General features: G+C 43.3%; 2 protein-coding genes and 1 long non-coding RNA gene across 7 annotated transcripts in view; 2 read left to right on the top strand and 1 right to left on the bottom strand.

Annotated features, from left to right (window-relative positions):
• Positions 1 to 9,048, top strand: part of LOC138788000 (tumor necrosis factor receptor superfamily member 10B-like) — a 12,314-nt gene extending 3,266 nt beyond the window's left edge. The window contains exons 2-8 of the mRNA XM_069965450.1: positions 1,535 to 1,666; positions 2,194 to 2,308; positions 2,661 to 2,746; positions 3,625 to 3,714; positions 3,901 to 3,920; positions 6,308 to 6,428; positions 8,631 to 9,048. Coding sequence (XP_069821551.1) covers positions 1,535 to 1,666; positions 2,194 to 2,308; positions 2,661 to 2,746; positions 3,625 to 3,714; positions 3,901 to 3,920; positions 6,308 to 6,428; positions 8,631 to 8,920 — 854 coding nt within the window. The 3' untranslated portion in view covers positions 8,921 to 9,048. The remainder of the gene's footprint in view (positions 1 to 1,534; positions 1,667 to 2,193; positions 2,309 to 2,660; positions 2,747 to 3,624; positions 3,715 to 3,900; positions 3,921 to 6,307; positions 6,429 to 8,630) is intronic.
• A 19,623-nt stretch (positions 9,049 to 28,671) lies between these two features.
• RHOBTB2 (Rho related BTB domain containing 2) lies at positions 28,672 to 67,560 on the bottom strand. 5 transcript variants are annotated; one of them, XM_069965149.1, is made up of 11 exons: positions 67,490 to 67,560; positions 66,480 to 66,544; positions 38,688 to 38,889; positions 38,171 to 38,274; positions 36,721 to 36,906; positions 34,213 to 35,111; positions 33,377 to 33,495; positions 31,021 to 31,171; positions 30,452 to 30,540; positions 29,970 to 30,075; positions 28,672 to 29,264 (listed from the first exon to the last, which is right to left on the bottom strand). In XM_069965149.1, the coding sequence occupies exons 2-11, from the start codon at positions 66,530 to 66,532 to the stop codon at positions 29,059 to 29,061; spliced, it is 2,115 nt and encodes a 704-aa protein (XP_069821250.1). In that variant the 5' UTR covers positions 66,533 to 66,544; positions 67,490 to 67,560; the 3' UTR covers positions 28,672 to 29,058. The 5 variants fall into 5 exon arrangements, with proteins under 5 accessions (XP_069821250.1, XP_069821164.1, XP_069821080.1 ...); XM_069965063.1 differs by lacking the exon at positions 67,490 to 67,560 and adding an exon at positions 66,640 to 66,727; XM_069964979.1 differs by lacking the exons at positions 66,480 to 66,544; positions 67,490 to 67,560 and adding an exon at positions 53,479 to 53,720.
• LOC138767329 (uncharacterized) lies at positions 32,238 to 48,900 on the top strand. The gene is made up of 2 exons (XR_011358794.1): positions 32,238 to 32,311; positions 48,657 to 48,900. It is a non-coding gene; the product is annotated as an uncharacterized lncRNA (long non-coding RNA).
• Positions 67,561 to 72,089: the final 4,529 nt, after the last annotated feature.

The raw sequence follows: 72,089 nt of genomic DNA, 5'->3' as shown, positions 1-72,089 counted from the left end.
ATCTGCTGATCGCTTATATACGTAACTACTGTAGTGCAGTGTATTGTACATTACAGCATTAGGCTGACAGTCAATCTAGGCAGCCGCGCCTATGAGACAGCTGTATAGAGGAATATACATGGCAGGACTAGGGGTCTTCAGAAGACTCCGGCTGCCATTGGAACCCATTGCCACCCCATCATCATGTTGTACTGCCAATAAGGATAAGTAAGATCCCCAGATTTATTACAAGCTGTGGGTTATTTGACTATGGCTTGTAAGGCGCGGTTCACACTTCATTTTTGCAGTCTGTTTTCTTATCCGTTTATTGGAAAAAATAGATGCAAAAATGGATGCAATTGTGAGCATCCGTTTGGACCTGTTTTTCCACTGACTTCCATTATTAAAAAGCTTAATGGGTTAAACTGCCAGGATCTGAGTTTTTTCTAGTCCTGGCAGTTAGAGTAGGTCTCTGGTTCCAGGCTGCTCGACTGCTGAGGTAACATACTACAGGTCAGTAATACAGAGCCATGGTATATCCTGTGCAGCACGGTGCAGGTCTGTGCACACGCCAGTGTCATTTGCAGTTTTTGGAGGAATGATACTTGGTTATCTTGGGACTCTTCCTTGAGTAATGCTTGTAGTACTGGTTTGAGGGCATCAGAAGATGCCATGTGGCCTCACTACATGATGTCACTACTCAACATTGCAACATGACTGTAGCTTATACAATGCCATTATATGTCATTACTGAAAAAGTAGGCCAGAGGAAGGTTATGTAATGCTGGTCAGGATAGGTAATTTTATTTTGTTATTATGGTAGTACATGCAGTACTCCCATCTGGGGCATCGCCATATCGGCTGGCTACCTGCCATTTTATCATCTGGTGAAGACTCTGCAAAGTAGAATTTTGGCTCCTACAAGAACTATAGTACATGACAGTGACTGTCATGTAGAAAAGGGCTGCCCTACCCGGAGAAGTAATGTGGAACAACACATTAAAGGATCATTGTCATATAACTCCTATAATTCTGAGGTGTGAAGACCCCACTAGTTCCTTCAGAAAGTTTTCCTTCAAAATCTGTCCTCCTTACTATGGTAACAGAAGTTATATCACAGCCATCACACTGCTCTGTTAGGGCGTTGTTCTCTTTATTACGAACATACCTGTCATATCACTCAGCCAGGATGTGGCCTGGTGCCATATTACACATATTAAGTGACGGAAATACAGTACATTGTTGACATTTTTTCCTACTGACACATATATGAGTAGGCTGAAATATATATGTGTACATATATATCTATGTATATCTTACATATATACTCAAATTGCAGAAGTAAAGGCACAGTTTAAGGGGGGGGGGTCTCTGCTATCAATAAAACTGAAATGACCTATAATTATAGGTGCACTTGTATGATGTCTATGCATATTAAATAATATATGAGATATCAGCATCCCATCATACCTACTTTGACATATAGTTCTCCCTTGTCGGTGTACCAGAAATTACACTGTGGTGGGGTAACATCAATCCTATCTTTCTCTTGCAGGTACGTTCGTGCAAAAGCCATGCATAGTCCAGGATACTGCGGGTACTTGTGCGCCATGTCTTCCCGGACATACATACAGCGAACACCTATCAGGAATGGATAAATGCCTCAAGTGTACAGTATGTCGCTCAGGTGGGTTACCTTCCTCCATTTTTTCAGAAGACCCCCATGTCCTTATATATAGCATAATGTAAGCAGTATCTAACCTGCTAACTCCAGGCCCATTATCCCAGTCCGATATGGACATTTAAAAAAAAAAACCTAAACATTTATTGTTATACCCATAATATAATCACATTTTTGGGAGAATAGGGAAAGAACTTATTACCCAGCTATTTTAACTAAGCCCTAAGCCGGATGTCCCATGGGAAGTGAGTGCCGACCTATCAGCTTCCCCCTCGTTCCCCATTCGCTGCCTATTCTATTAAACTCACAGACGGCACTATTACACTAAACGATTATCGGCCTGAACAGTTGGTACCCAGCCAAGTAAGGCCAACAATCATTTAGTGTAATAGGGCCTTAGCTTGTAGGCAGTATAACACTGAAGGAAGTCTATAGTTGACAACAATGGAGCCCGTGCTCTTTAGGGTGCGGATTCCAGACCAGATATTTTACATATGTGACTTGAACATAAAGTTGTAATTTGTCTATTACAGATGAGGAAGAGGTATCCCAGTGCACGATCACTAAGAACACAGTGTGCAAATGTAAGGAAGGAACCTACTGTCCTCCTGGTGCTCCTTGTGAGGTCTGCCAAAAATGTACGAAAAGGTGAGGACTCCTCATGCGGCGGATCTACGTACACTAAGCATCTAACGTTCAGCTGTTCATCTAGTTCATTTAGCTGTGTCATGGATGCCAACATGTAGATCCCAACTCATGTAATCATGGGTCATAGAGAAGGTCTCATTCACATATACAGGATTGTTGAGTGATCTCTCTAACATTGGCGGGTTTTGATCACTTTTATTTAATATGCAAAAAAAATAAAAAATAAAATAAATATATATATATATATATATATATATATAAAAATATTAGTAAATAGTTTTTAAGAATGGTTGTATCCATAAGACGCCCATGATATGATGCATAATGATAAATGCTTCTCCGTGTCATTTAGGTGTCCCCCAGATCAGGTAATACAGAAGCCCTGTAATTCAACGTCAGATGTACAGTGTGGCCCACCAGAGACTGCCAGCAATACAAGTAAGCTATTCCTTTATTACTGGGTTCTAATTAGGATAATATGAGCTTCTTCTTGACCATTATTAAAAAATTGTCTGACACGCTACATACATAGCCATACATACATACACAGCCACACATAGCAATACATACATACATACATACCTAGTCATACATACATTGCCAAACATACATACATACACAGCCACACATAGCCATACATACATGCATAGCTATACATACATACATACATACATAGCCAAACATAGATACATAGCCAAACATACATACATACATACATACATACATACATACACACACACACACACACACACACACACACACATAGCCATACATACATACATAGCCAGGACATCTCTTTGCCTAAGAGGTGTGAGAGCTATTTGGCATATCCTTTCTTCCCAAACTACATACATAAAAAGTCTCAGCAATAAAAGAGAAGAGAAGTACCCAGATGTAGTATTTAGTTGGGATCTACTGTACAGAGTATATAAATGAGGCGGCTCCTTCTCTCCCTCCCACAGCAGGAAGTCACAGCGGATACACATGCAATTTTAGCAGCTGAAATACATCCAGAATATCTGCTGCATATAACCTATCCCATGTATCCTTCTCTCCTTTACTGCTAGTCAATGGGGATAGCTATGTATCCAGACAAAGAATGAGGCAGCTCCCTCTCTCCCTCTCATAGCAGGAAGTCCCACCATTTATAAAGCATATAAGCTGCACATAGTTGAACCCTTATATCACATTTAGTATTTGTCACCATGTCCCTTGATACGCTTTGGCCATCAGGAGGTCATACTTTTGATTGACAGATGTCTTTATTCCCTAAACACAAACCCCTCCTTATACCTATTTGTCTTATTCTCTTTCAGCCGCCATCATTGTGTCTGTTGCCGTCGTTGGCACCATCTTGCTTGTTGCCTTTTGTACTTGGTTCTGCTACTGCAGGAAGAAATGTGACAGTAAGTGACTGACGAAACATTTATAATATTATATAGCTTGGAGCTGCCTGGATTCCCAACTACAACTCTCAGTATTTCCTAGCAGTCACAAGCTGTTGTAGCTGATAGTAGTACATAAAGTAATACTAGGAATATGTGTCCCGTTATTGTAGATAAAAACTAATTTTTATTTTTCCCTTTTTTTAGGATCAAGATGGATACCAAAAGTAAGTGCTAAAGCCTTGTCATTGTTCTACCGATGTGATGTCTCAAATTTTCAGATTTTGTAAAAATTATCCCTATATTTATTCCAGTCATACATTTATATGTGAAGTGTGAGAAGTAAATGGTAAAATATTGTTGATACTATGCATGATGGCAGTGGGTATTGCACTGGTGTGGCAACCCAGCGCTCATTTTCCTTGTCCTTATTGATGTATAAAATATTCTATCAATGATGGGCAACCATTGACTTAGAAATTTCGTTCACGCAGTAATAGTTAAAGCGGACCGGTCACCCTGAATCAAGTATATAACTCATATTTCAATCCTTCAATCAAGTGCTCAGATATAAGCTTTGGAATTTTTTGCAGATGATGAGATAAAGCTCATGGGGTGTTCTATCAAATGCAAAAGCCCAGCAATATTCAGCTCTTGCAACCCAGAGGAAAGCCCCTTAGACTTTAACTACTAATTTGCAGAAAACTTCTAAAGGTTGTATCTCCGCGCTGGAGCAATGGATTAGAGTAAGAGTTATAGGAAGCTCTATTACACTATGTTTACTCTAGTCAGCAAAAACTGACTTTAAAGTCTGGGCAAAACTAAACATTACCCAGAACAATGGCATTTCCACACTATTGAACTTATCATATTGGAGGTTTTGTTTCAGTGATCGACTACTATGTCCTTTTTTCATGACCTCATCCAGTGCTACTTCCTGGAGATAATTAGGGCAGGACCAATGGGGGATTGCCATTAGAGTCAACCTCTTTTTCACAAAAAAAAAAATTTGTGGTGTTTTAAGGAATATGAGTGATCATCTAGGTGTGACCTCACACAAATACCTGGTGTCACATTGATTGCTCATTTCCTCATGCTCCAGATACTTGGGTATAGGAAACCTTGTGGCTGTGACTGAACAGCCTCGGGGGTTCTTAGGTTCCTATTAGACAAAACAATTTTTCGTTCCACAGATTAACGATAAGCGATAAGTTCTTTTGGGAACGACTTGAAAACATTTACCATAATCCATGGAATGATAGTAGTTATGATCGAAATTACAATCGTTCATACAGTCTACGAAAATTGGTAATTACTAACGTAATTACCTACGTGCACTAAAACATTTGTCAACGGTTAACAATGATTTTATGGTCAGCTCAAAAGATGCGAACAACGCCATAAGAACAAATTTTTTATTAGTCGCTTGATCGTTGCCTGCAGATTATCTTTTCAATTCAAACTATTTAGCATTTTTTTGCACGATGTACTTTCCGTGTAATAAGACTAGAGATGAGCGGACTTTTCGGATTTCTGGTTCGTGAGAACCAGAACGATCGGCGTCAGATTCCCGCTGTCTGCTCGCTCCGTGCAGTGGGTGGATACCTCATAAGGAACGCCTGGAAAACTGGAATACAGCCAATGATGGCTGTATCCCAGTTTTCCAGGCGTTCCTTAGGAGGTATCCACCCGCTGCACGGAGCGAGCAGACAGCGGGAATCCGACGCCGATTGTTCTGATTCTCACGAACCAGAAATCCAAAAAGTCCGCTCATCTCTAAATAAGACCATGTGTGTTCAGGCAGATCACAATAAGGGCCAATACCCTGAGCAAAAACAGAGACATTTTCTTCTAAAATTATTACTGCCTGTTATGATGGTTCCCTATGGTGGAAATTCTCCACCAGTGGTTATTTTACACTTAAGATCCAGTCTTGTGTATATAATTAGAGATGAGTGAACTTTAAGCATGCTTGGGTTTGTCCAAACACGATCATTCAGCATTTGAAGAAGTTGGATGCAGCTCTAGGGAGTCTGGGAAAACATGGATACAGCCTATGGCCTATGGTTGTATCCATGTCTTCCAGGCAGCCAGCTTCTTCACCAGTAATCAAATGCTGAATGTTCGTGTATGGACGAGCCCAAGCATGCTCAAAGTTCACTCATCTTTATATACAATGTATGGCCTCACCTCCTTATTGCCCATCAGGCTGACAGAATCTTCATCATGGCCACTAGGGATGGTCCAAACTTGCCGAGGTTCAGGTTCGTATGAACCTGGACTCTCGGCAATGATTCCCGCTGTCTTCCACCTCCGTGGAGAGGGTGGATAAAGCGGGAGGACTGCCTGGAAAACTGGGATACAGCCTATGGCTGTGGCTGTATCCTGGTTTTCCAGGCGGTCCTCCCTGGTTTAAGGCAGCGGGAATCATTGCCGAGAGTCCGGGTTCATACGAGCCCGAACCTCGGCAGGTTCGGACCATCCCTAGTGGCCACCTTACTGCTTACATGCATGGTGAAACATTGGCATTTTCTGGCATTTCTTGTACTTAGACAAAGCTCCAGCATGTTTGTACTCACTGACTAAAAGATATGTACCTGTATTTTACTGACAGTTACTAACTGTGCCTTTCAAATGTGATGAGGCCTCAGCAGGAGACACCGAAACCCCTTTTCTACCGCAAACACCTGAACTTCGATTCAAGGAAAACATCACAGAAAATGAGAAAAATGAAGGTAAGCTGACAATTCAAATCTACATTTCCACTTTTTCTTGTAGTCTAATCCTGGCTTTATAACTCCTCATTTATGATTTATGAAGACCGGTGTACAGGTACGCCGGTTTTATATTAGGCCCCGTCCCCTTTCCCCTGGCAGGATTCACTAAGAGGTGCACGCCTTTTAGTGAATCCGGCTGGCCAGGCACCCAAACCTGCGCCCGGTGTACCAAAGCAGGTGTAGATTTGGATCATGATTTAAGCCTGCAAGCAGGCGTAAATCATGATAAATAAGGTTCAGGAAGAGGTCACGCCTCCTAAACGCCTTGTCACGCTCCCCCAGCCCGCCCATCAAACAAGCGGGGCGTACGGCAGGCATACGCCAGGGAGAAGGGGCGAATCTGCACCTTCTCCCTGGCATACTCCTCAGGTGGACTGTTCATAAATGTCCCCATAAGTGTCCCTGTCATTATAACTTTCAAAATCTAAAACAACATTAGACGTGATATAAAGCAAATTTGCCATATACATTCATTATTTTTTGTTGTTGTTATCATGCTGTAAACAAAGCTGTACTTACCAGAAATCCAGGTCCAGTCTCCTGAAGGCAGATTTTATGACTTATGCTGGTTGAAAAAAACAGACTAATCACAGGAATTCCGGAAGTACAGAGAGTCACGGCTCAGTGTGTCCATCAGTCACATGACTGCCTTCTCTGTGAGCCGTCAGATGGCCTGGGATACACAGGACTTCCTGTTTTCTGACTGTTTCCTGTTTTTTGAGAAAAAAAAATTGAGAAAACAGGAAGAGCTGTGTTTTCCATGAAAACTAAAAAAAAAAAAAGAATGTAAATTGCAAAGTTGCTTTATATCACATCTACTGCTGATTTCGATTTTAAAAGTTATAACGACAGTGACACTTTAAGAGTCCCTCTCTTAACCCATCACAAATCCATAAACCTATAGAGTTAAATTCCTCTCCCCCAAATATATATAAAAAGATCATCAATAAGTTCTATGAATCCTAAAATGCTCACAAGGAAAACCACAACTTGTCCCAAAAAACAAAGAAAATAACATTACAATTGCTGAAAGCCTACTGCTTAGATGTCCCTTGACAATAAAAACTTACTGGGCTCTCCAGTGATAAGCTATAATCTCTTTACCTGACAGTAAATGTTCAGTTTCCCTGCAGCGCCACCACAGGAGAAATTAAGTATCACACAGTGCTATTCAAATCAGTGGGCTATCTGTGTAGTTTGGTTCCTCCAGAGAGAGATAGACACTCTTTGTTATTGCTCTTGACTCTGTCCAAGACATGAGAATCCTGAAAAGAGAACCCCTCTCTAATTGGGTGGTTTTAGAAACTGGACGATGCCTTGAAGGAGTTATGTTCCTTTTACATGGGACCCTTGTTATATGTAAAAGAACCAACGACCAGCCAACGAATGAGAAATCTCGTGTTGATGGGCTGACCGCATCTTTTGTGCAAGTATTAAGAACATTGGTAGTCACTCGCACATCTTCCCAGGTAATTGGGAATGTGAAGTCCGCTATCATAAAGTTAATAGGCCACACAAGCGATCTAGCGATCATTCATGCAGCCCAGAAACATGATTGACTGGGCCTTGTAAGGGCCCTTAGTGTCCAGATGGCTCCCACTGTTGTCACCCACATCAATCTAAGGCTGGGTTCACACTGCATTTTTACAACCCGTTTTCTTCATCCGTTTTTTTGCAAAAAACGGATGCATTTCTGTGCATCCGTTTTGATCTGTTTTTCCATTGACTTCCATTATAAAAAAAAAACGGATCAAAGTGGATCCAATTTTTTTGACGGACACAAAAGTAGTGATCAGTTTTTTTTTTTATAATGGAAGTCAATGGAAAAACAGATTAAAACGGATGCACACAAATTCATCCGTTTTTTTCCATCTGTTTTTCATCCGTTTTTTTTGCAAAAAAAAATGGATTGCAAAAATGCAGTGTGAACCCAGCCTAATCTAGAAGTCAGTAGTAAGTGTTCTTTTTTGCCTGCAGCATTCCCACAGGTGAAATTAGGTATTACACTGAAAGCAACAGTCTTCATATTACATGTCTCCTGGTGATTATACAAAGCAGTGAGTTGATGATATTGTATTGTCCATTTTCTGCCATTGAAATACTAGACCCTCAGCATATAGCCGTTATGTACTAACATGACGCTTATTTTTTTTCTTACAGTCATTACGAAAACCTTCCACATCTTTATAGAAAAGGTCCCCATGGGGGAATTTGAGAAGTTCATGCGGGTGCTGGGTCTAACTCATAATGAGATTGAGTGTGCGAGACGGGACAACGCAGACACCTACAGCAGATGTTACGCCATGTTGTTTCTGCTGCATCAGGATAAAAAATTTGATGTGAACATCTGGTTGAAGAAACTCTGTGACATTAAACTGAGGAAAGTGTCGCAAGACATAGCCAAGGAATTGACTAACGATGGACTGTTTAAACGGACTTCTCAAGGATGATTATTTATTTTTTTTAACTTATTTTATAAAAAACAATACAAAAAAAGTCATAAAAAAATAAAATAAGATATAACCTCGATAAAAAATTAAAAATCTACCCAAAAAATAAAAAAAAAACCTTTTCATCATCCTGTGGTATGTGACTGATCTCATTGAAATTATTGTATTATTCTGTGTACTGTTTAAGCAGGGGTGGGGAACCTTTGAGGGCCAGTCGGGCATTAATAAAATCATTCGAGGGTCGCATACTGTGCCCGGCAGTTAGTAGCGTGGGTTAGCAGCACCCAGGGCAAGGCAAAGTATTGTTCCCCTAGTGCCCCTGCTATTGTAGTTAACCCTCTGTGTAGTAACCCTGATGTGAATCCTTAGTGATGCCCGGTAGCAAGAGTTAACCCCCAGTGATACCCCTGGTAGCTCTAGTTAACCCCTTATTGATGCCCCTGGTAGCTCTAGTTAACCCCTTATCGATGCCCCTGGTGGCTCTAGTTAACCTCGGGTGTCTGTTTCAAATAAAAAAATAAACATCCCACTCACCTTTCCTCCGCTCCTCCGTTGCCCAGGTCCTCTTCTCTCCCCTCTAGCCTATGCCTGTCTTTTCCTCCAGGCGGCGTGCGATGAATTGACGTAATTGCCCGTGGCCCACAGGAGAAGGAAGATGTGCGTCGCTCTGGTGGGGAAAGTGACGGCACTCACAGCATCCTCCTGTGTCTGGCAGCCGTCACAGACACAGTAAGATGCTATGTATGCCAGCTCTAATGGAGACTCATTATCTCCATGGCAACCGACTACAATCAAACTCTGTGTAGTCTGATCCTCCCTTACGTCCCACTAACATTTTAGTAGGATTGCATAAAGCTGGGGACAGATGAACAGCAACATACCTTAGGGATCAGACAATACAGGATTTGTTTGTGGGGCCCATCTTATTTTCTTATGGGGCTCTATAAATTTGACTGTGCCCCTGCATTACACTATGGATACAGCCATATATACTTATACTGCATTCTAAATGGAACCACATATTGGCAGTAAGGAAGGGATATAAGTTCTATTTCTGGATCCTTTTTTTTTTTTTTGCTGTATTAACTGCAGATTACAGAGGAAGCGTCAGTGTTAGTTTTAGTAAGAAATGAACAATTGGAAGTGTCTTACATGCCATGTATCATTGCTAGTATAACCCAGATTATTTGTACAAAAGTCCCTTCTGTCATGAAGTTGACCAGTCTCTCTATGAAGAACACCGGAAACAACTCCACCCCAGGTTGAGAAAGTAGATTACATAAATTAGAGAGTGTCCACTCCTCCGAGCAGTCACTGCCCTTATTGAGAACATCTTGTGACATGAATCAAATTACATCATCATTTTTTTCAGTCCCACCCCCTCCCAATTTTTTTTAAATATAAATCCTAGAGTCACATGATAAGAGTATCTCATGACTTTTTTTAATATAACACCAGATATATGCATATATTAATCTACATTGAATTGAAAAACTGTAGAAAAAACTGGTGGCAGTCTTTTGGGCGGTCTTTTAACTCAAAAAATGCCATGCAAATAATGTGTCTGATGGAAGCGCTCAGCTATCTATAGACATTCCATAGAGATTAAATAGGGTGGAGGCTGAGCATGGGACTTCCATTTTCAATGGTAGTGTGACTACCAGGAAGTGATAAAATTAGTCAAAGCTGTTTTTCTTTGGCTCCTAGCTTGCTAGTTTTTGTTTTATTGTTTTTTTTTTTGCCTTTTTAAAGGGGTTTTCCCATCTCAACTAATATAGCTAAATATTTTTGCTTGATGAGACCTACAAGTATAACTATATTAGCTGAAATGTGAATAGGGTTATTAGTTATTAAAGGGGTTGTCCGGCGAAAAAAAAATATTCACAGAATAACACACATTACAAAGTTATACAACTTTGTAATGTATGTTATGTCTGTGAATGGCCCCCTTCCCCGTGTCCCACCACCCCCACCCGTGTACCCGGAAGTGTGGTGCGCTATACATTACCTGTCGCGTGCCGACCACGGTCTCCGATCGTCAGCAGTGACGTCTTCTTCGGGAGCTTGGCGGATCTTCCCGAGTGCCGGCCGCCCTCTGCAGCGTCATCCGAAGCTCAGCCGCGATTGGCTGAGCATAACTGTGCTCAGCCAATCGCGGCTGAGCAGCTGATGACGTGGCCGCGTCATCAGCCGCTCAGCCGCGATTGGCTGAGCACAGTTATGCTCAGCCAATCGCGGCTGAGCTTCGGATGACGCTGCAGAGGGCGGCCGGCACTCGGGAAGATCCGCCGGACTCCCGAAGAAGACGTCACTGCTGACGATCGGAGACCGTGGACGACACGACATGCGGTGAGTATAATGCACCACACTTCCGGGTCTAGCGTGGGTGGGGGGAAACACGGGGAAGGGGGCCATTCACAGACATAACATACATTACAAAGTTGTATAACTTTGTAATGTGTGTTATTCTGTGAATAATTTTTTTTCGCCGGACAACCCCTTTAATGTAGAATACAGAAAAGTCCAGCTTGCTCAATAGAGGTGTGGTGCTGAATGACACATGGCTGCTTAGGTTTCCTGAAATGCCTTTGCTCAGAGACTACTGTGTATAAACATCAGCAGCTCGCAGGATGGTAGCCCAGGGGGGCCAGGTGGTGTGTAGCTGTTCTGAGACCGTATCTCCATGGCTATCTCTTAACCTAAGTGTATCACTTTTTTAGCCTGCATGTCGAGCATCTGAGGAAGGGACACAGCATCTCTTTCCCTTGAGAATATAGCCTCGACGGCATGCCACACATCATTGACATGCTAAGACATTTCTAAATGTAAGTCCTATCAGTTTGTTCCTCATTTATTTATACACATTCCCCTATTGATTGTAGTTTTTGTCCTATTTATATGAGTTTCCCTCTTTATGATTACTATCATAATTTGTTTATGCCTTAGCTGCCAAATTCATCATGCAAACAAGGGGGTATACTCCCTCCTGCCTCCCAGGTCTTAACCTTGCTGCCGTGCCTTACATGGCGGGCATGACAACGCCACATTTGTGACCTAAGGCTAATTGTTCATCAATTACATATATCACCATATGGTGAGTAATCAGTTACTTGGCCAGCACAATGATCTGTGGAATATGCACTTATCAGGTTGTCATTTATCTGCAACAGATTCTCTGCACAACCACATATATACAGGCCCGCTTCTGCCATGAGGCGGAATGAGCCTTCCGCCTCAGGCGGCATATTTTGCGGTCCGGCAGAGGGGCGGCATTATGTACCCCCTGCTGTCATTTTTGTTAAGTATCACTTAAGAAAAATGACAGCGGCCGCTCACCTGTCCCGTCGCCCGCGCTCTCCACATCCCGTCAGGTCCCGCGACGTCACCCTGCAGCTGTCACGGACCTCCAGGCTGTGGTGAGTGCCCGGGGTCGGTGGGGGACGTGCTGGGGTGATCGGGTCGCGCGGGGCGGATCACCCCACTCACCACAGCCTGGAGGTCCGTGATAGCTGCAGGGTGACGTCGCGGGACCTGACAGGATGTGGAGACAGCGGGGAGCGCGGGCCGGCTGCGGTGTGGGACAGGTTAGCGGCTGGCTGGGGGGGGGGGACATCAGAGGGGGGGAGTGCCGGCCATCACTCGGGGGGCGGCCGCCTGAGGTTTGCCTCAGGCGGCAGAGACGCCAGAATCGGCCCTGCATATATAGGAAAAAGCTTATCATTAGGAGCTATCCTGGGACCTCTGTTAACACAGACTAAAGGCTGCACCTGGTCATCAGATTATCTGCACTACACTCTAATAGTAAGTAACCACCGGATATTAGCATCTGCATAACATCCAGCTACCCACAGTCATTACATTTGCCTATCATTTCCAGACCTACATCAGGACCGGTCAACATTCTCTATGGAATATCAACTGCTTCCAAGACCATTTCCACACTAAGGTATACTTTTACCATCGACCATAATTTGCTTGTGAGGGGTGCCCCATTATTGAGCACACTATAACTCCCCCCTCCTTTCCTCTTCTCTATTCAACATAGATGGTCCCCCAGACCACCGAAACCATAATACTTCCATGATACCTCCCTGATGAACCTCTGTACACCACCGAGGGGAAACGCGTCGGAGTAACTGGAAGAAGTGGAAACTTGCTACACACTCCTAATATCATAGGAATTGTAGAAAGCACATACGATAGCATATATACGAATGTTATGAGTCATTATTGCCATGTACTGACCTGAGACACCATCCTAGTCTCCTAACTCCCCTTACTGCACAACCGATCGGTGCCTATTTTACTAAAGCCATCAGTCTGACATATATACTTCCTTGACAGCCTACATACCTTTATATGACGGATCAGTGCAGGGCCAGAAACCGTCTGGCAGAGGGACGCCTTACCCAGCGGTCCCTCAACTAGTATAGGTAGGGTATAACAGGGTCACCTTACCCGACAGCACCCTACCCTTTTTTAATAACTCATTCACACCTCTATTGCACACTTATGGAATAATTGCACTTTCTATGTACTCTGCACTTTATGATCATCTAATAAAGTTGCTTTTTGTGTAATATGCTGGGCTCACCACAATAGTTCTTTTTCATTCACTATTTCTGGTGTGTTGCTGGGCAAGATTGTGGTGTCACACTGAGGCACGTGTCACCGAGTGGTATACGCCCATCCCTGGGTATACCAACACACACTGTAAAAGTTTTGGGTTTTATTACAGGTCCTCTTTACACTTTACTATGGGCCCCGGGCTGTTCACCAAGCTTGGGCCCCCCCAACCCACTGTAACTATGGCAGCACTAGCTTAAGGGCCCTATTACACCAAAAGATGTCTGACAGATTATCTGACAGATTTTTTCAGCCAAAGTCAGGGTCCTATTACACGGGACAATTATCGTGCAAAAAAATCGTTAAATCGTTCGAATTTAAACGATAATCGTTCTGTGTAATTGCAGGCAACGATCGAAAAATCGTTCGTATGTCATTGATCGTTTATTTAGGTCTGAACCTAAAATTATCGTTCATCGTTTGCTAATCATTTGCTGTTATTCCACATTCGTTCACTCAAGTTCCGCATTTTTTCACTAATCGTTCAGTGTAATAGCACATTGTTTATTGTTTTTCTGGTATCAGAAGGAATAAACGATCAGAGTAACGATCGCAATAACGATCATAACGATCTCCTCTTTTCAAATCCATTCCTGGCTTTAGCTGAAAAATATGTAAGATAATCTTTTTCCTTTATACTGCAGTCTGTAAAGGACCTGTGGTGACATCATTGTCACATGATAAGGTCCTTCAGTATATTCTCCAATGTTACTGCATTGTCTCGTGGCTGCAGTTTTGCCCTGCAAAATTGCGGTAAAAAGCAGCAATTTTTATGCAAATCATGGCTGCCATCCTAAAAGACTACAGTTCCATTCAATAGGCACTACTACCCTCTGCTGTAAACCATGCATTGCCTGGGTAAACTGTATCCATTGCCTTCACAGCATAACAGCATCTATTTTTACAGCGTTCTGATCATACCTATGATTTCTCCCCAGCTTCACTATGGTTGCATTCATATCATATTTTTAGGTCTAAGTCAGCAAAATGTAAAAAAAGCTAAGGCAGAGTGGACTCTCTGCGATCAATAGAGCAAACACTATCGGCGATCTATAGGCCAAATTATGACTAGGTTTGGCCCTATGTTTGCTATTTATTTGCTTTATTTATTGAACACATGGCCCAGCTTTATTGTTTGGTCCATTTAATGAACACATGTGGTTTCCGGCCCGGCTGTAGCCGGTGTGACGTACTTTCCACTTCTTTTAAACAATGGGAAATGCTTCTGTATAAAGGACGGAGACTGAAGCTTTGCCTATAATGAACGTGCCAAGATCATCCATTCCCGGATCTGACACTTCGCAGTCTAGTCCGACATAGCATAAAGTTGAGGATAAGGAGTTGCTCTACAGCATGACCAAGCCCTGCACATCCCCCCCCCCCCCCCCCCCCCCCATTGTATCAATGCCCTGTTAATGTGCCCTGACCCCTAGAGTGATTGGCCCCTTTAACCAGATGGGTCCTGGCTGATGGTAGCTAGGGCATCTTTGATTGCATATGCGCAGGCAAAAACCAAGACTCTTGACTCGAGGAGCACTATAACGCATAAGTGGGAAAAACTCCCACCGTTTGGGAAATTCCTGACTATCATGTTAATATTTTTGGGGACAATCCCTTTATGGGGGAAGCTATGCCCATAAGAGAGAGCACTTTAGTCCACGGCATTCCACCATCTAGCCCCGTGTCATATGATGAATGTATATAGTACTATTTCCTGGAAGGAAACTCTGGCTGCCAAGTGAGAATGTGCACCGGGCTGATAACACAGCTGCAGGTTCGCTACAATTTTACAAGTTGTACAAGTGGTCTCTAACTTGTGGCTTTTTAGCGTCTGCAAAACTACAACTCCCATCATGCCGGAGGTGCCACAGGCTGGAGCCCGCTGCTTTGGACTGTATGAAATGGTAGCAAACCATCAGCTGCGAGTAAGATGAGGTCAGGATGGATTTTCCACTTCTGGTAGTAAATAAGAAAGTTTCCATTAATGACCGGAAAACGGGGATGGTGAAACACAATGACTACAGAAGCCATGTACAAGTAACAATAGCAATACATGTGACTGGTCATACACTTCCCCCTCAGAGGATAGGCCTTGTCCACCATAAGCCATGGAGTAGGAGCCCAGAGTGCACTGAAGGATCGTCACTATAAATGACTATGAATGGAAAGTTTTTAGTTGAAAATGTCCTTTAACCCCTTGGCGATATCCACTAGAGAAATAACAGTCGGGTCCCGGGTGTGTATTCCAATAGACACCTGCCAGTAGATGACTCTGATCTCCCTGTTTAACCCTCTAGATGCTGTGGTCATCAGTGACTACGTAGTACAGCAAAAAAAAAAAAGGAGCAAGACATTTAACAAAAAAAATTAAGTGATCTATGCAAATAAAAAAGATCCAGACTACCAAATTATAATTGGCATGGCTGTATCAGGAAATGTCTAATCTATTAGAATATAGTAGTATCCGTGTGGCAGCACTGCTGTACTTCATCCCCTCTCTGCAGGGTTAAACCAGAACACAGAAATTTCCCAACTATTTTTTTTTTCACAGGGAAAAGGTAAAGTGTAATTCCCGGCAGCAGGGTGTGACAACAATAGGAAAGCAAAGCTACACTATGTCTATTTACTCTTCATCTACTATGCAGTTATACACAGTCTACTGTTCCCTGGTATCAGCCACCTGAAGCTGGGATAAAACTGACTGTACAGAACGTCATATTAGTTAAGCTGTTTCACATAGGGGAAGGCATATAATTCTCAGCCCAGGCTGTAAAAACTATAACTTGTTTTTATCTTGGTAAACTTTTTGGCACAACATTCATACCTTCACCTGGATCCTGTACAGCATCTTCCTATGAACCAAAAGCTGCTCTGTATAGTGTCTTTGTGTCTCCGGCAGAGCTTCTGCAGTTTCCCAGAGCGGGGTCCACTGTCTTTTCTAACAAGTATAGGTCGGTACTATGTATATGTGTTTGCTCTGAGACTGTAATTAGCAGTATGCGACTCCCGCCACCAGATGTCACTGTTCTATTGCATGGCTGATGGTCTAAAGTATGTAAGGGTTAACTGATGTCTCTATTGATTATTATGTATTTCCTCTCACTGATGATTTCTACTAACCAATCCCTGAGCTACTGTACCTACCTCAGGTGATACTGCTCTATCACAGATGGTTATCCTATGTCTATTGCCCAATCAGATTCACCCCTGTAAGCCTTATATATAGTGCGGTGGGACTAATGGTTTTAGTTCAGTTTCAGTCAGTCATAGTTCCAGTTCTAGTCAGAGTGTTATATGAGCAAGAATATATTCACAAAGAGCCAGAGCCTGCCGCCAGGACCCTTGTGTGGGACTGCGCCTTTATTTTTTTCAGCTAAAGAGGTCCTAGCCATATCCGGCTAGAGCACCGCGTGGAGGGACTGCAGCGAAGGACAGGACTAAACCTATTCATGCTGGGGAGCTGTTCTCTTCTTCTGCTACCTCTGAAGGCTGTACATGTTGTACTGAGTATTGAGGTACTATACAAGTCAGTAGTCGAGCTAAGTGCCTATGCCGAGTCTCTACTGCAAATCGTTGGCGTGTCCCTTGAGTGTCTCCCATACACCTAACCCTCCCACTAGGTGGGCCTGCAATCAATCCCTGATTGTGTGTCATTCTGTGCCCACATGGTAGCTTAGGGGGATGCCTTTTTCAGTGGATTCAGGAACTTTCTCTATGCCATGGTATTTGTTATCACCAAATCCATTACCCAACTAGAAAATGATCTCATTATTTATCCCATATAGTGAACGCTGTAAAAAGAAAAATAGCAAAATTATGCCAGAATTGCTGTAATATGTTAATTAACCTCTGAAAAATAGAAAAAAATAAGCAATAAAAGAGTCATATCTATCCAAAAATCATGCCCTTAAAGTGTCACTGTCATTATAACTTTCAAAATCTAAATCAACAGTAGATGTGATATAAAGCAAGATTGCAATTTACATTATTTTTTTGTTGTTATCATGCTGTAAAACAAAGCTGAACTTACCAGAAATCCAGGTCCAGTCTCCTGAAGGCAGATTTTCTGACTTGTGCTGGTTGTAAAAAAACAGACTAAACACAGGAATTCCGGCCAGTACAGAGAGTCACGGCTCAATGTGTCCATCTGCCACTCTGTCAGGACTGCCTTCTCTCTGTGAGCGCTCAGATGGCCTGGGATACACAGGACTTCACGTTTCCTGACTGTTTCCTGGTTTTTCAGAAAAAAAAGTCAGAAAACAGGAAGTGCCATGTTTTCCATGATAACAAGAAAAAAAAATAATGAATGTATATTGCAAACTTGCTTTATATCACTTTTACTGCTGATTTAGATTTTGAAAGTTATAACGACAGGGACACTTTAAATAGTACAACTTGTTCCGCAAATAGAAAACCTATAGGTATGTCGGCAATCCAATTAAAAAAAATTTATGGCATGGTTATTCACGCATAGTCATCATGAATGGGAATAAAGCATAGCAGCCAGAAGAAATAACAATAACATCACTTTGTTTTCTAAGGGAAAGTACAGGCAAAGTGATTTCCTGATAGATCAGAGGTACACAGGGAAAGATCCCAATGGAGGTATACACTGGGCCCTGAATCTCTCCTGTAGAGGCACCTCTGATTGCAGAAGCAGGAAATAGGCAAATCAGATCCTGTCATGCCAGCAGAGGGCGGTATAGGGTAGTGGGGCACAGAACAGAAATACTAAAGGAGTCCAGGATAAGTGCTTTGGGCGGAGATGCTAAAGCTGTGACTTAAGGGAGAAGTCCAGTCACTACTGTGGATAAGAAGTCAAGAACTGCAATCTGAAGATGCTGTGACTAGAGAAGAGAGGCGGGAATAGAGGTTTTTACCAAAGGATGGAGAATTGCCACGGATGTATATGTTACTTTACCGGACACAAAAGCGTAGTCTACCATAAAAAACTACTGTAGGACTTTATTACATTTAGTCTATTCAACCCCATGGTTTTGCTGACCGCGTGCCATTGTATATGTTGGAATACCTTTTTGGTGGCACTCCAATGGGGCCCAGAGCCATAATTTGCCATGGCAGATGAGCAGGTATTCAGTGTACAGTTCTGATTCATTCAGTAATATAAACTTTAGTCTATGTATCAAATGGCTGAACTCTTAGTACCGTGTTTCCCCGAAATTAAGACAGTGCCTTATATTATTTTTTGCTCAAAAAGAGGCACTATCATAGGAGGAAATCAAACTGGTGTACAGTAAAACTGGCTCAGTTGCCCCTAGCTACCAATCAGATTCCACTTTTCATTCCTCACAGATTCTTTGAAAAATGAAAAGTGGGATCTGATTGGTTGCTAGGGGCAACTAAGACAATTCTATTTTACACCAGTTTGATAAATCTTTCCCTATGTCTTATTTTCCAGGACCTCCACAGAATACTCACCAACATCCTTGCTGAAGCAGGAGCACATCAGCAGCAGGACCAAGAGCGCATCAGCAGCGGGATGTGCCAGCGAGCCGTGAATCAAGCGTGTTGCGGTGTGTGCCAGGACATACAGGGGACGTGGGGGTCATGGACCAGTATGCCTGTGGTGCCGGCTGTGAAGGTCCATGAAGGGAGTCCTGGGTGCCCTTACTTTTTGGGGGTGCCCTAGTTTAGATAAGGGGGTGCCTTTTTTTCAGGGCCTTACTTTAGGCTAGTTGGTAGGCCAGTTGGGGTGGCTTATTTTTGGAGGGTGTTTTATTTTTGGGGAAACACGGTAGATGCTTAATCCATAACCTGCAGCCCTCCCCTCGAAGTCCTGTGTGACCTGATCCTTTATCATTCATCCCACTTTTTGTACAACTTCTCTCAATGAAAGAGCCGGAAGCCGCAAAGTTATTTATAGCACAGGGAGAAAGCAATGATGGTGACTCACAGCGGCTCCTGGACTCTGCCCTATGAGAACAGTGACACCTACAGACATATAATAGATCGCCAACCTCGCTGGCTACGGAAATGTGTTCCAACCTTTCATGTCAATTTCAGAGATTGTAAAACCTTATTTCTATTTGTGGTTGAATTTGACCAGAAGCAACGCAATGCAAACATACAAAACACCAAAAATGTGGAGAAAAGAGTTGGGTCCCAGCACCATAGCTATAACTAGAGATGAGCGAATTTACAACAATCTCTGCAATCCGCTCATCAGCCGGCTGCCTTTTAACGCTGTGCTGCACCTCTCCAGGTGCTGGGAAAAGCTGGATCGAGTCCTGGGAAACTGGGAGAAGTTCCCCGGACTGGATCCAGATTTTCCAGGCACCTGAGGAGAAGCAGCATGGAGCAGCAGTGAGTTAAAAGGCTGATGAGCAAATTGCAGAGCTATTGAAGCGATTCACTTCATTATTACTATAAATTTGCTTATATATAGCTATAACCCCATAACCATAGCTAACCACATAACCATGGCTATAACCGCATAAACATATCTATAACCCCATAACCATAGCTATAACCTCATAACCATAGCTAACCACATAACCATAGCTATAACCGCATAAACATAGCTATAACCACATAACCGTAGCTACAACTAAATAAACATAGCTAACCACACAACCATAGCTATAACCACTTAAATATAGCTATAACCCCATAACCATAGCTATAACCACATAACCATGGCTATAACCCCATAACCATAGCTATAACCACATGACCATAGCTATAACCACATGACCATAGCTGTAACCACATGACCATAGCTGTAACCACATGACCATAGCTAACCACATAACCATGGCTATAACCACATAAACATGGTTATAACCACATAACCATGGCTATAACCCATAACCATAGCTATAACCCATAACCATAGCTATAACCACATGACCATAGCTGTAACCACATAACCATAGCTATAACCACATAACCAGAGCTATAAGTGGTGTTGTAGTGAAGTAGTTTCATATGGCCCTGGCCTGACACCGGGATTATAAATGGCTCATGGTGGTGGGGTGGGGGTGTGGGTGTGTTTGTGGGGGGGAGGGGGGGTTGGGGTGCCGATGTAGTTGTATAGCAGGTTAAAAGAAGGGCTCTCAAACCCCCATTTCTGGATAACTAACACAATCTATTCTTCTCAATATGGGAGGGACAGTCTGTCAACCAGTTTCAGAGTACACAACAAACATTACATCATTGCTGTTATCTATTACTCAGGCTGGACAGGTACATTAACCCTAGTTCAAGGCCACCTAAGATAGTCAAATGAACTAGCTCCTTACTCAGAAGTCAATGTGGTTCAGCAAAGACACAGTAGTTTCTGGCCTTACAGGCCGCAATATCGTACAGCTCCACTGTAGGTTTACAGGTAGCGCGGCTGGGGGCCTGGGTACAGATTTTGCATACTTTATACTTACCAACGAACCCACTGCTATGGGGACCCTTACAGTGAAAGGTGATATGGCAATAGATGAAGCTCACAGCTCAGCCTTCCCCTCCCTGTAAAAAGACCTCTTTAAAGGTTGCATATTATGCCGGGCAACCTTTCCCATTCATGTCAATAAGATAGCACCGGCATGTGTACATTTGTCTGGTTCTAAATAATATCTCTAAATACTGTTAAAAAACGCACTGTGAGATCAATAATGAATAAAGTCGGCACTTTGGCTGATAATGTCCACAAATTCATATGGTAAACACTAATCAAAAAGTCTACATACCGGGCCGTGTAATAAGGCCCATAGTCCAAGGTGCAAAGAAGCCGCCTTTCACATTACAGACATCACAGGGTTTACTTCAGGCAAAGGGCACTCAGATAAGGAGTTCTGCCTCGTTGTTACACATTGTAATTGTGAGCCGCTATCTCATCCCATGTCCGATAACACACAAGCCCTATAAATGGTTTATTAGACTCACCGTCATCAAAGGAAAATTATCCACTGACTATGAATAAACTTTTATAAGCTTTCTTCTTTTATAAACTTCTGTTTGAAGTTTCATATCGGCAGTTTATGAGTGGTGCTAATGCCATGGTGTGGTGCCCGGGTACATGCAACGCCATCAATGTCAAATATATTGGTGTCAGGCTATGAAGGCCTCATATATAGGAAATAAAATACAATCAGGGCCCTATTGCACTGAGCGATAATTTTTATTAATAGAGTAATAATCAGCCGATGAAACAATTATTGACTGATCATTTCATTAGGTCCAGACCTAAAATCGTCAAGCACGCATCGCTGTGTGGACGCCTCTGGCCTTCCCTGGTCTCAGACATAGTAATAGAAAATTTCCAAGTACATCCCTGTCAGGACCGTCCTCCATAACATCATCACCATTTACTTCTAGTTACAAGTACTCCCGGATTTGTGTCTTTTTTCTTTCTGTACGTGTACAAGATGTATATGTCTTCCTGTACCTAATGGAAAGCATTAATGGGGGCGCTCTAATGCTGGTAAATGGAGGCAAAGAAGTAGAGGAGCACAGGCAGGCTTCTGGGATGAAGACGAAACTGGGAGACCAAGATTGTGGCCAGTTCCCTCCGGACTCCCAAACCAGTTGTTTCAGGAGATTTTCCTATGAATTCATTTTGTATTTGCATTCTTAGGATGGTGATGAGTGCAAACAAGTCTTTGGCTTCCACTTCTGCCATTTGGTGTTTTTCCTGGTGGTGAAATGTTATCACGCTACCTGGGCTCTTGAACAGGAGTCGGGCCTGGACAGAGGAGACCAAACAGTCATCTCTAGATGATGGTGCATCAGGGGCAAGTGAGTACCTTTTACTTGATCTAGATTCTAGAGGCACTCATTTTGAGGGGTGGGGTACAATGTGTATTATAACTCCTTTCAGGTTGCACAGCGTATATGAGAGCGCCGATAATATTGCCATGCAATGGGATCACCACAACTGTACACCCAGTCAAGCAAAAGGCTGGTACTATTGACGATTACAGAAAGATATATCTATATCTCTCTCTCTCTTATATATATCTCATGAGAGAGTTTGTGGAGTACTGTACTTTCCACATCAGTGATTTTCAACTAGTGTGCCGCGACACATGGTCGGGTGTGCCGCGGGGAAAGTTCCCCAAACTATGGTGCCCCTGTGAAACAGGAGAAAACAATGGGGGAGATAAACATGGGGATGGGGGAGAGAAACAGCGGAGAGAAGCAGGGGGGAGAGAAGTTTGGTGGAGAGAAGCAGGGGGGAGAGAAGCATGGTGGAGAGAAGCAGGGGGGAGAGAAGCATGGTGGAGAGAAGTATGGGGGAGAGAAGCACAGGAGAGAAGCATGGGGGAGAGAAGCACAGGAGAGAAGTATGGTGGAGAGAAGCATGGGGGAGAAGCATGGGGGAGAGAAGCACAGGAGAGAAGCAGGGGGGAGAAGTATGGTGGAGAAGTATGGTGGAGAGAAGCACAGGAAAGAAGTATGGTGGAGAGAAGCACAGGAGAGAAGCACGGGGGAGAGAAGCACAGGAGAGAAGCACGGGGGAGAGAAGCACAGGAGAGAAGCACGGGGGAGAAGCACAGGAGAGAAGCAGGGGGGGAGAAGTATGGTGGAGAGAAGCACAGGAGAGAAGTAGGGGGGAGAAGTATGGTGGAGAGAAGCACAGGGGGGAGAAGAAAACAGGCCCAGGTTTCACACTGAGTGAGTATAAATACATTTAGAATCTATATTATTAACTATATGTATAATATGTACTGTTTTAGTGTCATTTTGTGCCATTTTGGTTGGTGGTGTGCCCCAGGATTTTTTAAGTATAAAAAGTGTGCCGCGGCTCAAAAAAGGTTGAAAATCACTGTTCCACATCACTGCCATTTCCTCATGGTCAGTTTGTCCTCGCCGGATAGGGTGTTCGGTAATTTTTTTTCTGTGGTGGATTATATGTGGGGAAGTTTAACTTAAATGTAAAAAATGTAAAAATTTAACTTAAAGATAAATGTAGCCCAACAGGTCACTTATATGGTTTCCTGATCATCATTAATAAGCTGGCTAAATTTTTCTTGCAAACAACGAATCCAGATTTTTCCTGAAAAAAAAGTCAAGTTGAAAAAAAGGATCAGGCATGTTAAGTGTTGGACTGGCCCACCGGAGGACCGGAGGATCCTCCTGTGGGCCCTGAGGGATGTGCTGCTTTCCAGGGGTGTCCCAGAAAACCGGGACACGTACAATGAATGTATAAATATAGTATTCCTCTCTCCCCATAGACATATACAGGCATACATGGCTGAGGCTTATGTCCATGTGTAAAGTTGAATTAAAGGGGTTATTCCAGTGCTACAAAAACGTGGCCACTTTCGCACCACTCTTGTCTCTAGATTGGGTGGGGTTTAAAACTCAGTTCCATTGAAGTAAATGGAGCTTAATTACAAACCTCACCTGAACTGGAGACAAGAGTGGGGCAAAAGTGGCCATGTTTTTGTAGCACTGGATAACCCCTTTAAATATCTGAACATGTCTATATCATGTATATGGCCAGTTTTACGGTCTACCTGTCGGGCACTAAAATATCATGTGTGACCACTCAAAATCTTGAGTGGTGACACGAGATTTTAGTGCCCGACAGGTAGACCTAAGGCTATATGAATATGGCCATAGTTTCCTGAATTCATTACACTGTATGAACGTAGCCTAAAACTGCACAGATAAATTGGTCTAATGTATTTTGCCCGCCACAAATATCAGCTTTTCTGTATCAGTCCACCACTCATGTCTATGGCCAGCTTTTGGGTGGGATGTCATTTTAGATTACTTAAAGGGGTATTCCGGTATAAAAAAACTTTACGTATTTTTCTTAAAAGGCGATAATGCCCAATACCCACGTAGGAAATAACCGCGCAGAGATGTCACAATAAAGCAGACTACACACGACATACAGACATAGGGAAACCCAAGTAGTTTGCAAATTTTATTAAAAAACAGGAAACATGAATTGTCTGTAAACAGAATAATTAGTCCATATAGCCCAAAATATACAGGAAGCTTTTATACATAATCCTCCCCCCATGAAAACAGCAGCCATAGTCCCAAGGGGAGGTATAGAAAGTGTAGCACCTACACAAACGCGCACACATACACACACACGCACAGCTATGCCCTGATCAATATATACACGCTCTGGATATAATCCATGCGCAATGAGATTCCTATGTGGCTAGATACATACTGACAGGGCTCGATGTACAAGAGAATAGGTCTACACCATGGTCCATGCCATGAGGGTATTATAAAACCCATTTAGTACAAACAGTATTGGATAGCTGATGTCTCTGCCAGGTAATCGATGCTGGAGGTGGAGGATATTTTATGGGTCACCATCCACATCAATGTCTACATAACAGCTGCTGATATTTACGACCAGTATTGATGTGGATGGGGAGTTGGATCTGCATCATTTCTTTTATGGCCAGTCCTGTAATCTGAGAACCTGACAATGTTTTTTTTACTGTATATTTTATAGGTGCAATAAAGTTTATGTAACACTTCCAGATTCTGATTCCATTTTCTTCAGATTTTTATGCTGACCAGAACTGTACGCCACCCACATAGAGAGCAGATGTAGCGGTCTAAAGGTAATGACCAGTTTAGAAAATCCATTTTCATATACCCCATATTCTGAGTTAATAGAGAGGGGATCTCTGTTCAACATCTTCATCTCTTGACTGGAATGGAGAAAGACTACAAAGAGCGTCTCTTACTCTGGAGGACCTGTCCTGTCCTACATTACAATGGCAACATATTGTATTGAATGGGCCTTGTGTAATGCCCACTTTTTCCTGTGGTGGCGCTGCAGAGAAACTAGGCACTTTGTGATGAGTTTCTTATTAAGGTTTATGCTGTCTTTTCCAAGGGTAGCCAAAACTAGTCACAGAGAAACTAAACAGAATGATGTATCACTTACATTGTTCTGTACAGCTGATTTAGAGATATCCTCCTGAAGAACAAGGACTGAGCCCCACACACACTAGTCCCCTCTATTATGTGCTTGTCCTCAGTAGTCCTTAATATTCATGAGCACCAGCCACTGATATAGTGTGTATTGGCAGACACTGTCAATCAGCAGTTGGGGGTGGAGTTAGTGGTGTGGCATAAAGCCCATTTTCCTGCATATTAGGAGAACGGCTGAAGAGAATGATGTAAGTAATACACTGATCTGTTCAGCATTTCTGTCACTAGTTTATGCTTCCCTCATTTAAAGCAGAATAAACTTAGTGACAGATTCCCTTTAAGCATATTAAAATAAGTATCCCTTTAAGACCCAGTTATGCAGTGTTATCCATTTCCACCACCCCCCCCCCCCCCAAAAAAAAAAAATAAAAAAATAAAAAATAAATGAAATTATTTCTAGGAGCAAACATTATTATAAAACCCAATTGTGCTGTGACGTTTGGCAGTGCCAAATCAATCATGTATGTATGTATATGGCCAAGTCAGGTGAGGGAGGATAGAGAGTAAGCCGTCCTGAGCATGGACACATGGTTCTACTGACCTTTGCTGATTCTCATCTAGATCTCAAGATACTAAAGTCATATTATAATATATGATTCCTCCTGCTACATAGTGATCAATTGGGAAAAATTATACCGGACAAAGGAAAAATATCATATAATATCATTGTGATATTGGGTAAAATACTGGCCCCTGCTTCTAGCCGGAGACTAGACAGCCCGTCAGTATGCAGCAACCACATATATATACGCTGATACACACATATCCATATATACACGTATTTACACTGATATGCACCTATGATAGGAGTGCACAACACCCTGTATTTCTCAGAGGTTAAGTACTCAGGGCATATATATATATATATATACTGCGCCCACGATGATAAGGAGGAGCATGCTGGAAACCCTGCTAAAGCCCGATTCTGACATCCAAACCCTCAGTGATACTAGGACTGATATGTATATAAAGTATAGGGTATAGGTATCAGTGCCATAGAAGATGATAGTTCTTGTTTTACCTCTCGTCTGCAGTGTGCGCATCTTAGTAAAGAATTCATTTATAAAATGTATTTCTCAGACCATTAAGGTGGGAACTTTTAGTCATCTGTACCATGGATACAAGAATCCTCTAAGAAGTCACTACCAGTGCTTTATGTAGGGTGATGGTCAACTACATACTATATACTGCATGCACTACCTGGCGATGCTGATGTCATAGCTACATAGGGGTAGGAGCGCTTAGTAAAGGGTCACTATGCGAGCAGTCTATCCATGTGAAGAGTCCAGGAGTAACCTCCCGGTGCTAAATCTATTGAGAATAAGATTAATAGTAAGCCTGGCCAGACATGGTGCTATGGGGCAGTGTAATACAGCCTGACCAGACATAGACGAAAGGAGGAGCAAAGGGCGTCTGTTGTCTTGGAGGACCATGATCACAATGGAGGTCTTTCCACTCATCAGAGGGGTCCCCCAGAAAGAACACAAGTGGGACTCTCTATGTCCGAGCACAAGGGGTCTACCTAAATATGCATCAGGTTGTCAAAAGATGACAACCCTTTACAAAACAATTCTACTTTGGCAAATCTCTGTGCTATATTAAAGAGGAACTCCGGCGAAAATCTTTTTCTTTCAAAATCAACTAGTTTCATAAAGTTATATAGATTTGTAATTTAAATCTCCAGTACTTATCAACTGCTGTATGTCCTGCAGGAAGTGGTGTATTCTTTCTAGTCTGACACAGTGCTCTCTGCTGCCACCTCTGTCCATGACAGGAACTGACCAGAGCAGAAGAAAATCCCCATCTCCTGCTCTGGACAGTTCCTGACCGAGGTGGCAGCAGAGAGCACTGTCAGACTGAAAAGAAGACACCACTTCCGGCAGGACATACAGCAATTGATACATATGGGAAGATTTGAGATTTTTAAATAAAAGTAAGTTACAAATCTATATAACTTTCTGAAACCAGTTGAACTGAAAGAAAAAGATTTTCACCAGATTTCCCCTTTAAGCACCTAATACTCATAATATGCTGCACAATCTACCCCCAAAAATTGCACCATGTATGTCCGCCTTATGGTTGATGCTTTTATCAGACAACATTCTTCCTGCGAGTGGACTCATCTGTACAATACATAATCTTTGATATTGCTTATGTCGTCAACCAGACGCAGTATTCTCTGCAAAGACTATAAACTCCAAAATCCAATATGGAAATGAGAAAAATCTCATTGCTGTATTCTACAAGGGACGTTGATTTCAGCCTGTAGACATGGCTGCTGTAAGACGGTCTGTGCCTGCTGACTGGAAAAGTAATGGCTAGGAATCTGAAATTCCCAGCTGCGCTACATATATATAGTCATAACTATCCCATATTAAAGTGCAGTTAGGGCATAGGGTCATCATATAAGGGGTCCCCAGCCAGAATACAGGCTCCCTCTATACCAGGAAGGGGGAACCTCCAGCCCTCCAGCAGTTGCAAAACTACAATTCTCATTGTGCCTGGACAGCCAAAGCAAAGCTGCCTGCTCTATACAATCAACTCCAATTCTGGTATTACACTGACAGCCATGCATCTGTATAGGTCACCATGTAATACCACATTACCATTGCAGCAGAAATATCCGCTGGCAAGACTGGTTTGCTTGGATTGCTGGGACCAGGACAACTATAGTAGCCGACTGTCCCAGTGAGAGCATTCTGGAAGGGGTTGACCCCCTTTAAATAAACCGATTTTACCAACACTATTATATTCAGGAAATTATGTTTAAAGGGGTTGGCCACTTTATAGTAAAATAGTTCAGTATACAGTATTAATGAGTGTATTCACTGTAAATACTGACAGCAGCTCCCTGTGTACCTCATAGAGCTAATATCAGACTCCCCTCCTACAGGCTTGGCTGTCCTGCTCTGTGGTGAGTCTGTCCATAAGATGGCTGACATGGAGGAGCATGTGACCATGCCCCGCCCTTCAGTGTCCACCACTGAGCCTGTTTAAGCCTATGGAGGACACTTTGGGGCAGGGCATGGTCACATGCTCCTCCATGTCAGCCATCTTATGGACAGATTCACCACAGAGCAGGACAGCCCAGCCTGGAGGAGGGGAATCTGATTTTAGCTCTAAGAGGTACACAGGGAGCTGTCAGTATATACAGTGACTACACTTACTAGTACTGTACACTGAACAATTTTACTATAAAGTGGTCAACCCCTTTAAACAAAGCCCCCACATCTGAACTGGATGACGCCATCAGGGAGAGTGGCGTTCCACTCACAGCACCAGATGATACAGTGTTTAGCAGGACAGACATACCAAGGAGATTTCCACAGATCAGAGAACTATGTGCACAATGGTAAAAAGTTCCTGGGAGTTTTTGGAGGTTGCATTGCTGAGGCGCTTTGTACCTATAGACAGTGGCTTACTGTGCCAAAATCTCGATATGATTTGTCATTATACACAGTTCAGTAGATAGTAGTGCACACTCACTCCGAGACAGACAAACACAAGACACACGCGCAGACTCTCGTATCATTGCATGCACTCATAGCTGCCGGAGGGAGATGATGCAGGTGTGGTAGCGGGTCTTAGCCCACCGCAGAGGAAGAGGTTGTAGAGGATGTAGGAGAGCTGGTGCTGGAGCTATTCCAGAACAACCAGCGTCTCTTGGGCTGTCTCTTCTGGTGCAGGGCTGTCTCTTTCTCACGTTCTCTCTGAGCTCTTTGGAAATGGTCTTCTTCCTTCAAATACCAGACGGGGGGCCAACGCTGTGCCTCCAGGGTCTGCTGGTTCTCTGTAGGGTATAGTGACCTTATGTCAATGTATTGATCAGTGTTTACTGTGGTAGCAGAAATCTACCATGTAGGTGTAAATTTCTGTGCAAGTGCAGGTCCTACCGGATTTTCTAGGAGGTGTGTAGCTCTTAGTAAATCTGGTGGGGTAATTGGGGGTGGGAGCTTATACGAGTCTTAAAGAGGTACTAAGGTGAAATTTTTTCTCTTTTAAATCATCTGGTTTCAGAAAGTTATATAGATTTGTAATTTACTTCTATTTAAAAATCTTAAGTCTTCCCATACTTATCAGCTGCTGTGTGCCCTGCAGGAAGCTGTTTATTCTTTACAGTCTGACACAGTGCTCTCTGCTGCCACCTCTGTCCATATCAGAAACTGTCCAGAGCAGGATAGATTTTCTATGGGGATTTGCTGCTGCTCTGGACAGTTCCTCACATGGACAGAGAGCACTGTGTCAGACTGAAAATAAAACAACACTTTCTGCAGGACATATAGCAGATGATAAGTATGGGAATATTTTTTAAATAGAAGTAAATTACAAATCTATATAACTTTCTGAAACCAGTTGATTTAAAAAAAAAAAAGAAAGGTTTTCGCCGGAGTACCCCTTTAATAAAAGTGCCCCTTTGTGTGAGGTATACAGGCCGAACGTAGTCACCAGTAGACTATGTTGGATCTATTAAAGCGATGGGGCCTCACTCACTCACCTGGTGACACCAGCTTGATGTCCCGCGGGAATTTCCTGCACACACGGTTATAATTTGTAGAGATGTGATGTAAACACCAGGCAGCCAGCTGCTGGGCACCATGAAACTGAAAAACACAGAGTAATGTATATAGGGACACATTATTCATTCAGAATCTAGGAATCGTCATCACATAAGCATGTCCATCTCGTGGTCTGGGGCCTCTCCAGACCATTCACCCTGGAATAGACCGGACTTTTTTTGTAACAGATTTCCATGTATATTGGCCTCTTTGAGAAGGCCGCCCTTCTAGTGGTCATCACGGCTGAAGGCTGGTGCCCTAGGAAGAGGAAGTCATGGCTCTGTAAACAGTACGTCAGCCTTGGCACAGACAGGATTTGGCAGAGATGACTATGGGTTGGCACTTGTTACCATGTGACCTTGGCACAGCCAGTGCCCAATCTGATATTACGGCGTAAGCATTGACAAATCACAGCAGTTACCTGAGCAGCTTCCAGTAACATAAGTGCTTCACCATCAATATCCTTATTATTCATAGACGCGTCCATCATGACCGACACCGTGTGTTTCTCTAGAATGAAGCAATAATGTTAGGATTGTAGAATATATCTGTGTAAATCAGACGTAGGGAACCTCGGCTCTCCAGCTGTTGCAAAACTACAACTCCCATCATGCCTGAACAGCCAATGGCTGTCCAGGCATGATGGCAGGTGTAGTTTACGGGGGACGATCAGTTGACATGTCGCATTATATTGCAACGGTCCCTTAACTATTACAAAACTATATCTAACAAGATTCACTGTCGGGGAATGTTGGGGGTTGTTGTTTCATACAGGATGATACAGAACTCTCAGACACATGAAGCAATGAAGAAGCAGCTTTGTTTGTCATGGTTAAAATACCATCACGCCATGTAAATCTGATACTGTCTACTCTAGACTGTTGTGCAAGGCTGCCAGTAATAGAGATCTATGAGCGGCGCTTAAGGGGTCTAAACACCCCTGGGAGCCCCTTCATTTTGGATATTAGACATAACATGGCCATCCCTTACCTGTTAGTGCCACAAGGTGTGGTAGGCACAGCCTGTTTGCCAGTATAATGAGGTCCAGAGGGTCAAGATCAGGTCCTGAAGTGAACTGTCCAGTGTACAAATACTCCAGCACTGCACGCATACTGCCCCTAGAGGTGTACGGAAGAACTACCTGGAAATAGAGAAAAGTTTATTAAGGGTGCGTTCACACCTACAGGATCTGCAGCAGATCTGCAGCAGATTTGATGCTGTGTTCAGTTATTTAAATGAAATCTGCTGCAGAAAATCAGCTGCAGATCCTGTAGGTGTGAACGCACCATAAACGATTATTATCGTGACCCATAGAGTGAGATAAATGAATAATATGTGTTTTAGGGTTAAAGGGATTTTTTCATTGATTTTTACAGCACAGACAAGGCATAAAAGGTGACTACTGGGGATGCTAGTATGAGACCCTAGTCATTTTAGGGAGCATAGACAGTTTAAAACCTGTTAGGTTAAAGAGATTCTGTCAGTAGGTTTAGGCTGTCCTATCTCAGGGTAGCATAAACTAGTGACAGAGAAGCTGAACAGAATGATGGATCACTTACATTATTCTGTGCAGCTGATCCAGAGATATCCTCCTGAATAACATGGACAATAAGTAGTGCTTGTTCAATAATTTTTTACTAGAAATTTTTCTAATTTTTTTCCCAGTATAAACAGTACAAATATAATATTGCATCAGGTAAGTATGTTATTAGGTCAAAGTTGAAGGTTAGCATATCTGATAAGCAATGATAGGGGAACTTAGTATAATTCTTTACACAATGTGGGCACACTCCAACAACCCCAGGTCTGGTAAAACCGTTCTACAGAACCCGAACCCTAGGCGATGATCTTTTCATAATGATAAGTATTATTTAGATAATCGATGAGTTCTTGTATATCTGGGACTATAAGAGATTTCCAATGTCTAGCTAGTATAACCTTAATGTGTACATAAAATAAACATATCAGTCGTCCGTGTTTTAAAGGGAAGTGATTAATATTGAGGAACAATAGTGGGCTATGTGAAACTGTGGTTTGAAATCACAGTGTTGAGTAGCTGTAGACCTGACAATAAGTAGTCCTCTCCATTATGTGCGTGTGCTCAGTAGTCCTGGATATTCATGAGAAGCAGAAAAACTCCGCCCACCAGCTGCTGATTGGCAGTTATCTATCCATGCTGTGTATAGGCAGTCAACTGTCAAGCAGCAGCTGGAGGGCGGGGGAGGGGTGTGGCAAGAATACTAGTCTCCTGCATATTAGAAGAACGACAAAACAGAATGATGTAAGTAATACACCGATCTGTTCAGCATTTATATCACTAGTTTATGCTGCCCTCATTTAAGGCAGCATAAACCTAGTGACAGATTCCCTTTAAAGAACTGTTTGATACTGACACCATAGTGGTCACTTGTAAAGTCTAATCTTTAATAAAGGGCTGAATTTTGGACAAGGTATGGTTATAGCAGAGCTGGAGGAGTGTGCATCTAGTATAATGAAAGGGTTCATAAAAATCCGGGCTTGTTCATATCCACATATATCTCCATAAGTATACAGGTACGCTCCCATCTCCATCATCATCATCCTGGTAATGTCATCTTTACCCCATCAGTGTGGTGAACTGTGTAACTACCATACATGTCAATTATATAATCTGAATGCAACCCATACATACGTAAGCCAAAAATAGCCATAACTAGGGAGGGGACACCATAACTGTGTGAATTATAATGTGTCAGGTGTCATGATGAATTCCTTGGTAATAGATAGGTGGCCCGTTTCTACATGCTGGGAGGATAAAAGATGGAGGAGGAGGAGGACATAGATGTTCCCTAACCAAATTATAGCCTTTATTTTCTAGTAGTAGGGCTGGGTTGGTGTTGGGTCCATAGAGACATCCTGCAAGGATGGATATGGTCAGAACAAGGTTGATCATGGGATCATTCACACCAGTAATCCCACCAGTGACACAATGGACAATAACATGAACAGTATAAAGAACACATTAGGGGAGATTTATCAAACATGGTGTAAAGTGAAACCGGCTCAGTTGCCCCTAGCAACCAATCAGATTCCACCTTTCATTTTCCAAAGAGTCTGTGAGGAATGAAAGGTGGAATCTGATTGGTTGCTAGGGGCAACTGAGCCAGTTTCACTTTACACCATGTTTGATAAATCTCCCCCATTGTTCTTTGCCGACTGTGCTGAACACTTGGGTCTTCAGACGATCCATGACTGAAGAAATCCAACCTAAGGGACCTCATATGAGCTACACCAAAAGTCTGCTGAAGACCGTCAAAAATAAAAACTTTGATGAAATTAGATAAAGTCCTACGGCACAGTGACTCACCTCAGAAGTGCTGCTTTCCAAAAAGGGTCCCCCAAACATGGCTGCCATCCAGTCACAACCAGAGATCAGCAGAGGTTTATGGGCCTTTATACTTCCGTCATCCAAAACAAAAGTGACATCTAAAAAGAGATGAAAACAGATGTAAAAGGAATAGGAAAAAGATATCTGATGAAAAACAGGCTCAGAAGAACATGGCCCCCTTCTTCCAGAAACAGCGCCTCTATTGTCCTTCGTGTAGATGTGGGTTTTGTCACTAATACCACAACTGACCTGAGGACAAGGGGTGGCACTGTTTTTGCAAGAAAGGCTTTAAGGTTATGTCCCTCTAAGACAAGGATGGGAAACTTCGGACCTCCAGCTGTTGCAAAACTACAATCCCCATCATGCCTGGACAGCCAAAGCAAAGCGTTGGCTGTCCAGGCATGATGGGAATTGTAGTTTTGCAATAGCTAGAGGGCTGAAGGTTCCCTATCCCTGCTTTAAGGCTATGTTCACACAACAATTTTTTTGTGGCGGAAATACAGACGTATTTTAATATTTATGGCTGTAATAAAGAACATTCTCAGATTTCACGAAACCCGTGCAGATTCCAATGAATAAGTCACGGGTCATGTTACAACTGGGATTTTGGTACTTTTTACAACAAAGTGGCATAGCAGATGATACTATTCTTGGTGTAAAAGTATAATGCAGATGTGAATAGGACCTATAAAATATGTGACATTTATGTACAGGGTATATGGATACCTCCCAGGCTGGCTGTGCCATTGGTTTGGCAGTAAAGTCTATTTATATGTATATGGTTGAACCATAAAAACCAATGAGGCAACGCTCACCAGAGAAGATCCCTTTGGCTAGACATTCCTTGATACGGTTGCTCCTTCTGACGTGGAAAGCTCTAGTGATCTCTTGGTTCATGAAGGCTTCTCGATTCAGGATATTTGCCACCATCATACGCAAGTCAAAGACCTCCAAAAGCTCAGCGATGTGGGCCACCTCCATCAGCTCAGGCTCTCTTTCGTCCAGTCGGCCAGTGTATAAATATTTCAGCACAGCTCTGAATGGCCCGGACCTGACCGAGCTGTCCATCTTTACCACCGTCACCCTTCGGGCCCTGTATCCAGGGGGCTCCTCCAGAACTCCACTTCGTATACTTTCAAAGGCCCTGCTCCACGCCGACAAATCTCTATCACCTTCCCTCCCCAAAGTCCCATCACTGGCCGAGGTTCTCATTCCTCCTCCCTCCGTTTCCCCCGAGCCCTCACAAGCGTCAAAGCTAGAGGCACGTAGAAGGGGATCCCTGGCTGGTGGATCTCCGTCCTCCATCAGGAAGAGGTCACAGAATTTGGAGGAAGCAGTGGAGAGGTAGATGCGGTGGGCATAGATACGAATCCTTTCTTGGACCACCAGCACCACGTCGGCACAGGATGCTTCCTCTAAAAGGTGTCCAGGGTGATCTTCACTCTGAGCAGGAGGATCAGGCACTATGATAACTGGCGGAGGGGGCCGGGGAGGAAGGAAAGGGGCTTGTGGGAGAGGTTTGCGCACGCTTCTCAAGTGTGACTTCCAGAACTGTAGATGGCGGCGAGATATGAGCGCTGAGCGGATTGCATTGTCAAACACTTCCTTGATGCCGCATTGCGCCACCACGCTGGTTTCATAATATGGAATGCCAAGTTCTTTGGCTACTTCCCGACCTTTCTCAGGAGGAAGAATCTCCTGGGGACGTATTGGCCTGAAGAAGAATTAAATAGTTATCAGAACAAATAACTCCACCTAAAAAGTAGAGACCAACTCCACTGCAGCACCCACATACACATACAGCGAAACTTTTTAAAAAAGACCACCCCCTTATCATGGAGAGAAAAGATTGTTCATTAAACCCCCCCCCCCATTGGCTTATGTAAAAGGGACATTCGCATTACGGCTGGCTTCACACTGCCTTAAAATCTCAGAAAAACACACACACAAAAAAAACGCCAGCCTCACACATGGTGTTTTTTTGTGGGTGGCGTTTTTCTCTCCATTCTGGCATTTTTGAGACTCAGTCTCAAAAAACGCCATTGCTGTGCATACAGCATTTTTGTTTTTGGAGTTTTTGTCACTTTTTGTGGCCCAGCAGCAAGGTCATGTGATGGCAGAGGGGAAAAAAAGGACAGCGCACAAAAACACCTAAACCACAAAAAAAGATCATTTAAACAAAGTCAAAAATGCTAGAAAAAAAAACCGGCATGGAAAAAAAAAAAAAAAAAAAAAAAATCGCCATGTGCTGCATTGGCGTTTTATTGTGATGTTTTTAGTATTTTGGCTGAAAAAACACCAAACAAAAAGCATGTATGAGGGCACCCTAAAGAGGTTATCCAGTGTTAGAAAACCAATGGCCACTTCCAGAGATTTTTTTCAAATCAACTGGTGTCAGAAAGTGCCAGAGATTTGTAATTTACTTCTACTAAAAAAATCTCAAGTCTCTTCTAGTACTTATCAGCTGCTGTATGTCCTGCCTATCTATGTGTATGTCTATTACATACAGCAGTTGATAAGTACTGGAAGACTTGAGTTTTTTTCAACAGAAGTAAATTACAAATCGCTGTCACTTTCTAATACGAACGGTTTGCTGGAGTTGCCCTTTAAGCTCTATTCACTTCAATGGAACTGAGCTGCAAAACTCCACCCAAACTGGAGACAAGAGCCGTGCGGTCTCTGCAGAAAGTGGCCATGTTTTTCTAACATTGGATGACCCCTTTAAGGTTATGTCCACATCTGTGCTGGAGGATCTGTTCTGCACGCAGAGCTATACTTTCCATCTGAATGATATACACCATGACTGGACGCTATAGACCCCATTAAAAGTCAGTACAGTCCGTTGGGTAACACTGGTGCCTGTTCTGTGATGTCATCTTTCTGCTCCTGATGGGATGTAATGTATAAATCTTAGTTTCTTGCACTGTTAATATACAGATTGCAAGACTAAGGAACCCGGCAGCCTGGAAATATACATTTTTGTTATTTATAAGTTTTTATTTCTAGCAATTTATCCTTCTGTAGCTATGCTGAGAATAGACAGTACAGCCAGGCCGTTCTACATTCTCCGCTCAGTATAGCAGCTATGACCTGACATTTAAGATCGGACAGGTGTAAGACAAGAGCTCAGCGATGATGGTTGTTGGGCAGCATTAGGCAGTTGTTCAGCTAATGTCACCCGTCGTGCCCGCTCGCTGATGGATGGGCACTGAAATTACATAGGTTATATGATGTGATTACAAATAACCTCGGGCAGCTCATAAACCCTGGACAGCATATTCTTAGAGGTTTCTATTTCTAGTAAGGAATAACTTAAAAACAACCTGGCCAGGGGGCGTCGGGCACGGTTCACTGCTTCCAGATCTGCGTAACGAAGGTCCAGTTGGCATCCAACCAGAATGACAGGTGCTCGGGGGCAGAAGTGCTTTATCTCCGGGTACCACATAGTTTGGACATGCTGCAGGGAATTTGGGTTCGCAATGGAAAAACAGAGAACGACCACATCTGACCTATGAAAGACAAGTGCGAGAAAGTATGAGCATAGGAAACAGCAAGGTGGGCTCAGGTTATGCTGTTTGTGTAAAATTTCCAGTCTTCCAGTATTTACCACCTGCTGAATGTCCTGCAGAAAGTGCTGTTCTCTTTCCAGTTTGACACTGTGCTCTCTGCTGCCACCTCTGTCCATGACAGGAACTGCTGCTGGTCTGCACAGTTCCTGACACGGACAGAGGTGGCAGCAGAGAGCACTGTGTCAGACTGGAGAGAATACACCAATTCCTGCAGGACATACAGCAGCTGGTAAATAATGGAAGACTATATAACCCTCTGACACCAGTTGATATAAACGGAAAAAAAGTACCCCCTTATTGGAAGTTGTATAAACAGCTTAGCATTGCAAGCTACACTGGTTCCATAATCGGCATAGATAAAGGCTGAAAATGGAACTACCACTAGGTCCTTATGGTCATATCTAGAAGCATTGCCAGTAATACCTGTAATCATTTTAGGACATTTCAAGTTAATTTCTTTTAAGGAGTACCTGTAACCTGTCATCAGAGAAGTCACGTTATTGATCACAGCAGGTTTCACTGCTTAACTGGCTGTGATCAGAAGATATAGCTGGGAAGAGATCGTAGGAGCGCGTTGCACTCCCTGGCTAAGTATCAGTGGCTCCAAATGTGGTAATATTAGCCCAGCTTTGTATTATACTGACAGCTTTCCAATATTACCACCATTATGTCATACTGATGAAAAAGTGGTTACAGGGAAAACATATAGCCATAGTAACAGACTACAAACAAACCCCTTTGTAGTCTGAACCTAAAATTGAGTTACAATTTATCCTGTCCTCTACCGTATGCTAATCTACTAAATGAATACAAATAATTAAAGCAATACTGTCACCCCACCCCCTTACTCTCGCTTCATTTCATTGGTGGAAAGTGTCATCTAGGCGGGGCTTCACAGCAGTTTTGCCCCCATCTCCCAGCTGAGCCGATGAAATGAAGCGATTCTAGAGCAGAAGGAAGACAGAGACAAGTAAAAAAATACTACTAAAAAAGAAATTAAGAAATATGAATTATGAATCAGGATCAGACAGCACATAATTTGTTGTCCGTTACCATGGGCACGCACAATCTGCTTAGGTGCTGTGGAAACAAAACGGTAGAACTTTTTTCATTTTTTATTTAAAATGTGTCAGGACAAACAAAAAAACTGGTTGCCTTTAAAGTGGCTTACAGTTATCACATTACTAAATGAACCATGTCATACCTTCCATATGCAAATCGTCTGTCTTTATGGTGGTCTCCAAAAGTGTCCCAAAGCCTCAATGACACACTGACATCATCTACAACATCACGAGAGCGCTCAAGCACCTACGAGAAGAGAGATGTTCTGCAACAGGACAGAAGGCTATCGGAAGAGAACAGTATGTATGTGTAATATACATACATATATATATATATATATATATATATATATATATATATATATATATATATTAGGCTTAAAACAGAGACTGTTCACGGATGGGTCTGAGAATGCATTCACTCTTGTCCCATGGCCCAGTGGACATTACTATGTAATTTCCTGTGTCACACATCATGCATATAAAATGTATTGATATCATGGTTAATGATCTGTGATCAGTGAACAGGGAAGAGAATAAAAAAGGCAGAAAAAAAACACACTGGATTAAATTATTCTAATACTACAAGTTCACTATGGGCCCTCTGTTGCCTTACAGCTCCCATGCCCCTCTTGTGTATACACATATGTGACTACTCACCTCTTGGCACACGCGGTACTGATCGATGGCCCAGACGGTTGGCACATGTGTGGCGAGAAGCTGGTACTGGGTCAGGGTGGCATTACAAGCCCGTGCACAGATCAGGCGAGTCTTCCCGACGGCGTTGTCTCCGACCACCACACATTTTATCGTCTCAACATTGGGACGCTCATAATCCATATCAGTGTCCAGCAGCTGGGATCTGCATTTTGGGGGTAGGAGGAAAAAGCTAAATTATGGTGTCAGACCTTCATACTATCATGGTGCTTTTTCATCTGTTAGCATTGGCCTAGTGCAACTGCAGAATAAATTTCACTTTCAGTAACAACAACAAAAAAACAATCAAGCGAGCCAATAAATCTAACCGTATACAGCGGGGGGAGAACATGGACTTAATATAGATGAGGCTGAACTGGATCTGATCCCAATGCAGCAGACGCTACCACAGTAAACCAAGGGAGAACAGCACTAGGCCATACCTCTCAGCAGCCATCACACCATGCACCCCAGGGTGGAGCTGACCTGAGTTGGCCCCGTCCTCATAGCGGCGGCGGTGTACGATAATCTTTGGTATGATAATTCCTTGTTAATAGCATTATAAAGTTACATCAACTTTAACACTTTCCTGTGTTATGTTATCACAGATACAATGGAGAAATCGAGACATTAATAAAATGCTGGTAGGCCTCCTTCACACAATCAGATTTTCAGGTCCAAATACTGTCTGCAATTGCGGACACAATAGGACCTGTCAATTCCTAGGGCGTCCATGTTTTTCAGATCCTCATTGGGACCTTTCCACAAAAAAAGAATTAGACTACCCAGGCATCTGATGTGTATGGCGACCGCTGAATGCCTCATGTAGGACAGGACAATGCTGGATTTCACATGCCCAATCTTTTTATTTTAGGGAGGATAAGCTGTAGCCAAATGAGCGTGGTAGCGTCTTTGCACACTTAGGGCCAGTTCACAAGGAGTAAAACTGGCGGAATTCCGCAGTGGAACTCTCCACTGTGGAATCCCACCAGCCTCTGTGTCATACAAGCAGTCTATGGGAGGGCTTGCGCGCCTCTGCCTGTATGTCATGGAGGCTGGCGGGATTTTGTGGCGGAGTGTTCCACTGTGGAATTCAGCCAGTTTTACTCTGTGTGAACTGGTCCTTAGGGCCAGTTCACACTGAGGAATCAGCGCACAATTTCAGCGCTGGATCCTCACTGAAAATTCCGCCTGAAAATATAGTGCAGAGCCAAATTCCATTGAGTTCAATGGAATTTGCGCTCTGCAGTTAACACAGTGGAATTTCCGTGAGATGTCAATTCTTCTGGTGGATTCCTCTGGCAGCATGCTATTGAAATAAATTGAGCAGTAAGTTTCTGCTCTGAAATTTTTCAGTGCAGAATGCTTGCAGAAATTTAGAGCAGATTCCATGGATTCTGTGGAAAGAATTAATGTATCTGATTAAATAAAAAATGAATTTGCACGGAGTTCCACCAGATCTGATTGCAGACAGAACACTTCTCTCGCTAAATCAGCGCTAATTCCTCAGATGCGTATGGGCATTTAATCCCAGTTGTTCAGATGCCACTACACTGGTTGTGCCCACAAGGACAGCTACATGGACCAGAAATCACTGTCACCATTAGGCTATGGTCACACAAAGTAAGAGGCTGTTCCGTGACCCGGAGTCACGGAACAGCCGGTCTCTGAAAAGATCATCCCGGCCGGCACTGCAGTACCAGCCAAATGATCTTTGCAGCCTCAGAGTTCTGATGCGGGCGCATCTGTGCGCGCCCGCATCAGAACTCTTCACTGCACACTATGGAGCGTACAGCTGGAGCCGGTCGCTCCATAGTGTGCACTGACAGGGTTTTCTACATGTCAGTTTTCTACGGCGTCATGAGAGATCCTAGCCGGAGTGTATACTATGTGTATACGCTCCGGCCGGGATTCCATAGAAGATTGGGCAACGTATCTTTCCGTAAAAAGTACGGCCGTTGTTGCCGACTGCAACAACGGCCGTACTTTTGCGAAAAGATATGTTGTGTGAATATAGCCTTATGATATATGAGGCCTGTACAGTACATAACTGTGATAGATGAGGCCTGTATATTACATAGCTCTGATATATGAGGCCTGTATAGTACAAAACCGTGATATACTGTATAAAGCCTGTATATTACATAGCTCTGATATATGAGACCTGTATAGTACGTAGTTGCACATTTACTGCTAAAGTATAATACAGCACAAATGCAGCACAATTCAGGGGTCTAGCTATTGGGGTGCAGATGTATCAGTCACACTCGGGCCCTAGTACCTCAGGGGTCCAATAGCATCACAAAAGATGGAACCAGTATTATACTGGGGCTTGGGGCCCCAATATAGAATTTGCAGAAGTTCTGCTTCTGCCCGTGGTGTAGAACTACACATTAAGGAATCACCATCACTTGTCTAACCTTACAAAGTCCTCTGAGTGGTATGGGGGACATTACAGGATCAGTTATACACAGGCATTTCCTAGACACGCTGGAGGAGGCCATGTTTGGACCAACACCCATAACAATGAAATGTGATATTGTGCCTCCCTGATGTCGCCACTTCTGGTAACACAATATAATAATCTAATGGTTATTGATTGTTATCACAGCGCAGCTCTGCCAGGCCCAGCCCTCTGCGTTATTACTCAGCTCCCAGGGTATAATCCAGCAATGATGTTATTAGGCTTCCTAATATAAAATGGCCTCTAATCCTTCTTCTCTCAGAACCCTTAGGCCTCCCTCAGGATTTTTTTTTGCTTTTTTGCTTGTATAACACACCAGGATTTTAATGTCTCTTTTTTAAGCAGATAGGGGGAGATTTATTAAAAGGTGTAAAATTTAGACTGGTGCAAACTGCCCACAGCAACCAATCACAGCTCCTCTTTTCTTTCACCAGAGCTAAAAGCTGAGCTGTGATTGGTTGCTACGGCCAGTTTGCACCAGTCTAAATTTTAGACCCTTTGATAAATCTCCCCCATAGTCTTTAATATGTTTTTTTTTTTTTTTTTCGGGGATAAAGAAACTTGTGTCTGTAATACCCCTTTAACTGATGTCCAAAGTTTTTATCGGTCGTGGTTATGTACCCCTTATGTACTGCAGTGTGTAATTGACCCAGTGTTTACTTACATGCTGCAACACAAAAAAAGGGTTAACAAGCAGAAGACAGAGATCTCTGCTTCATTGCTCTGATAACCTCTGACCTCTGTTCTCCAGCTGCGAAAGGAAAATGGCTCTATGCAGAGGTTAGGGGTTATCAGTGCATGAGCAGTTAAGCAGATATCACTCTAAGTTCTGAAATTTAGGTCACTTACATGCAGTATATAAGGGGTTAAGCAGAAGGTAGGCTGCTCCTGCACCAATGTATTTAACCATAAGGACTCTTAATGGGCCCTTATAGGTACATACAGTGGACTGTCATAGCAAGCAGCCATTGGCTCTCTGCTCTGCCAGTCACTCTTGTGGCTGCAGCCAGGAACATCACAAAGGAACAGAACATACACTGTATGTGTGTATGTATTATACACACACACATATTATACATATATACAGTGCTTTGTGTTGGCGTAGGGGAGGGGGGAGGTTTTTGCTATAACTTTATATATTATATATATATTTATTTATTTATTTATTTGGGAGTTTCAGGAGTACCTCTTTAGCTCCCCAGCTGATTGCTTGAACCAAGAGACGAGCTCCATTGTAAGGGGGTCATTCACACGGTCCATTCATGGTCCATATATACGGACTATGCGCTACTGAAAGGACTTTGGAACGCCCAACATCATCATCATTATTATTCATGATGATGTCAGGAGCTCCAAAACAGTTTAAGGCTATGTTCACACAGCGTATGTTTTCATAAAAGTACGTCCGTTGTTGCAATCGGCAACAACGGCCGCACTTTGTAGAAAAACCATACGTTGCCTTGCCCTCTATGGGATCCCGGCCGGAGCGTATACACATAGCGCCGCCGCAAAGAACTGACATGTCAGTTTTCTGCGGGCGCTATTCAGTCAATAGCGGCCGTAGAAAACCCTGTCAGTGCAAACTATGGAGCGAGCGGCTGCGGCCGTATGCTCCATAATGTGCTGTGGTGAGTTCTGATGCGGGCGTGTGCCGATGAGCCCGGATCTGAACTCTGCGTCAGTACCGGCTGCAGTACCGGCCGGGATGATCCTTTCAGAGACCGGCTGCTCCGTGACCAGGACGGGTCACGGAACAGCCGGTTTCTTACACCATGTGAACATGGCCTAAAACTGGTTTCAGAGCTTGATGCCAAGAGTTCTGAATTCCGGTCCATAGCACATTGTCCATGCATAGACTTTAATTGTGGAACGTGTGAATGCCCCGTAAGCCTATAGAACCCATCTCCTGCTACAAGTTGTATTGAGCGTTGAAACAGAGAGTGAAGCGCACAAAAGCGTATACTTTAACAGATGCTATACATGGATGCCGCTGTAAGCACAATCCATTTCCCCTTGTCTTATATAAAAGCCAAACAGATTGTAACATATACAGTTTCTATGTACACAAAAGTGTGGTTGACCACACGTTAAACGTACTGAATCAGAGACATAGACGCAGTGTGAACACGGCCTCACACAGAAACACGCAGTAAAATCATATACGGATCCAGTTCCCCGATGAAGTCAAATCTCGGTTTATTGCTGCGATTACTACAAAATGCTCAGAATGCTAAGTCAACGCCTCCATATGCCTAAACATCTGTTAGGACGCAATAAAAAGGAATAGTGTACAGATGTAGCAGAGCTGAGTTGGTCATATGTAGCAGTAACAAGTTGGTCAGATGAAGAAGAGATGAGTTTGCAAAACCTGTCATGATATGAATGAGGGAAGCAAAGTTTGCATTTCTATGATGGTCGGGGCAGGCGGCAGTATTACAGTATTATACTACCAAATGATTTACATAGTGCTGCAGCATTACAGTATACTACCAGATAATTTACATAGGACTGCAGGTAAACCTGTAAAAGTGACAAAGATCAACCCAGCTTGCTTCATCTGCAGTACAGCAGGCAGGAACATATGAAATTATGCCACCAACTCCTTATCGAGGCTACGGATTAAATAAAGAAAATAATTTCAAGCTCAGCGTTTCCAAGAATGAAAAGCATTGGAGCAGCCGAGAAAACCAGGTCATAGCCGGCTGCAGAATCCCGTGTCTCCAGGGCACCAGCCTGGTTAAAAAATAATAACTTTCTCGCCCCCATTTAGACTGTACTAAGAATCAGGTCACATTCTTAAGACTCAGGATCAAAGTTCGGGAGCCTAGAAACCACAGCGCCAAAGAAGAAAAATCACGCGCCAAGGGGGGGTAGGGCATATATACCGTACAATAATATAAGATCACAATAAATCCCCATATAACCCAGCATTCACCCACATCACACACACACAGTTATACTACACCCGGTCCCAGTAAGGCTTGTCCCATACATGGCAGCCATGTTGTCACCCGCGCATCCTCTCTGCAGATCGGAAGTCGACAGGCCAAGGCTATGGGTATATGTGCCTAGCTATAAATATACATATACGGTGCTGGTGTGTGCATGTATCCATCTATGTGTGCCCGTCCGCATCTATGCCTGCATGCACAGATGTGTATGTGTATGAGCGTCTATTTGCTATAAATAGGTTTGCCCTTGCAGATCTAAGAATAGATCTAGTGGCTATGTTGGTGAATGGGATGGCAGCGTCTACCTAGGACGGCGTGCCTGTTATGTCACATTATCAGCATGTGTCACGTTGTGTGTGTGTGTCGTGCATCCTGGGTATCAGTGCATGCAGGTGTCTCGGTGAATCCGGCTGCAGCCTCTATAGTCCTCTGTCATTCTGAGAGTGTCTATAGCTGTGATGGGCGCAGGTTGCGATTCCTCATTTCCCAGCAGGGAGGTGTGTGTATATGTATGTGAATATGTGTTTCCAATGAAGGGGAGGAATTCTATTTTAACTGGAAGGGAAAGTCTTGAGCGCCACCTGCAGGCACCATTGGGTAATAGATGGGGGCTGAGAATCTGGCTGCTGCTAAGTGAACAGTATGTTCTCTATTTACTATGCTGACGTCTATGGAAGGAAAGGGGTGTCTAGAACTATTAGATGTATAATGCGTATACTGTTGTGGTTTGTGTGCATGGATGGAGGGATATCATTACAGCATCTAGAAGAGTATAAACTGCTATAGGGGGTGCAGAGGTGGCAGATGTGCCGATACTGGGGCATGATACATTCACCTGTTACAGATATTGCATACAGTAATACGTCTATATACACAGCAACATGTCTGCATACACGACTTGCTGTATTATCATACTTACCTACCAGAATCTTCAGGAGACCCCCTGAAAAAGTAAAGACCTCCCGTACTTGTGGAGGAGTCATCAAGTCTCCTCCGGAACACTGCTGAAATATGTTAGAACAGGGGTAGGGAACCTTGGTTCTCCAGTTGTTGCAAAACTACAACTCCCATCTTGCCTGGACAGTCAAAGCTAAAGCTTCAGGCATGATGGGCAGTAGTGGATTATAATAGGGGTGTTTTGGGCGGCAGCCCGGGGCCCTGAGCTCCTGGGGGGCCCATGACCACCCAAAAAGACTTATACTTTCAATGGTGTACTGTCTCCTGGCTACACTTCTGCCATGATTTGCAAAAAATCACAGTTTTTTATGGCAATTTTGCACAAATCAGGACATTATGACATTATCTATCCTGTACTATGAACACCAGGCTAGTGCTTCCATAGTTACAGTGGGGTGGGGGGGGGGGGGGGGGGGCAGGCTTTGTGAACAGCCCGGGGCCTATGGTAAATTTAATCCGCCCCTGATGATGGGAGTTGTAGTTTTGCAACAGCTGGAGAGCCAGGGTTCCCTACCCCTTTGTTAGAAGAAAGTGCCATGCTGGCATGCCCTCAGCCCTGGTGTTAAATCAGGTTCTGGTGTCAGGACACCAGGACTGTGGACAGCGCTGTACTAGGCTATATATCCCTATCACTGTGGCAGGAATATACAATGCGGCCACAATGCGTGGGCCATAGGTTGGTCGGAGGCTGAATTATTATGGGGAGGTCTGAGTAGAAATAAATAAAAATAAAAAAAATCTTTGTGGACAGGATTTGTCTCTGTAGGGTCTTTATTGATGAGTAGGTCTGGTCTAGGGTCTGTATACATGTGGGGTCTGGTCTAGGGTCTTTATAGATGAGTTGGTCTAGTCTGTATACATGTGGGGTCTGGTCTAGTGTCTGTATAGATGTGGGATCTTGTCTTGGGTCTGTATACATGTGGGGTCTGGTCTGGTGTCTGTATAGATGTTGAGTCTATTCCAGGGTCTGTATACATGTGGGGTCTGGTCTAGGGTCTGCATACATGTGGGGTCTGGTCTAGGGTCTGCATACATGTGGGGTCTGGTCTAGGGTCTGCATACATGTGGGGTCTGGTCTAGGGTCTGTATTCATGTGGGGTCTGGTCTAGGGTCTTTACAGATGAGTTGGTCTGGTCTGTATACTTGTGGGGTCTTGGTCTAGTGTCTGTATAGATGTGGGGTCTAGTCTAGGGTCTCTATACATGTGGGGTCTGGTCTAGGGTCTGTATAGATGTGGGGTCTGGTCTAGGGTCTGTATACATGTGGGGTCTGGTCTGTTGTCTGTATAGATGGGGAGGGGGTCTAGTCTAGGGTCTCTATATATACACCGAATCTGGTCTAGAATCTGTAAACATGGGGTGGCGTTTTTTAATGTCTGTACAGATGTGGGATCAGGTCTAGGGTCTGTATAGATATGGAGTGTGGTGGGGTGTCTATAGATGGTGGGTCTGATCTATGACCTGTATAGTTGGTAAGGACTGGTCTAGCGTCTAGCATACTTATAGGGTTGGTCTTGGGTCTGTACAGATTATTGGTCTGGTCTAGGGTCTGTATAGATGGTCTGGCATGGGGTTTTTATACAAGGGGTCTGGGCTGGTGTCAGTTTAGATGTACAATCTGGTCTAGAGTCTGTAAAGATGGGAATTTGGAGTCTGCATAAATGGTTTAGCTACAATCTATAGAAAAAAAGGAGGTCTAGTTGTTGGTCTATTTGTTATGAGGGTCTGAATATTCATTATAGGATGTGCTGAATAGGGTCATATGTAACTATTGTGATTGTAATGCCACATAGGTCAGTGCCATGTCATATATATATATATATATATATATATATATATATATATATTATATATATATATATATATGATATAATGGATGGATGGGCATAAAAAAAAAAAAAAAATCATACCAGTTAGGTAAAGAAAAAATCTGTAAAATCCTTTCCTTTATCTGCGAGGCTGAAATGTTAAATAAAGTTCTATATCACATAGAATACAAAAAAAGAAAAAGATCCAGAAAAACAAGGTCTGCACCTCCACAATGTAGTAAATATACTTATTTAAATCAGCTCCAAAAAGACACAAGATTAAAAACCTAAAAAACACACAAATGGTCCTAACACTGGCCCCAATAAGGCACAGTGAGAAACTGGTCCACCCCACATGATAATACAGAAGTCCACGTGACGGAACGCGTGGGGTTAATCTACCTGATCCACCCGTGAGACAGCAATTGTCATTATATATATTATTTACTTATTTAATTCTTTATTGGTGTTTTTTCACTTTTTTGCATATTTCTTTCTTTCTTTTTTCAGGACATCGATTTGTCATATTCCTTCTATATGCACTTGCACTTTGTGGCACTTAATTATAGGGTCAGATTGATATGTATGTAAACTTTCTCTTTGCACTATATTATAATTATTTATCATATTTCATTGCTGTCTCTGTATTATCATGTGGGGTGGACCAGTTTCTCACTGTGCCTTATTGGGGCCAGTGTTAGGACCATTTGTGTGTTTTTAAGGTTTTTAATCTTGTGTCTTTTTGGAGCTGATTTAAATAAAGTATATTTACTACATTGTGGAGGTGCAGACCTTGTTTTTCTGGATCTTTTTCTTTTTTTGTATACTATAGTAGTCTTTGGGTCTGGATAGGACTAGCACTCCGGTATCATTGGATGTGGTGCCCGCCTTATATGTGTACTATATCACATAGAAACATAGAATATTGCCAGCAGAAAAAGCCCCCCTGTGTGGGTACTTGTATATAAGAACATGGCATGAACAGCAGTCTCTTTGATACCAATCACTTCCGTGTTCCTGTAATATCCTGCAGGTAATGGCTGCTCCTATTATCATCCCTGCAGCTCACAAACACAAAAGTTATTATACAGAATAGTTATATATATATATACTGTATATAGCTGTTATTCTTTCTGTGCCCCTGCTATATCCTATAGCCATATATAAATACCCCAATCTAATGGGTACATTTAATACTGCAAATCTACCCCCACACCGGATATGCTTATCTCCAGTGTATTATTACACTGCCAGTCTGTGCATGTCACATACCCACATGGTGCCAGCCATCACAGTGCCAGAGAATGCCCCGTCACTTACATTCTCATCCTGTCTGTATCTCCCGCCCTCCCTTTGGGACGCTGCGTTCTGCTGCCGTGCTCTGTTACCTATCCGTATTCCCCAGGGCATAATTGCATACTTGAAGGTATGGGTGGTTCCTGAATTATCACGTTATTTATACCTAGGTCATGAGGTTCACAGAAAACATGGCAATGCATATAGCGTACTTACTAACAGAACAACACTCTTAAAGGGGTTATCCAATATCAGGGGGGAAAATGGTTGGCTAAAACAGCACCACTCAGATTCTAAGCTGTAGTACCCCACACTGCCACTGCACAGGAGTGGCGCTGTTTTTGGAAACAAAGCAAACCTATTTTTCCAGTAATAGAATAGGAATAGAGCAGGATACAGTACAGATTCCTAAGAATATAGAATATAAATATATATAATTTTTTTTATGCCCTCTGCAGGTTTCTCCGGCACACTGTCCGCACTCATCAGACCGCACTTTCCCCAGCTGCAGCTGCAGATAAAGTCTCCAGTGTGTCCAGAACTCTACAATTATGGTCCTATTACCCTTGAAAACAATGAAATTAGCAGAAAACCTCCCAGCCATTTCCTCGGTTAATCCGCACTTAAATCTTATTGGGCTCCATTATCACCAATTAGGGTAAAGGCAGGTTCCCAGAATAAACAGCCCAAGTTAAATATTTACACTCCCCGGTCATGTGATGCATCACGGGGCAGTCGGGTCACATGAGACGCCCGGGCATCGCTTTTTCCTGATTTGCATATTCATGGCATGTAAATATTAGCAGGCAGTGCATGGTGGGAGTCGTATTTTCAGCACTAAGTTGCTTAGGAACGCAGAGCGCTTAGAAGGAGATCAGGAGCTTGTGAGAGAGGCGCTGGGCTGGAGACGTGACGTCTGACGCATTATATAACACTAGGAAGGGTTCACATGAGGTTGGATGGGGCAGTATATTGTACAGAATGAAGCTATGGTAATAACTTGTCACCTCCTTTAAGTGCAGTCATGGAGCCGAGCTCTTCTCTAAGATACATTTCTTTATTATATCTGCATGTGAGACCCATGGATGACAACCAGGGACCATTGCAGCCGTCATTCAGCTTTTCCAGCATCCTGAATGGCAGACAAGATGAGAAAACCTATGGGCGCTGTAACAGTACTAAGAAACCCCTGAATACAAAGTGACCAATTACAAAGAGGGATGATATTTAAAGTGATTGTCAGGAGAAATATAGATTTATCAAACATGAGGTAAAGTGAAACTGGCTCAGTTGCCCCTAGCAACCAATCAGATTCCACCTTTCATTTTTCAAAGAGTCTGTGAGGGATGAAAGGTGGAATCTGATTGGTTGCTAGGGGCAACTGAGCCAGTTTCACTTTACACCATGTTTGATAAATCTCCCCAAAAGGTTGTAAATAAGCCAATGGCAAGATAGGGCTTCGCCTCCACAGTACGGGTATAACTTTTTATTTCAATAGCCCTCTCCACTGGTGGGATAAAAGCCTTTCTTGTTTAGCTCAAGTGTCCAGGGGGCGTTATCCAACCAGAGCCCAGGTAAGTCCAGCCCCTGTCTTCTTTATCACCGCCCCAAAGCCTGCTTGTATCCGCCTACCCTGTTTGACTGACAGCCAACAGATAAAGAGAGCATAGGATGGACTTATACCTGGGCCAATGTTAGGAAACGCCCTCTGGGCACTTTAACCTAATTTGCATATAAACAAAAAGGCTTATATCTGCCGAATGAAAAGGATGACTGAAATAAAAAAGGTATATCTGGAATCAAGATGACTAGCTCTTTCTCTACTTACCTCCGTTTTCCTGCTCACTGGTCCTTTAAGGCTTTGTTCACACGCCGTCCTTTTTCGGATGTCATTTTCAGGCTGTTATTTTATAATGCTGGACGTTATTTGGCCTCAAATAGGAAAAGGGGGTATTCCAACTTTGGACATTTTAGGGCAGCTTTACTAGTCTGATACATGCCATCTTTAGCTAAGATACATTTTTAAACATACCCCAAGTGTCATTTCTTTTACTATTTTGCTACCGGCAAATTCATTTCACATGCAATAGGGTCACCGTCTGTCACCTTTCTGCCAGTCAAAATGCAGGGGCCCCAAGGCTGTGTCTTCACATTCCACAACAGCCACGCAATGTTGTCGATAATACCGGCAACAAAGAGCGATTATTGGGGAGGAAGGGGTGCAGCTTCAACTGCATTCGCAAAGCATTCCAAACGTAAATGTGGAAACAGCCCTGAGGGCTTGTTCTTACGTTCCTAATTTTTTCATGTTTCTTTGGAGCCTTACTTATTATGCGGGCTCCGCCTTGTTGTCTAAATTGGCTGTCTTTGCCATGTGATCAGCATTACCAGGCTTCATCAGATCGTTTATGACTAGAAAAACACCAGTGATGAAGCCTGGTAGTGCTGATCACATGGCAAATCCCAGACAGTCAACATTGCAGAGACCATGTTAGGCTTTAGTTATGTATACCAACAAAACACAGTAATCACTGAACTCAAGGAGAACAGCGAAAAAAAATTGATTTTTCATTGCCCCAACTAGCCAGAATCCTACCCCACACTGACGAGGGGCAAAAACCCCGAAACGGCTGTCTGTGGGTGGAAGCCTGCCTTTGCAAGCCCTTGTCATGATCGCAATACTCGCACCTTGAGTTAGACATTGACAAAAGGGGCCACCCTGTTGTTTCCCTGTCTATGTTCCAATACTCGCAACCGAGTGGGACTTAAGGGGTTATTTATCAGGGTGGTGTGGTGCTCTCCCCATCATGGAGGCACCCCGTTGGCAACAGGCTAGAGATATCTGGCTATCCCGTGTTTTGAGACTCGTAACTGAGGCTCCACGGACTCTTGTTTTGCATATTTAAATTTTTGGGGGCATCAGTGGAGACTCTTGATTGAGTACTTCATTGGATTTTTTTTCGCTGTTCTCCTTGAGTTCAGTGATTACTGTGTTTTGTTGGTTGATTTTTCATTGCCCCAACTAGCCAGAATCCTACCCCACACTGACGAGGGGCAAAAACCCCGAAACGGCTGTCTGTGGGTGGAAGCCTGCCTTTGCAAGCCCTTGTCATGATCGCAATACTCGCACCTTGAGTTAGACATTGACAAAAGGGGCCACCCTGTTGTTTCCCTGTCTATGTTCCAATACTCGCAACCGAGTGGGACTTAAGGGGTTATTTATCAGGGTGGTGTGGTGCTCTCCCCATCATGGAGGCACCCCGTTGGCAACAGGCTAGAGATATCTGGCTATCCCGTGTTTTGAGACTCGTAACTGAGGCTCCACGGACTCTTGTTTTGCATATTTAGTTATGTATACAAAGAAAAGCAACAAATCTGAAAATGTCATAGGAGTCTGCCACCAGGTAGTTCACCCAACAAGGTGCCATGGCACTCAGTCTAAAGTTTAATGAATGGCTCATGACCCAATGCTGTTTGGCTTGCCATAGAAGCCATCAAGTGCTGAGTTACTGCCATGGTTTCAATACAACATTCACATAAAAAAAAAAAATAAAAATCAGACATATCCTCATATCTGGGCAGGGCCAATTTTAATAGTATACTGCCATTGTGTCCATAGGACATAGGGGACCTGCTTCTTCACCTGTCATGTAGCTGCTCAAAGGAGGACTGAGGTTCCCTAGCTCTAGTCATCCATCATGGTTTTGGCTGGTATACCCCTTTAACCACTCTAGCCTACCAGGGGTATCACCCGGTATTCCGTAGTGTGCACTTACCCTAAAACAAATACTACAACTTAGCCTAAGGGCCCTATCATATGGAGAGATAATCTGCCAAATCAGGATCATTTGGCAGATTATCACTCTGTGTAATAATGACAACGATCAGTCTGATTGGGTCTTTAGGTTTTGACCTAAAATCGTTAACTTCCAGGCGTGCATCACTACGTGTAATAGCAATGCGCGGTCGATGGCTGAGTGAAAAAATAAAAGTTATACATAACTCTCTGCACTCCCTGATGTCCTTCTAGCTTTGGGCCACTCCCCAGAGTGTCTGAAGTGGCAGGTCGCTCAGCCAATCACTGGCCGGGGCACAGTCATAGTGATTGGCTGAGTGGCCTGTCACTTCAGACACTGCAGGGAGTGCGCCAAAGCTAGCAGGACATCAGGGAGCGCGGACAGGTATGTATAGGTTTATTGTATCGCATCTAGCAGATCGGAGCTCACTTACATTAAGTCATTCGGCAGTGTAATACAGCTCTAAGTTTACGATGACAAAGAACAAAGAGTGTGGAAATCTATAGCAAACCATACAATACCAGTGCCACCATAGACTTATCCACGCATCTGCTGCATTGTTATGGACAAAGCTGGAGAACATCAGACAGCTCGGTCTATTATCTAAAATTTTTATCTCTTTTGAGGAACCTTGCACTTTAAGGAGGCACTCTAGTGATTTTTTTAAAAAAATTTAAATCATCTGGCGTCAGAATGTTATACAGATTTGTAAGTTATTTTTATTAAAAAAAAAATCCAGTCTTCCAGTACTTATCAGCTGCTGTATGTCTTGCAGTAAGTGGTGTATTTTCTCCAGTCTGACACAGTGCTCTCTGCTTCCACCTCTGTCCATGTCAGGAACTGCCCAGAGCAGTAGCAAAGCTCCATAGAAAACCTTTCCTGCCTTAGACAAAGGTGGGAGAAAAGCGCACTGTGTCAGACTGCAAAGAATACACCACTTCCTGCAGGACATACAGCAGCTGATAAGTACTGGAAGGTTAGAGATTTTTAAATAGAAGTAAATTAAAAATCTATATAACTTTCTGTCATCAAAAAACAAAACACTGGAGTTAGAGTCTGCAAAGAACATACAACTATACAGGGATGAATAAGTTATAATACTTTTACTATTTCTTTTTCTTTTCCTTGTGTTAGGGTATCACTGGTGTATTATTATTTGCTTAGTAGGCGAACTATCCGCTATCAGACAGGACGCTATATAGACATTAGGACAGTTGCTGGATACACACTAATATATATTCTGCCTATCTTGTATATACAGGTACTTAGACTTGTGTACATTGATTTATTATACTCACACACTGTCTGTACTATGTGTTAAACAAACATTCTGACACACTGTCTGGATTATATAATGACTGGTAGGTGCAGTAAATCACTATAACAAATACACTGTCTGTATATGCGCCAATCCATGCTATATTACGGTAGTGATCACACCTCTGTTATGGGGGACCCCCCCCACCTTGTGTGCCCCTGGTACCTTTTATACTGCAGATATTGTAATGGTAAGGAGAGGATGGAAGACGTCCCCATCTCTGCAGTCAGCTAGTAAGTGGACTTCAGCTTCTCTACCTCTGATAGCTCTCGCTCATAGTCTATTGGAGGCTTCCTTTAATAGTATGGGGGCTCGGTAGGTATCCAGATCATTTCTACCGGTCTGAGAGAGTTGTAATCCGGTTCTGGGATGAGAACACATATCACCTTTCATTCAGCCGCACAGATATTTGGCAAACAGGGACTCTAGTAATATGAATCTACCGGATAAGGAGAGCTCGGAGCTGGGACTGCTATATACAGAGGGATTATACAATGACACGGTGTGGGCACTGTAGCGTTACCTCTCGCACCGTGTTATTAAGGTTTATGATGTTTGGTTAACTGGAACATTTTTTTCTTTCCCAGCTATTACTATCACCTGTCTCATCTTGACATTCAGCTTTCTTAGTTCCCTGAAGGTTAACCCCTTAAAGGAGAAGTCCAGCAAAATTTTTTATTAAAGTATTGTATTGCCCCATAAAAGTTATACAAATCCCCAATATACACTTATCATGGGAAATGCTTATAAAGTGCTTTTTCCCTGCACTTACTACTGCATCAAGGCTTCACTTCCTGGATAACATGGAGATGTCACTTCCTGGATAGAATGGTGATGTCACTTCCTGGATAAAATGGTGATGTCACTTCCTGGATAAAATGGTGATGTCACTTCCTAGATAACATGGTGATGTCACTTCCTAGATAACATGGTGATGTCACGACCCGACTCCCAGAGCTGTGTGGGCTGTGGCTCCTGGAGAGGATGATGACAGAGGGACACTGGGGAACACAGGGCACTGGAGGGACACTGAGCATCCCCCCGCCATCATCCATGAGCTCTTATTTTTAGCAACACCAATTGTACTTTGCAATAACAGATTTTTTTTCATTAAATATGCTGGGAAACTGGGAAAAAATTATTGTAAAATAAAATTAAAAAAAACTTTTTTTATCATTGGGATGGAAGGGGGGGATTCGGGTTTACGCTGTTCATCCTGTGGTAAAACTAATACGTTTTTTATGTTCCTCAAGTCAGTACGATTACAACGATATGTAACTTGTATAACTTTTATTTTATTTCACTGCTTTTAAAAAATTTAAACCTTAAAAAAAAAAAAGTGTTTAAATATGTTCAATTACCATCAACGCTTTTACTTTTGGTCTATGGGGCTATATAAGGCATCCCTTTTTGCGCCATGATCTGTAGTTTCTACCAGTAGCTTCCTTGCTTTTTGATCACTTTTTATTCCAATTTTTCTGCATTTCATGCGACCGAAAATGAGCAATTTTGCAGTGCTCGATTACTAAGGGCTGCTGGAGCCCATAGCAATCGCGCGCCGACCCGGGATCAGTGCCATAGTGTTGATGACATCCAGCCTGGCAGGCAGGGCCGGCGTCAGCACCCGGCTGACTAGGGCAAGTGCCAGGGCCCACAGCTCCTCTAGGGGCCCACTCCCGTCTGTTACTACATTTTTTTTTTGTTAGTAAAAAAAAAAAAGTGTAGTAACAGAGGGGACTGGGCCCCTAGAGGCCGCATGTGACAGTTAGGGGCCCGCCGATACATACTGGGGTCCCCGGGCACACGTCTTCCTGCAAGTCTTCCCTACAGCCGAGTAGGTAGGAAAAGGACCTTTGAGTATGAAGGACCTGTGGTGATGTCATGGGTCATGTGATCGGACACCTGACCTGATAGAGGGCAGAAGGTAGGCTCTTTAAACTAATAGTCAACTGTATGTGCTGGCGTTTCTAGTTGTTTTGTTTTGTGTATACAGGTCCTGCTGTAATATATATGTATACAGCAGGACCATCCATCCATCCATCCATCCATCCATCCATCCAGAGCTGTATACAGGAGTGGTGCTGCTGGTTCTGTATACAGCTCCTGCTCTCTGTATATATATATATCATGCAGCATGATATATATATACACATATATACATACATACAGACAGCAGGAGCTGTATACAGAACTAGCAGCAGCATGTAAGATATATATATATCTTACATTCTGGTGCTGCTAGTTCTGTATACAGCTACTGCTCTGTATATAAATAAATAAATGATTCCCGCTGTGTGCCCACTCTGTGCAGCGGGTGGATACAGCGGGAGTACCGCCTGGAAAACTGGGATACAGCCTATGGCTATGGTTGTATCCCAGTTTTCCAAGCGGTCCTCCCACTGTATCCACCCTCTCCACGAAGGTGGAAGACATCGATGGCGAGAGTTCGGGTTCGTACGGACCCATCCCATATATATATATATATATATATATATATATATATATATATATATATATATATATATATACAGAGCAGGAGCTGTATACAGAACTAGCAGCTCCACCATGTTATATATATATATATATATATATATATCATGCTGGAGCTGCTAGTTCTGTATACAGCTCCTGCTCTGTGTATATATATATATATATATATATATATATATCTCCTTTCACTGTGTCTGACTCCTCCAGAGTCCTGACTACTGCAGAGATCAGGAGATACAGGAGGAGAAAGATATGCAGCAGCCGCATGTTTCTTCTGCTGCAAATCTTTCCTCGCCTGTATCGCCATGATTTGCTCCTCAAAGGGGCCCGCCGAGGCTCTGTCGCCCAAGGGCCCACAAAAACCTGGAGCCGGCCCTGCTGGCAGGCACAAGTGATCAGCCTTCTCTGATCGCAATTGGGGAAGGCTGATCACTACACTATACCACCAAGGATGGCTTTTAACGGCATTTAAATGCCAGTTTTGACAGCAGCATTTAAAGGAGAAGTTCAGCGTTTCCTAAAACCCGGCATCCTGCATGGGGAGGGGGGAAATTGATCACAATTACTAACTTACCTCTCCTCGTGCCCTCGGTGAGCGACGGGACCGGCCCCTCTGGTGGGGGTCCCGAGGCCAATCCCGCCACTCACCATGGGTACGGGAAGTCAGTACTTCAGTTTCCACCCTGCCCCTGCCGGCAGCAGGGTAGGCTCCCGGACGGACAATGCCATGCATGTCGTATAGGCATTGACTGGTTCCAGGAACATGACACCGAGTCTTCCTAGCTTCCCTGACCCTTATAGTCTCCAGATCCTAGTCCTATAGATCAGGGATGGGGAACCTTCAGTCCTCCAGCTGTTGCAAAACTACAATTCCCATCAGGCCAAAGTTTTGGCTTTGGCTGTCCAGGCATGTTGGGAATTGTAGGGCTGAATCCACATCCTTTCGGCAAACACACTCATTTCGGAGGTGGATTTCCTTTCATTTTGCTATAGACATTAAGGCCCAAGTATCTGGGAGGCAGAGGTGGAAAAGAAGGCGTTTTCCTCAGTTTGCTGAAGACATCACCAAATCCAGTTCTGGCGTTTTATAGTTTTACACCTCTATTAAACCTGTTCCTCCTCTCTTTAGCACCCAAGTGTGTTCTCCTGTTACGTATGTTCTATTCTGCGAGACGTGAGCGCCACACACCCTCATCCTGCTCCATCCAGACTATTCCAGTCCTCACTTGTGTGACACAGAAAAAGGACAGGGAGATGCTGAGAACAGAAATACGACCTGAGGAAAAACAGCGACAGGTCTGAGGCGGTGACACTGTATATGAGACGAAACACAGATTTCGCCATTCAGGACAATGGAGCACATGGCTGGATTTATTTATAGCCAGGAAGGCAATGCTGCTGATCATCCAGATGATAGAGCGAGGTGCACATAAATACAGTACACGTATAGTGTTAGGTATATACGGGGAGATTTATCAAACATGGTGTAAAGCAAAACGGGTTCAGTTGCCCCTAGCAACCAGATTCCACTTTTCATTTTCCATTGAGTCTGTGAGGAATGTAAAGTGTAATCTGATTGGTTGCTAAGGGCAACTGAGCCAGTTTGACTTTACACCATGTTTAATAAATCTCTCTCTCTAATATATATATATATTAGTGCTTACACCCTGATTTGTAGTTCTGTATAGTGGGCACTGCCACTCACAAGGTGAAGCTCCAGACAAGCCCAAATTATGGGTGCGGCGTTCACACTGAGTAAAACAGACGGGATTTAACGCCAGGGGCTCCGCTATGGAATTCCGTCTGTTTTACTCAGTGTGAACATACCTTATGTGAGGATATGATGCTGTATCCTCTCCTAAGGTTTTCACCCCCAGCAGTGCTCCCGGGCCACCAAGTGAATGAACTTGCCGCAAGTTCAGATGCACATGAACCTGAATGATCTGCATTTGCCTAGAGAAGATGGATACAGCCTGAGGACTGCTTGGAAAACATGGATACAGCCATTTCCAGGCCGTCCTCGGGCTGCATCTTCCTTCTCCAGACAGGTTCGTTCATCTCTAATCATAAAGTAATTTGACAGTCTTAACAATATGCTATCACTTTATAGGAGAAGACCCATTTGACAAAACTCTATACACAGGGTTGGGCACTGCTGTGAGGTTACCATACACCTTAGACAGTAAATCCTACTGAAGGCTGACTTTACTTTAAGGTGTATGAGCACTTTTAATATCTTACTGAGCATTTAGGGGGGTGCCATTTATTTTTCTATTAAGGCAGGAATGATCCCTTTGCATATAAGCCCCTTGTACTGGTATAAAGGGTAGTGATGAGCGAGCTTACCGAACATTCAGGTTAGTCCGAGCCTGAACACTCGGCATTTGACCCCTGGCAGCTGGAGAAGTTGGATGCAGCCCTAGTGCTGCCAGGAAAACATGGATACAGCCTATGGTTATAGGCTGTATCCAAGTTTTCCAGGACTCCCAAGGGCTGCATCCAACTTCTCCAGCTGCCAGGAATCAAATGCCGAGTGTTCAGGCTCGGACTAACCTGAATGTTCGGTAAGCTCGCTCATCACTACCCTTTATACCAGTACAAGGGGCTTATATGCAAAGGGATCATTCCTGCCTTAATAGAAAAATAAATGGCACCCCCTATTGTTTATTAGATTACTTGCAAGGGATTGTACTAATAATTTCGTGGACTAAGGGCCCTATTACTGGGCCTGTTTCACGGCCCGATGATCGTTTAGCAAGGGCTGCAGGGACATTGTTAACGATGTCCTTGCAGCCCTTGCAGCATACATTACCTAGCAGAGCTTCTCCTCTGTCTTCATCCCGGTCCCGCTCGCAGCATCAACTTGTGGCGGTCCTGGCCTGTAATTGGCTGAGCGGTCTGACAGCTCAGTCAGGCGGCACCAAAGCTGCTGCTGCGCGTGGGACTGGGATGAAGACGGAGCAGAGGAGCCCTGCTAGGTAATGTATGCTGCTTAAATTGTCGGTCGCCCGCCGCGCACCGCTATTCCACGCAGCGATGCGCGGTGGGTGATCGATGATTTTAGGTTTGGGCCTAAATAAATGATCAGCCGATGACATGATCGGCTGATCGTTTTCTCTATTCCACCGAGCGATAATCGGACAAGCTTTGCTTTGGCTGTCCAGGCATGATGGGAATTGTAGTTTTGCCACAGCTGGAGGGCCGAAAGTTCCCCTTACCAGGTCTATACCAAGTACTAAGTTAGCAGAAAGCAGAGAGCCCATACAATGCTCCCAGCCGCCTCCTTTCTGCCTCTGTCGGAGCCATTACCCATGCTGTGGAAAAAAATCTGGATAAATCATCATGATGCTTCGCCAAATGTTTCCAAAGCCTTTAAAAAGTCAAAGAAAACAAATCTTTGGAAACTATTCTGAGGCGCTGCCTTCTGCAATGACTTTTATTCTGCATCATCCTTCCCAAGTATCTATCTCCTCATAATCTGGAGCCCAATGGCTACCTGCAGAGCGCCTCGTGCCTCGCTATATAACTAGCTTTTTGTGATATTGCTTCAGCTGAAAGAAGGGCTAAATCCACTACGGGCAGACGGCCGTCCTGCTTTTACACAGTTTTTCTTCGTCTTCTGATCTTATCGGGTGCAGAAGTAGCTGAGTGACATTCTGTTACCTGCTGAGCTCACAACCTGTTCTGACCGCCCAGCGATAATGGCGTTTTCCCCTGGGAGGTGGCACCACAAGGTCAGTACGTGCAGGTTGTATAAGGATTATATCTGAGCAGCACCTGGGAAGTGCCAAGTTACAAAATACCCTTAGAAATCCTGAGGAGTACAGATCACATGGTGTGCTTATAAAACCTATCGCTCCATCACACATTCCTAAATAAACTCAAATATCAGACAAGCTGTAAATGTATAGCCACCATGCTTCCGATTTCCGTCTGGATTTGCAAAATTTGAATCAATGTTATCCCCGTGTCTGTGTGAGCCAGACGACCCCGTAGACTTACAATAGGCGGCCGTCCAGGTCACACGACTTCTCCTGACTCCAGAACGGCCCCGATCTGAACACTCAGACCCAGATTGATCAAAACTGGTAACATCAAAAATTTAGTCTAATGACAGGTACAACCATTCTTAATTCTGCAACAGATAATGTCTTGCTGCATAGAGGGTGGTAAAATCTACGTGAATGGCCGGACCCAAGGTTACCCAGTAGAATAAAGGTCCAGTCGTGTTCTTCCATGTACTTAGTATAATGGAAAGCAGTGTCTTTCTGACTGGCCTGCGGCCTTGCAACCCCATACATAGCAGGCTGACACCTATCTATCAAAGCCAGCAGGAACTTTTTCAGCAATTTGCTTTACAGCAGCTCCTCTGAGGGATCGGATCAGACCAGATCAGACGGCCCTCACTCCCACACACATCACTCGAGCCTTAGGTGTCCATAACCCTGTCAGTAATTTAATGTTATTTACGTCACCTGACACTGGTCGTATTGTTATACTTGAGTTGTGTATGCTTAAGGCTATGTTCACACATTTCTTTTTTTTTTTTTTTTTTTTCTTCCTCTCGGGCAGTTTTTGACCCCGTTTTTTACACTGTTTTCATGGCTGTGTTTTGATGACCCTTGTAGCCTTTTTCTGAACTAGAGGAAAAAAATGACCATTTAATTTGGTTTTATTTGGGCCCAATTTAAGGGTGGAAAAAAACTGCATTTTTTTTGGCTGTTATATAACTTGAAATTAGGCTCAACAGGATCACATGACCCAAAGTTGCCATGTCGCAACCCAAAAGTTACCATGACCCAACAATTACAAGAAATCTCTTCAAAATGTTGGGTCGCAGATGCTTAGAGACCTTAGACTCTAATGGAGCGTATGGGTCAGATCTGATTGACAGACAGGGAGTGAAGCGTGCTGCCACACACTCCCTCGTATGGTATATTGGGATTGCAATGGGTCAACATCTTGCAAGTCTGGGGGGTTCCAAATTTCTAGTCATGGGTTTAAACCTAAATGACAAAAAAAAAAAGCGCCATCATCGTTGAGCCATGTGTCTTATTGTTACGCAGACATGTCAAAAAATGCAATCTGGGTCTGGGTGCTGAGACTTCCAACGATCTCCAGATATCGCATGGAGAAGCGCGCAGTAGTGCGCTTCACTCCCTGGCTTGCTGCTCCATTATAAGTCTATGGCGTCCGGCACCTGCAATGAGTTGGATCGAGCCTGGCTATATCTAGAGATCATCAGGAGACCCTGTTCTATCAAACCTTTTCACGTCTGTTCAACACAATAAACAACTTTCTACATAGATACACCAGACATGCGCAATACACTGAAGTTTTAACATAGCAATCGTAAGAGGAGACTTTGTTGCTCCATGTAATTAATCATGTGTTAATGCTCCGGTAGGTACATGGCGGATGTTTTCTCACATTCCGCTCATACTTGCTGTAGCAGAAAGGTATGTCCATTACTGCTGCCCTATAATACAGCGTACTGTACCCTATATAATCAACAACACAGCAGCTGAGCCCAATGCACTAACGTAAATCCAGCACTTCTGGGAATATCTGCTATCCCCAAAACACTCACTGGTAGGTGTCATTTTATGGCGCTGATCGGTGGAAATGGCGTAATCTAGTCTGCCTGGTCTATATGGTGATGCTCCTTTATGTTTGTGATATCTAACTCCTATTGGAGCTACCGACGCACTAAGGCTACGTTCACACGTACTAACTAGCGGAATTCCGCAAATGCGCTAGCCTCCCTCTCATAATGGGAGTCTATGGGAGGCGCGCACTGCTGCTCTCCCCGTGCTGAAGAATGAACATGTTCATTCATCAGCGCGGAGAGACGCTGTGAGAACAGCAGCGCGTGCCTCCCATAGACTCCCATTATGAGAGGGAGGCTAACGGCATTCCGCAGCGGACAATTCCGCTAGTTTTGCTACGTGTGAACCTAGCCTAAGGGATCACTGAAAGAATAGGATTATTCCTTTACATAGGGGGCATTAGCTGTCCGCTGTCTGCTGCTGGAACTTCAGGGCCGGTCTTTGAAGTAACAGGCCGCTCAGCCAATCAATGTCCAAATGGGACAGCGCAATGATTGGCTCAGCAGCCTGTTACTTCAGAGACCAGCTCTAAAGTTTCAGTAGCGGCTGCAGACAGCGGGCAGAAGCCAGGAGAACACCGGGAGCATGGACAGGTATGTATACAGTTTATTATTTTACACCTACAGGCAAGGGCTGCACGGACATCGCTAATGATATATACACACATATGAGATGCAAGGTCCCAGCTGAGTGAACTCTAAATGCCCTATTAAACCAAGTAACTATCGGCTGTATTTGGCCGATTATCGGCTGTTATGGCCAATAATCTCTTGATGTATTAGCTCCTGTTAAAAGGCGACGATCAGCTGATATGCACGATGTTGGCTAATCCTTGTCCTTCAACATGTCGAAAGATTTTTGAACAATAACGACGGTCTGCTGGGCGTTGCTTCATGTAATAGAACATGAGTCCCCCGCTCTGACCTGATCGCTGTCGGCAAGCGAGCAATGATCTGACAGGTCGGTGCTCGCTTACTCCTCACCATTGGCCCGTGTAATTGGGGCTTTACCCAGATCTTAAAACACATAGTAGATATTGGAGGACAGCATTTCTTCTCAATTAAATCAACTTTATTGTTCCATATTGCATACAAAAATTTGTGACGTTTCGGTTCGTAGACACAGAGGGGGAGATTTATCAAACTGGTGTAAAGTAGAACTGGCTTAGTTGCCCCTAGCAACCAATCAGATCCCACTTTTCATTTGTCACCGATTCTTTGAAAAATGAAAGGTGGAATCTGACTGGTTGCTAGGGCCAACTAAGCCAGTTCTACTTTACACCTGTTTGATAAATCTCCCCCAGAGCCTTTCTCAAGATGCTTACGAAAGGTTGCAATTTTTTAAATTCAATACGGCAAAATAAAGTTGAATTAATTGAAAAGAGATGCTGTCCTCCAATATCTAATATATATATATATATATATATATATATATACACACACACACACACACACACACACACACACACTCACCGGCCACTTTATTAGGTACACCATGCTAGTGACAGGTTGGACCCCCTTTTGCCTTCAGAACTGCCTCAATTCTTCGTGGCATAGATTCAACAAGGTGCTGGAAGCTTCCTCAGAGATTTTGGTCCATATTGACATGATGGCATCACACAGTTGCCGCAGATTTGTTGGCTGCACATCCATGATGCAAATCTCCCGTTCCACCACATCCCAAAGATGCTCTATTGGATTGAGATCTGGTGACTGTGGAGGCCATTTGAGCACAGTGAACTCATTGTCATGTTCAAGCAGAAATCGAGACTCATCAGACCAGGCAACGTTTTTCCAATCTTCTACTGTCCAATTTCGATGAGCTTGTGCAAATTGTAGCCTCAGTTTCCTGTTCTTAGCTGAAAGGAGTGGCACCCGGTGCGGTCTTCTGCTGCTGTAGCCCATCTGCCTCAAAGTTGGACGTACTGTGCGTTCAGAGATGCTCTTCTGCCTACCTTGGTTGTAACGGTTGGCTATTTGAGTCACTGTTGCCTTTCTATCAGATTGAACCAGTCTGCCCATTCTCCTCTGACCTCTGGCATCAACAAGGCATTTCCACCCACAGAACTGCCGCTCACTGGATGTTTTTTCTTTTTCGGACCATTCTCTGTAAACCCTAGAGATGGTTGTGCGTGAAAATCCCAGTAGATCATCAGTTTCTGAAATACTCAGACCAGCCCTTCTGGCACCAGCAACCATGCCACGTTCAAAGGCACTCAAATCACCTTTCTTCCCCATACTGATACTCGGTTTGAACTGCAGGAGATTGTCTTGACTATGTCTACATGTCTAAATGCACTGAGTTGCCGCCATGTGATTGGCTGATTAGAAATTAAGTGGTAACGTACAGTTGGACAGGTGTACCTAATAAAGTGGCCGGTGAGTGTATATATATATATATATATATATATATATATATATATATATATATATATATATATACAGACCTTGATGCACGACTATCGAGCAGTGTAATAGGCTCAGTAAGGGTATGTGCACACTACGGAATGAGCGCGGATAACTTCCAGTGGATTCCGTCACTCGCTACCCCCACGCACGTAATCCACTGGAAGTTATCCGCATGAATCCCGTAGTGTGCAAATACCTCAGTTACACTAGTCATCGAGCCATGTAATACAGCCCTTAGGCAACTGTTTTAGATCTTTTTTGGTGAAATTATTCATCTTAGATAGCAGTTATTGGAAGGTGCTGCATCTCCTTGTGGGGAGAGTCTTAGAAGCAATGATTCCTGGGAAAAAGTATGCAAATTAGGTCTCCTCCAAAAGGAAAAACTCTCTAGTGCCACCTATAGGGAAATTTATCAAGGGTTTTGCGCCTATTTTTAGGTGAATAATTGAATTTACACCCATTTTTGGTCTAAGTTCTATTTATAAACCAGTATTCGACAGGCCAATATTTTTTGCATGCAACTATTTTTTAATCTGTCTGTTTTGAGTATTCACCCATAAATTTGCATAATTCTGGATTTGCGCTTAATCTATCATTTGCGACTTTTTAAGTCGCAAAAACTGGTGCAGGCCTACATCTGGTCAGTACCAGGAGAATTTTTTGCCACTTTTTTACTTACATGCATTTACTTATCCATAAATCACACACAATATATTGGAACAAAATAAACACCAACCCACATTAGAATAGTCGCACACACTAGACTTCATAGTAAATGTCCCCCTATGTGTCTCTCAGCTGATCCCATAATAAATCGTGATGATGACATCAGGATTGTCCTCTGTGTATAAATTCTACGGAGATACTGATAAATGCTAAATAAAAGGGATCCGCACTAACAAGCTAACAAATGAGAACCAAGGACACCATGTATTACGCCTTGTTCTCGGCAGAACCTGCTTCCCTGTGAAATGTAATAGATCTCATCTATTTTCATTACTATACCAATTTAACACCATACACATGAGGAAAAGGCCCGGGTTCCCCTGCAACGCAACGTCAATTGTTATTTGCAGTACAATTGCACCATTACCGCTATTTGTTAGAAACTTCCATGTTGTCCTATGGGAAAAAGTCGCAAGGACTACACTGAATTTTAACATGGCTACATGAAACTAGGTAGCATCGAGGTCACCCATGAGACCATCAGTAGATGTCATCTTTCCAATTGGGTTGGGATTATTATGGTCTTCATCCTGACACTATATCTCGGCACTCTTCATTAGACTTTCATCTATCCCTCCTCTTCTTTATCTCCGCCTTATATCACCTAGAATGCTCCCGCATAATAATACAGATTGTGCCCGCATCACGCCTGGGACGCCTGGGGTGTTTCCACAGCAATCCGAATTTTTGACGGCAGCTGCGTCGGGAAGTTTTAAGGTTGTGCGGTGACAGGTAGACTTTAACAACCTGTCCTCAAGGTGATCTCCAATCCTTACAAGATTCTGTGCTCTCCCTCACCATCATAACCTTCAAAAGCAACATAAAACCCATCTCTTCAGGAAAGCCCAGAATAACCCTGAAGCCATCATACTAACATAAGAGCAGTCTCTACTCTCACATACTGCCTCTTACCTTTATAGATTGTAAACCCTCGAAGGAAGGAACTCTCTCTATCACTCTCTGCAGCAATCTATTACACAAGTTCCATAACCCAGTATGAAGGAAGCATAAATACTCAATATGGCATTTCTCGAGGGTAGCACAGCCAATACATCTAGTAGTTTTGAACTGGTACCCAACTTTTTGGGGTTGCTCTATTACTATTTTCTAATTCCAAGCTGCTAAAAAAGTCAGATGATGCCAGAAGTAGTCTGACTGACTCCTAATCCCTATGGTGGCAGCAGTTAGTAGTAACAGTAGTAGTAGTAGTAGTAACAGCAGTGGTTGTAGTAGTAGTAATAGTGGTAGTAACAGTACTGCTAGTAGAAGTAACAGTAGGAATACAGTAATTGTAACAGTAGTGGTAATAGTAGTAACAGTAGTAGTAGTAACAGCAGTAATAGTAGTGGTAGTAGTAGTAATAGTATTGGTAGTAGTAATAGTAATAACAGTAGTGGCAATAGTAGAAGTAACAGTAGTAGTAGTAACAGTTGTGGTAGTAACAGTAGTAATAGTTATAATAGTAGTATTACTGGTAATTGTACTAAAAGTAATAATAGTAGTAACAGTAGTGATAGTAGTAGTTTAAGTAGTAACAGCAGTAATAGTAGTGGTAGTAGTAACAGTAGCAATAGTAGTAGTAATAGTAGTGGTAGTAAGAGTAGTAATAGTTGTAACAGTAGTGGTAAAATTGTACTAAAAGTAGTAATAGTAGTAAAAGTAAGAGTGATAAGAGTAGTAGTGATAACAGTAGTAGTCACAATAGTAGTAGTAGTAATAGTAACATTAATAGTAGTAGTATTTAGGGGGTGCAACACTGAATACATAGAATAACAGCACACTCTGCATCCCATATTACTATGATGCTTCTGTGGGTTGTGTATTAATGTAACAGGCATCCCTGACATTGACACAGACTCACACAGGCACCTGCTATGGTCCTAGGCTATTGCATGCAGTATTTTAAAACTATTGAAAGTTGTAAGAGACTCACTCATCATAAGTAAAGTCCGTCAACTCCATTAACTCTCGCACTCCTTCCTCCATCTTCAAGGGGGTCTGTGCAGAGAAAATAATAAACGACCAGGTGATCAGTCAGTAGTGCACAAGTCCCGGTCCCCCCGTCAGTCCTCATTGCACCTTATTCACCATACCTGATTTCCTTTGCAGAGGATTCCAATGCGGCTGCTGGACTCTTCTGGTCGGACAAAAAGTTATTCTCTCTGCAGAACGTCACTGCTTTGTATTGTTACTCTACAGATGTATACAGGTGTGTGCTTAGGCAACGAGAATGACAGGTGTATTGTAGACAACACCCCCCCCCCCCACCACCTGTTCTTCAAGACGTCATGAGGGTCGGAGTCAGGCGGTATGACCAATAGACGTGAGTGGGTGTGAACAACCCTTATATCTAACCTGATCTGCGACAATTCTCTGCAGTGCACAAGCATGCAGGACAGGGCTGTACGCCTCACAGCAGCGGGGTTTTTTCCCCATCTCCCTCCTACTATACCACGACACAATGCCTTCATTCAGTACCTACTATACAGACACCTATAGAGATCATCATCAAAGAGATATAACCAGGAAGATCAGAATGAACAAAATATAATCTATAGGGGCCTCCTTTAAGGTGACTGCACATTCCTGTATGAGACGTCTATGTAGTACAAGGTCAGTTACATAACAGCGAGCAGCGAGTTCCTGCGCTATCTCACATTTTTGTTTTGTTACGCACATTTAATAACCTCTTGAAGTTATTTTCACACGAGAATTTAGAGGTTACGTCTAACTCGATCACTTTTTTCCCATTGTAGTTTGTTCCACTCCTGGTTTGGCTTACAAATACTAATGCAAAATACTGACTAAAATATGCAAGCGTGAGAGTGACCCCAGCACAAAAATCAGGAATAGGGCGATCTGATGCAAAGTTTAACTTTTTTTTTTTTTTTTTACAAGCACTTACTCTGGTTTTCCCATCACCAGCACATTCCTTTTACTCACCCATCCTTAGCCTTGCACACATCACCATTGTGCCCCAGAAGCTGTGGCTTGTGAATCTGAGTCTGAAGATCATAGGCTGCAAGGAGACGATTCCCTGGAAGACAAGGGGAAAAAAAAGGTGAACTTACCTGAAGTCACCACAGGGGGGCAGTAAATATCATTGATGAAATGCATTAGTGTATAGCAGTGCTTCTCAATCCCTGTCCTCAGGCCTTACCAACAGGTCAGGATTTGAGGATTTCCCATACAAAGAACAGCTGTGATAACACCTGATGCACTGAGTATAATTATATCACCTGTGAAATACTAAGGAAATGCTCAAAACATGACCTGTTGGTGAGGCCTGAGGACTGGAATTGAGACGCACTGGTGTACAGGACAAGGTGTTCATTATGAGAAGCAATATTATTACCATTACTAATATGGAGGATAGACTATTAATAAAGACTAATATCATAAAATGGTGCTTGATTTGGAGCTCTTTATCAGAAAAAAATTTTCACTGCAACATCACTGATATCCAATGTGGGAAAGTTATACAAATTTGTTACTTTTATTTAAACATATCAACCCTTCCAGTACTTATCAGCTGCTGTTTGTTCTTCAGAAAGTAGTGTATTCCTTGGACACAGTGCTCTCTGCTGCCACCTCTGTCCATGTCAGGAACTGTCCACAGCAAATCCCGACTGAAAACCTCTACTACTCTAGACAGTTCCTGACATGGACAGAGGTGGCAGCAGAGAGCACTGTGTCAGACTGGAAAGAATACACCACTTCCTGCATGACATACAGCAGTTTATAAGTACAGGAAGGGTTGAGATTTTGAAATAGAAATAATTTGCTGTATACCTTTCTTTCCGACCATCTGATACAAAAGAATCAGCAGAAAGGGTATGTACACACTGAGTAATTTTGACGGAAACTACGTCGCGGAATTCTCAGATTGCGTCTGCTCGCAGACTGCGGTGGGCGCGCGTCCCGCCCGTTTTATCTGTCCAAAGAATGATCAAGTTCATTCTTTGGATGGAGGGTGGAATCCACCCGTGCATAGAATGGAGTCTATGACATGGCTGGAGACGTGTGTGCCAGCCGCAGTCCGCGAGCGGGCGTGAGCTGAGAATTCCACAATGGAGTTTCCGTCAAAATTACATACCCTAAAGGTAAGCCAAGCAGAGGTATGTCTTCAAGATTCCATCAATCCTTCCTCTCTGCTGTAATTCCTTACCAACCTGTATCCAGACACTGACACCATTGTAGTCCCATAAATTTAAAAATCAAAAAGACATTCCATACTTGGAACATGGTCCTAATCTTTCTCCTATAGTTCCCTGTTAATCCCCAAGTCAATGCCTATCTAACCCTATCCTTCCCTGTTCCACAACACAAGGTCTATAAAAATCCACAGGCTGTCGCTCGAGGTGTGCCCGACAGTACAAAAATATCACTAGATGTCAAGAGCAAAAATCATCATCATCATTCCGACGTGTTTCCCACCTGACCCAGGGGATCATCAGGGGGTATAGTCTGCTATAATAGGTGCTTTGATGAGTGGTGCTTCTCTACTATGACACCTGCTAAGATGTGACCGCTTTCACATAGCAGAGAAGCGACACTCATCAAAGGAGTTCAGGACATTACCGTATGTGATATGGGACACATCAAAAGTTTTTTTCTTTTATGAATATATAAAAAATATAGTGAAAAGATGTTCCATATAAAACCACCTCACCTCCTGGTGGACTCTTCGGAGGTGACCAGCCTTCTCTACCATGAGAATAGTGAATGAGCGGAGCAGTCACCTCCAGAGGCGGTCGCACAGGTGACGGCTTCAAAACAGCCTCAGAACTAGATGACGTTAATGTGTATATAGGAGTGTAGAATCCCATCCTCTCCCCTAATCCTTCCCTCGGGCGTTCTACAACCACAGTATGTCATTATCTCTAGGATACATCATATAACTGGCAGAGTCCTCTCTGAGCCTTAAAGTGTCACTGTCGTATTTCTTTTTTTTTGCAGAAATCAATAGTCCAGGCGATTTTAAGAAACTTTCTAATTGGGTTTATTAGGCAAATATGCAATAATCTGCACTCAAAAAGACTTTCCACAGCCCTCCCCCTCCCTCCTATGTCTCATTCACTGCTCAGTATCAGGAAATCTCGACTCTTTTACATCAGTCGAGCCCTGTGTAATCTATGGAGAGGGGAGGAGGGAGATTAGTCACCAGCAGAGAGCAGAGAACAAAGGATTATACAGTGGGAGCTGTGTGAAAGCCGGTAATCAGAGGTCAGAGAGGTCAGTGCTGACTTCAGAGGAGATAGCCGGTGATGTAGCTGTAAATTAACTCTTTCTTGTCCTGTTTTGGTGCCTCATCTCCCTCCACCCCTCCCCTCTCCATAAGAGAACCATGAAGACAGGGGGAAGAGCTTCAAACTGCTTTTTCATTATAAAAATGCATTTTTCGGCTAATAAACCCAATTACAAAGTTTCTTAAAATCGCCTGTAATACTGATTTCTGCCCAAAAAATGTAAACAACAGTGACACTTTAAGGCCCTATTACACGAAGCGAATATCAGCCGTATTCAGCCAATAACGGCCATCACGGCTGATAATCGTCTCGTGTTAATAGAAGACAACGATGATTAGTGCTGCGTCCCCTAATTTCTCAGGATCGTAGGGGTCCCAGAGATTGAAACCCCACCAGTAATCACACACATACATACACGGCTGAAACCATGACCCGCACGTTTACCAACAGCCGTGCAATGTTGCGGGGATTGATTGAGCCCATTGTGTGCCTATTGGTGAATGCTAGGTATGTGAGATCACCTAAAGGGTGTCTGAAAGCAGATGGCGCCTGCACATGATAAAAGTCCACCCTCAATAAGAATGTATACACTCTGTATAAGGCCTCTCTGACACGATATGGCACTAATCTTAAAGGGGGACTCCAGCAAAAAAAAATTCAAATCAACTGGTACCAGAAAGTTATATAGATTTGTAATTTACTTTTATTTAAAAATCTCAAGTCTTCGAGTACTTATCAGCTGCTGTATGTCCTGCAGGAAGTGGTGTATTCTTTCCAGTCTGACACAGTGCTCTCTGCTGCCACCTCTGTCCATGTCAGGAACTGTCCAGAGCAGTAGCAAATCCCCATAGAAAATCTCTCCTGCTCTGGTACTGGTACTTTCTGGTTACCAGTTGATTTGGCAAAACGAGTTATTCACAGAAGTACCCCTTTAAACTAACTTTCCTGACTTGAATAAGCAACTTTTCAAAGGGTAAAATGAGTTTGAGTCACTGACCTGACACTGCCAACACACATTGAACCACCTCTCTGTATATTATCAGTGTGACAGTGTGAAATTCATTTAACCCTTTGAAAACACCAGTTACTAATTCAAATCAGGAATAAATGCCCATCTGCCCACCTTGATGCCAGTTCTTTGGGCCAAGCTGGACTATTTTGGGTGTGAGGCGGGGCATCCCTCTCTGCGTGTTGGCAGAGTGACATCAGTGGCCTCAATTATATTTTTATCACAATTTTATGTTTTTACACCGGAAGTTCCATAGGGCTCCATCATAATTCCATTCACTGCAGAGATGGCAGAGCATGCTGCTGCGCGCGTCTGCTCCTTCATTCTAATGATCAGCGGGGGTCTCAGTACCCGGGCCCCAACCAATACAAACCTCTGACATGTCGCTATGACATATCAGAAGTTTGTTTAAATGATAGGGACCCTTGGAATACACTTGGTACTTTCAGCCATTTTCAACTCTATTCCCCTCAGGACTCCTCACTAAAGAGTTAAAAAATGAAGTGCTAGCTGCTCTTACTCACCAAGTCCTCCTGAGTATTTTGAGACGTCTTCTGTCTTTATAGCTTCTGTTATTCCTGAGTTAAAAGTTTTTCTAAAAGCTGATCTATATTGGAAACTACATTTCCCATCATGCATCTCCCTGATTGGTCCATTTGTGTACTCCCTCCCTTAGCTTTCTTTCCTGCCCACTGCTGTCATTACTATTGCACAGTAAACATTGGACTGTTTTTACAGATTTTTCAACACATTTCCCCAATATGCAAAGATGAGACACAAAGACAGGTACATATGCCTGCATACACTGACAGCAAGCAGAGATAGAAGTATACCTTTACATATTACAGAAACCTAGGCTCAGGGATACATGCAAGTCTATGGAAGCAGCACAGGTGCATGGAGATGATGCAGATGATGTCTCCAAGTCAATAGACAGCTAACCCTGCCCCAAAAGAGGAAATCACATGTCCTGTGCCCCACAAAGGGAGGAAGCTGAGCGTGGTCAGAGTGGACACAGGGAAGATAAATTTTGACATCCAGAGCCGGTAAATATGAGAAAATAAATAGGGAAAGGGTAAAAGATTATACATGTATGTTAGACATGTATAATTTATAATTGATATAAATTTTCTGTAAGAAAAATGGCTAAAAAATGAAAAAGAGAAATCCTGTGAATAAGGCTATGTACACACACGCGTAGTGCAGCCCGCGACCGTGGACCACGCCACAAATGTGGAGCACTGCATTGCCGTTTCATTACCATAGCAACCGGGCCACAAAAAGC

This window comes from Dendropsophus ebraccatus, chromosome 1, assembly GCF_027789765.1.
Source record: "Dendropsophus ebraccatus isolate aDenEbr1 chromosome 1, aDenEbr1.pat, whole genome shotgun sequence".
NCBI classification, from domain to species: Eukaryota; Metazoa; Chordata; class Amphibia; order Anura; family Hylidae; genus Dendropsophus; species Dendropsophus ebraccatus.
This window is presented reverse-complemented; position numbering and strand designations above follow the sequence as displayed.

Bases quoted from the DNA above. Each gene is read 5' to 3' on its own strand.
- RHOBTB2 (XM_069965149.1), bottom strand. From the start codon at position 66,532: ATGGAGGAAGGAGTGCGAGAGTTAATGGAGTTGACGGACTTTACTTAT. The intron at 33,496-34,212 runs GTGAGCGTTGCC...ATCTCTTTTTAG, and splicing joins AGCCAAAGGGATCTTCTCTG to ATGTCACTTTTGTTTTGGAT. The intron at 30,076-30,451 runs GTAACTGCTGTG...TGTGTTTTTCAG, and splicing joins TGTTACTGGAAGCTGCTCAG to TTTCATGGTGCCCAGCAGCT.